Source organism: Triturus cristatus, chromosome 1_2, assembly GCF_964204655.1.
Source record: "Triturus cristatus chromosome 1_2, aTriCri1.1, whole genome shotgun sequence".
Classification (NCBI taxonomy): Eukaryota; Metazoa; Chordata; class Amphibia; order Caudata; family Salamandridae; genus Triturus; species Triturus cristatus.
This window is the reverse complement of record NC_140580.1, coordinates 169,727,481-169,799,569: the sequence shown is the minus strand read 5'-3', so window position 1 is coordinate 169,799,569 and position 72,089 is coordinate 169,727,481. Positions and strand designations below refer to the sequence as shown.

Below are 72,089 nucleotides of genomic sequence, written 5' to 3'. Positions count from 1 at the left end.
TGTTTTCACTATAACAGTTTGTGAAGTCCTTCAAAACCCATGGTTTACCTGTTTTTATGTCCACCTCTTTTGTGGGACGTGTGTATTGACTCGCCACACAATTCCCACAGGGATAGTGGCCTACCGGCCACTGGTGTTCCCATAGGTTTGGATTGTTGGTAGTGGTGTTTTTGCGTGGACCAGTTAATCGCGGATATTTGTATTTCATTCAAATGTGAACAACAATTGAGGCCATTGTTTCTCTGCTCCATTCAAAATGTGGCAATTTTTTCGCACTATAGTTTGGACCTTGTTGGAAACAGGGGTGTATGTAGTGACACACACCATTCTGTCGTGTTGTTTTTCATGGTTTTCAAGCGGGCATCCCAGTTATTATTCCTTGCTCTTGACACTAATTTTTTAGGGTAGTGGCGTGTGACCAATTTGTCCTCCAGGATTTGTGCTTGTGTATCATAGATGTCCAGGGAGGAGCAGTTTCTCCTGATGCGAAGGAACTTGCCTATGGGGAGGTTCTGTCTGAGTGCCTTAGGGTGGAAGCTTTCGAAAATGAGGAGACTGTTTTTGGCCGTTGTGTTATTGTAGACTCTTGTTTTCATTCCATCGTGATCCAGTGTTATAACTAGTTCCAAGAAAACTGCTTCGTGTTTACTGATAGTATATGTGAATTTGAAATGTTCATCCTTTGAGTTCACCCACTCCGCAAATTCTATTGCTTGTTGTTCCATGCCGCCCCATACTATCAGGACATTGTCGATGTATCTGCGCCAAAGTCTCATTTGTTGTCTGTAGGATTTTCCTGGGTTGTAGATGTGGTCAACCTTGAGCTGGTGCACATAGAGGCACGCCATACTTGGGGCAAAAGTGCTCCCCATAGACGTGCCCCTTATTTGATGGTATTTCGTATCCTCATACTCAAAGAAGTTTTCTGTGAGTGCCATTTCTGCGCATTCCAGAATGAAATGCCATGGGGTCAAGAATTGCCAATTCCTCTCCTGTAGGATGTGTTCAACCACTATCAAGGTCTGTCTTTGTGGAATGCTTGTGTAGAGAGCCTCAATGTCCATCGTGATGATTCAATCCTCTATCGGGTTGATTTCCATGTCTCGAAGTAAGCATAGGACATCTTTAGCATCTTTCTGATAGGAAGCTGATGTCTTCATGACGGGTTTGAGGAACCAGTCACAAAACTGTGAAAGTGGTTCTAGTACTGAGCCAATGCACGACACGATCGGCCTACCTGGTGGTGGATCTTTGTTTTTGTGTATCTTTGGTAGGGTATAGAATCTTTGTGTGCGTGGGGTGTCCACCACGAGAAACTCTGCTTAGTGTTTTGTGATCCAGTCATTCAGCAGGCCCTCCTCCACTAAGGTTTTGATCTTGTTGGTAAGTCTTGGTGTTGGGTCGGTCTTGATTTCGTAGCTGTTGCTATCGGACAGGAGTCGGATGTACTCGGTGTGGTACTTATCTTTATCCATGACGACTATGGCTCCGCCTTTATCTGCCAGCTTTATAAGTTGCATGTTCTTTTTTAAATTCTCCTTGGTCGTTTTTTCTCCTCTTCCCAAGTTCTGGAAGACCCTATTGTTTTGGCAATCGATAGCATCCACTTCTTTCAGGACAGCTTGTTTAAAGGCCATAACAGGGCATGGGATGGACTGTGTAGGGGTTATGAAGGTAGACTTTTTTCTGAGACCAGTGTTGGTGACTCCCTGATCCCTGTTGGATTCCTGGTCTTCAAAAAAGCTTTTCAATTTAAGCCTTCGAAAAAATTGTACCAACTCTATACGTAGTGAAAAATGGTCACTTCTTGGTGTTGGTACCAATCCTTTTGAGAGAACCATATTTTCATCCGGTGACAGTGTATGGCTGCTCAGATTCACTATGTTGGTGGCTCCCTGCTTGTTATCGGTCTTTAGTGCTTTGCTCCTCGTCACCACTATGTTCGGTGGTTGGTCCCCCCCAATGGACTCGGACTGGTTGTCTGGGATTTTTTTTGTCTTCCTCTGTGTATAAAAAAAAAAAAAAAGGAGGTGGACCCTGTTGGAATGGAAATCCTTGTGGGTAAAAGGGTTGTTGCCAGTAGGGGCAGTACTTGTTGTTCCTTATAATAAGGTCCCTGTGGTCTCCGTGTGACTCCCTCATCACTACTGTCACTGCGCCAATATGGCAGAAACATGTTTACCATAATGGTACTAACTCCCCACATCCCCACTCTTGATTTTTAATATCAAGTAAGCACCTAATAAATAAATGTATCTTGGTGTTTACATTGGATTTTAACCTTTCACTTTTTCACGGGCCCCCACGCAGTTTTTAGAGAGCGAGGACTGCCAATGATGAAGCATGACACCGGTGGTGTGTGAGGACAGTCCTTCACATTTTTTTAGATGCCCAGCACCCCACTTAGTCAAGTGTAGAGTGCTCGACTTTGTGTATAGAATCAGAGATTTATTTAGGGTGGCTTCTTTTGTGTGTGCACACTGGGCGAAATTAGCCATATTGTTGTGGTCATCTAGAGACTTCTTTAGTAGAGGAGTGATGGTTCCTGTTTTGAGGAAGACACCTACTTTTATGGAAACATTAATCAGACTGCAACATATACTGGTCAACAGTTTGAAATTGCTTATAATGAAAGAAGCAGGGATAATGACTTTCCAATAAAAAGTTGGCTTAAAATCACTTCTAATCTTTAAAAGAAAATCCTCAGTAATTGATAAAGGCACATATTGCTGACTTTCCTGGTGGCATTTAAAGCACCCCATTGAATTTTCAGGCAGAAATCTATTTGATTTAAGCAGAGTATAGCATAGATGTCATACTATGACATAGTGTTGCTTATGTGAAGTTGCAGCCCTTGAGGTGTATATTATTACGTCGTTGTCCTGCTTCCTTGTCCCTGTCCTAAGTAATGAGATGACAACTCATTATTTAGGACAGGGACAAGGAAAAGTGGGACTCAGCGTAATGAAGTTTATTGGTAAGTAAGCCGAGCATTAACCTCACATACGACTCAGAACTGATCAGTCAACTTGAAGTCTTCTTTATTTCAACAGGTTTCTAGAGGTAGTAAGGCAGGGATTCTCACAGCAATAGTCTTTTCATTCAATCTGGTATGGTGAACATGCTTAAAAGGGTAAAGACAGACCCCTTGTCCCTGATCCAGTTATTTTCTCACTATTGGGGTACAGATCTTATTGTAGTAGAAATGTGTTCATACATGCTTACCTCACAGACCAGGCCAGCTTTTATGCAAAAAAAAAATATATATATAGGTCCGGTGGGTGCTAAATTTGAATTCACTGTTGCACTAAAACTTTGGAAGAATCCAATTGGAGCAAGGTGCACAAACACCCAACTGTAAGTTCGCTGTAAACCTACATTCCAAAAGGTGCAGTGACTGGTTTCCTGGGTGATGGTAGGAATCCCAATTCTGTCACCTGGATCAGTATATCAGACCCAGATAACCTCTAACCAGTTAGAGGTTGTTGCAGAGTTGATCTCTTCTTGCCAGAGCAGAACATAGGATTGAGGAATGGGTAGACACGTCATCTTGTCATGAAGGATTTTCACAATGTCCTTATCCTTGGCCCCAGATCTCTGTTCAGGTGTTCCCTCTTGTTGGATTCAGGTTTACATATTGAAACTGGCTTCATGCAGGGAAGATGTACAAGAGGAAAACTTCATGTTCCATTGAAGGGGATGTGAATCCAAAACCATGCAAGCCCTGGTTTGTATTAACTGATGGAATAAGCAGAGCGAGAACAGTAGAGTTACTTGAAATTGTTTTTTGTTTTCTTTTCTTTTTTTAAACAGAGGAAACAACGCACCTGACTCATTCATATGAAACACTCATGTACATTCAGGTATGCTTTATCTCCTTCCTCACCCCCTTTTCCCACGAATTGAAAATGCCCAGTCATGACGGACTACAAATACTTTATAATTCAGAGCCAGTTAGAAGTATCCCCTTTTCCTGGTACAAGTATAACTGTTAATCAGGAGGCCCCAACGATAAGTCGTGCAATCCTCCATAAAGCCGCAGGTACAGTTGCCTCCTTGTTTAAAGGAGTACCACTTTAGATGGATGTTTACAGTCCAACAGTCTAGAATTCTACTGGAGAGCAACACAAAATCCCAGACAACATTTGTCAGGGGAAACATGACACGTCTCACCTGTTTAGAAAAACATAGCGAGTCTCCTGAAACAAAAAACGAAGAGCAGGACGGCATATGGCTACGGCACTAGGACATTTCGGCCCTACAGAAGATCACCAAAAGATGGATAATAAATTTGTGTTATAAAAAAATCTATTACAGACGGGTAGGGGGATAAAAGCAAACTGGAAAGCAGTCACTTTTCCTGACCAGAACTACTCCTCCTCCTGTAGGGGAAGACACTCTGACTATACAAGAAACTAATCCCGTGAGGAGAACCACAACCTTGTAGATATTATCAACAGTACAATATAAGCACATACATTTGAAGCAGTCACACTAGCTTGCAAGACACCACCACCACCATGAAGGTGATGTGCTTGCAAGACCAGTGTGCTCTATGGCACTCATGTAGACATTATAACACACGTACAGTTAGCTGGGAGATACATGGTACACCTGATGCTACAGAGATCAGCAAATAATGACAAAAGCATCTAGACAAAGACTGCATATTCACACGTGGGATGCAAGGGTGGGTTGTAATGCTAAGCACAACCTAAGCATTCTCAAAACTCGACATAGGACCGCTGAGAGGGATAGTTAGTGAAACAACTAGGCAGAGTACCAAACAAGACTGTTGTAGACACAGAAGACATATGCTAATTTATAAGCAAGAGAGTGCAAATACTTTACATAGCTGTATGCATTTATAGATGTGTGTGTTGTAACAGCCTCATGCCCAGTTCCAGTTCTTAGAGGCAAGAACATTTGCAAAACACATAACCTATGTTACTGTAGGCAGGTATGGAATGGCAGGATCGTAGAGATTTTTTTTTTTTTTTTTTAGAAAGTTCAAGGACGAGTTTGGGAAAACTTTCGATTTTCTTTTTACTAACTGCTTTTGTCGCAGTGGCCTGCTTTCCTTGCTCAGCAGGCATGGCTTTGTCTTCACCTTTTCCTTAGGACTCTGAACCATGAACCATTGACATTTTGGATAGTCAAGCAGTGTCCGCAAGCCCTTGGCGACACTAAAGTGGAACGCAGATATTTGCAAATATACAAATGGTTTGCTTCTACATTTTTGTAAGTATGGCTCGACAGCGGAGCTGTCTGGACACCAATTGTTACAAATTCTTTCAAATATACGATGGGTGATCTTTGGCTCCACTCACAACAGTTGTTTTTTCTGACCCCATGCTACTGGCTCTTTGGTGTATCCTGCTACTCCTATGGAGCCGTCAGCATTGTAATACAGAAGGGACTAATGTACTTCTTAAAATTACACTAAATCATCACACTTTGATTCCTTATTTCATAACTTCATTTATACAGAAAGCAATTGCTTATGTTTGTTTTATTGCTACAAGATTTTCTTTAATGGTTTACTCATGGCTCAAACGGCAAGCCAGACATATTGGAATTGCCAATGTTTGTTTCTTTCTGCTAAAATGGCGTGCCTACGCTCTCACGCTCCACTCTGTGCTATTGTGGAACTAGCCTGTGTGTGCCAAGGTTTCACATTTTCATGGCAGGGTTTGTGAGGGGGATTCTATGTTGTATTACCATATAGTCAAATTGCCCAATCTAATACTCCACTCAGTGCTATTGTAGAACTAGCCTGTTTGTACCAAGGTTTCACATTTTCATAGTGGTGGTGGGTTCTATGTTGTATTTGCATACAGTCAAATTGCCCAATCCAATACTTCTCCTTTGTTCATCAAAGAGTATTTTAACTTTGTGTCCAATCGATAATTCTCTTTCACAGGGGTAAATTAACATGGGAGACCAGCTTCATCTTATTGCAGTTTGTGTAGTTTTCTTCATGGTGTGTTCAAATCCAGATTAGAAACTCTTAGTCATGTAGGTTTACTTGCTTCACACATCCCACATGGTTAGTACAATATGCCGAAAGGCTGTGTGCTATCTACAGTGCCAGTTTATCTGCTTGTCATTTGATTCTGAATTGCTTCTTGGTGATTCCTGGCTGCTCTGTCAATGAACGTATGATGGTAGGATGTGTTTCCTTGTATTAAATGAAGGAAACAAATTAAAATAAATTTTAAAAAAAGAAATTAAGGAAACAAATTATTTCTCATTCACATAAAACACACAGGTGATTTGACAAGCAATCTCATTAAAGCCTTTCTTTTGTAAAGAGCTCAAGTTGTCTCTTGTCAAGCGCGAGTCTTGCTTTTTTTCTGTGCGCTCTGGTACGCTTGGTTTTGCTTTTCCCATTATAGATTAAGGACAGCGGGAAAAAGCCTTACAGTCGCGCTGCCACAGCCCCGAGAACCGCAGGCCACGACACCACGTTGCCTGACCCCAAAATAGCGGGCGAATACCCGTGAAACAAACTGAACAGATCTACACAACGGTGAGTACCCGTTAAACAAACTGAATTGACCTAAGCACCGGAACCCTGGTTATGAATAAAGCCCCCAGGAACTTTGAAAATAGCCTTACATTCGCACTGCCACGGCTCCGAGAAACGTAGGCTATGACACCACGATGCCTGACCCCAATATGGCGGCGTGACCCGCAACAATCCTCCACATATTGAGTACTGCCCTCTATTCGATCTGCGGCCTCCAATGTTTCGCATCTCTCCGGACCCCAGGATCTGAATAAAAGCACCTGGAAATTTCTATAAAAGGCCTTTTAGTCACCCTGCCCCCACCCTGTGAATCGCAGGCATCGGCACACCGATGCCTGACCCCAAAATGGCGGCATGAACTGCATCAATCCTCCTCTCATCAAATACTTCCCTCTACTCGACCTGTGGCCCCCAATGTCCACATGCCCCATGATCCCACAAACCGAAGAAAAGCCCCCGGATATCTTATAAGACTGTACAGACATGCTGCCCCATATAAGGTCATAGTACCGGAAGGCCTGACCCCAAAATGGCGGCATAGCCGAAACCAATCTCACCGGATCCCTGGAACTGAACATAAACCCCTATAAATGGAAATGGGCTCTCTTACACATATACCCAAACCGCAAATGAATGGGACCATGTCCTGACACCATCACTTAACCACCTATATACAGTCGGGGGGAGTCCTCACAGGAGAAATTCTACGACCCAAGACTCAAAGGAATTAGACCAATTTTCTGACACCCTCACCTCCACTCTTATAACACCGACTGACTAGCGAGTCCCCCAATGGGAAAATTATCCGGCACAAATGAGGGGCCACTCTCCCTCATAAAGGGCTTCTTCTGAGGGTCTTTAGAGTAATTCTCACTCCACTGAGCACCGTCAACTCACGCCATGGGCCCAAATGCCGAGCACATATTGGCACTAAGAGACATAGCTCTTCTCTAGCTACCACCAAACCACGAAGAAGGACACTAACTGCCATCACCTCCTAGCTTCAGCCATTCTCGGCCCAATAGACTGATCAAAGCTCCAGGTACTTACCCACCTCTCCAACTGAGACCTAATGGCACCAGTCACCGCAACCTTCCACGGTCCCTCCCTACCAAATTGCATGAAACAACATGGCCCTAACTCCTCCCCCATCGTCTCCCCCTCCGCAACCTCTCACCAAAAGCGAAAAGACATTTCAAATAGGCTGATCAGACAACACCCAGATACACTATTCGCTGACCTATACCACAGCCCCTCCAAAGGACAGATGAAAATGAATCTAGTCTTCCATACCGAAAGCCCTGCAAACTGGAACACCATTTCAGAACACATCTCCAAAACAACTAACGCCGCACAGCTGAAAACTGACGATCTTCCTCCCAAACCACCACAGGCATAGCGGTAACCCTTCTGCGACTATCTTCACTAACGGCACAGTCATGCTCCAAGCCAACAACAATAACCTAGTGCTTTTGACCTCCTCTTCCCCACGCTATGAAATGCCCTCAATCATTCCAATCTCACCCGAGCATCTCCCTATACAACGACAGACTGACCCTCCAGGAGATCCCACAAAGCATCTCCAAGACCTACACCAACAAGGCCAACCTTTGCCCCCCGGACAACAACCTCTACCCCCACTACCCTCGTTCTGAAATGCTTAACACACACCTACCTTCCAAAACCAATCACAGGCATGTCTCAGATGAGGCCCCACAACCCCCTGACCGATACCTACCCCCGCCCTCCCCGTATTACTATTCCCTACAAACAACTAGCAAACTGAACTCTCAGTCAATGACTCGCAGCGCCCCCACTCTACTGACGCGCCAGAGGCGGCTGCCTGAATGACATCTTGACTTTCCACACCCAGTGCCCATGGCTACCCAGTGGGATAGCATAAGCAACACCATCAAGAAAAGCCAATCTCTCTATCCCGAGCTCTCCCCGTCCTTGGACAACCACACCCAGGACAGCCAGAAACCTGAAGCCCCCACCCCTTCCTTCTGGGAGAGGACTCAGAGACTCGCTATACTAGAAAAAATCAGCTAAAAACTGTAATAGTGAGCCTCAACGAAATCCTACTGAACCTCTCCTCACACCGGAATTCTCGCCAACGCTCACACACTTCACCCGCAAACACCATACACGCTAGACCTCCCAAGGCTCAAAGGCACAACTGGAACACAACTCCCCTCTAGAACAAAACACTGAGACCCAAAACAGCGAAAGCCGCAATGTTCACGAGAGAACTTGTCACCACTTACGACTTATCCCCTATGGGCTCCCGAAATTCCAAGATCCAGGTTATCATTGGTTTCAGATGAGACCGCCCCCCACCCAGAACGCCAAGACCCCCTGCCTTCCTCTCTACTATTCCCAGGGCCCCCCTAACGCAGAAACTCAATAACGAAGGGACCACCAAATGCATGCTTATAAACTGCAGATCAGCCATGAAACATGCTACAGAACTGGCAGAAACCATACTCACCCATGATATAGGCATCACATTCATCGCAGAAACTTGGCTGAATGAGTTCTCTCCCCAATCCATGGGTATGCTTGTGCTCCCTGGATTCCTAATCATCAATAAAGACAGAAAGAAGCAACGAGGAGGGGGTATTGCAATCATACACAAGAACACTATCTCCGTAAAGGAAATTGACTCCTTAAATTATAACTCATTTGAATGTAGAACAGTCACCATTAAGACGAATGTTAACAATTCACTACCATGCCATCTCCTTTACCATCCACCTGGTAACACCGCCGCATTCGGAGAACACCTTCCTGACCTGATAACTCACTGCACACTCCGGAATCCCAACAGCATAATACTAGCCGACCTCAACATACACCGGAATGAGGAAAACAATTCACTGATCCAATCCATAAACTAACTTCTACACAACAATAACCTTACCCAACACTGCACAGCACAAACAGACAACAGAGGAGCAATCCTAGATGCTATTATTGCACAAGTAGGCACAGTCACTATCAACCACATCCTGCCGGTTGACTGGTCCGATCATCATATCATTGTATTCCACTTCAACCAATCTACTCAATGCCTGCCCAGCACGCAAGAACCTCCCTGTTGGGCGAGAAATCTAAGTCACATCTCCCTTACTGACCTGGAGGAAAGGGTATGCTCACTCCTTTCCCTCCACCACTGTCAACTCCTCCACAACAGAACTCACCTCCCAATACAATACAACTTTGACTTCCATCATGGACCAATTAGCCCCCTTGAAGCAAAAATGAGTCAGGAACACCCCACTGAGATCCTGGTTCAACACGGACATAAAGTCCGAAAGAAGACAGCTGAGAGCTGCAGAAAGACTCTGGCGTAACAATCGGTCCACAACCCACCTCAACCGACTCAAAGCAGTACGCAGGAAATACAAAAAACATATTAAGAACGAAAAAAAGTCCTTCTTCTGCAGTGCTCTAGACAATTCTAAAAACAGGCCAAAAGAACTCTTCAATCTCATCAGACAGCAAACTTCCAAACCCCCCCCAACCTCAGTTCAAGCCTCCAAAGACCTATGTGGGAACTTTGCTAACTTCTTGGATGGTAAAATCACAAAGATTGAGCTCTCCCTTGACGCACAGGCCCCCCCACAGCATCCCGCTCACTGACACAGAAGCTACCACTCCCAAGCAATTGGAAATCCTTCATTCCCAGCTCCGAAGTGGTGATCTCAAAAATGATTGCCAGCTCCACTCCATCATCGCACGTCTCGGACCCTATTCCTGCCCAACTGGCCAAAAAGCTCAACTACACCCTAGCACCGATCTGGACCAAGATCATAAACAGCTCCCTGAGACCAGTCATGCCCGATTGTCTCAAAATCGGACAAGTCACTGCACTATTAAAAAAAAAATGGGCTCTGACACAAACGGTCCAAACAACTTCAGACCAGTCTCCAATCTCCCTCTCCTAGCCAAAATCATGGAAAAATGTGCTCCTCCAACTTGCCCAACACATGGACGGCAACAACCTTTTAGACCCCCACCAATCAGGTTTCAGACAAGGCTGCAGCACAGAGACAGTGATGCTGAATGTCATAGGTGATATCCACAACTTACGAGACAAAGATCAATGTTGTCTACTCATTCTCCTAGACCTATCGGCAGCCTTCGACACGGTTGACCACAAACTACTCATTAAGGTACTGCAAGAAAGGGTAGGAGTGGATGAGGTAGACTTACAGTGGTTCACCTCCTTTGTACAGAACCGCACCCAAAGAATAAAAATCAATAACTTCTTGTGTGACTCACACCCAGTCAGCAGGGGTGTACCCCAAGGATCAGTTCTTTCCCCACAACTTTTCAACATCTACATGGAACCTCTCACCTCCATACTCAAACAAGCATTGGCATAGCCAATAGGTCTCGCCTTTGGGACCTTATAAGTGTTTAGCCATGCAACAGTTGCATAACTAAATACTTATAAGGTCCCAAAGCGAGACCTATTGACTATGCAAAGCGGCTGTGCGGTCGCGAAAGTGATCACGATCAAACATCAAAGCGGCCGCGAAAGTGAAAGTAATCGCGGTAAAGCGCGGCGCCCGCGCACATGCACTGTGGCTCTAGGCTGGCCTGGTAGCACTTTTTGGAGCCCTCTCAATACGTCTTGCCAGACCAGCGCATGCGCTGGGTCAGGCGAGACCTAAAAAACCTCTATGCGGACAACACCCAGATTTATCTCGAAGCCTCCTCCATTGATGACATCCACAGACTAAACGACACTCTAAAGGAAGCCAACACTGGCTATCACTCAATCACCTGAAACTCAACCAAGACAAGACTGAAATCCTTCTAATTTCCAATAAGGAGCAGAACCCTCAAATAACAGAATGGCTAAAAGCCATTGATGCTCTCAATTACAATCTCACCCTGGCTGACTCCGTAAAATCACTGGGAATCACTCTAGACCCAAAATTAAACATGGGCAATCACATCAAAAACTCAGCTAAGAGCACCTTCCTCAACTTTAAACTGCTCAACAAAATAAAACCCTTCATCCCTCCCAACGACCTCAAACAAGCCACTCAAACCCTGGTGCTATCCAGACTGGATTACGGGAACGTAACCCTCACCGGAACAGCAAGTCCTACTTAGCTTCCCTTAAATCAACTCTGAATGCAGCAGCCAGAATGGTCACCGGAGTAAGGAAATTTGAACATATCTCACCTGCACTCCCGAGTACTAAAATGGTTCCCAATTGAAATGCGTGCCAACTTCATAACTGCCTGCCTCACGCACAATGCTCACCACACTGGGAAACCCGCCTACCTGGCCACTAAACTCAAGAAAGCCGGCCAGGCAAGGAGCCTCAGGAGCACCAACACTCTACTCCTCATCCCGCCAAAAAATCGCAAACAAAAAACCTCATCTCGATCCTTCTCTGGGAACGCGCCCAAAATTTGGAATGCCAACCCTGTCCAAATCCGGACTACTCCCTCCTTTTTAAAGTTCAAAAGGCAGCTCAAAGACTTCTACCTCAACCGATCCTTTCCGAATGGTCAGCTGCCGCAGACTCTTGCCCATTGCAGCACTCAGCCACTTTGACACCTAGACTTCTACCTCACTGTACCCCCCTTCCGGAAAGGGTCCCCCTCCTGAGTCAGTGTGTATTTCACTCCTATATTATGTGACTTTCTGCTATCTTAGCTGTAATGTGCTCGGAGACCTTCGATTCGCATGGAATCAACATGTATACCATTGTTTCCGCTATTTTCGGTCTAATGATCTCCCCGTAACCTATGTTGTAAAGCGCTCAGATACCTTCGGGTCTGGCTAGCGCTATATAAAACTCATAAATAAATAAATAATGAAGGACTACAAGTACCACAATGCACTGTAATATGGACTTATTAAGAACGGTGTGTTGTGTAAAGGTGTAATGAAGGTTGTCTAGCCAATTTAGTGACACATAATCCTTCATTTGCAATAGGTTAGTCTGGAATATTTGTGTTTTCTAAAGGGTAGCCCCGCCAACATGCGAATGTACAGCAGCATTGGTTTAATTCACTTTTCCAGTCTCCAGAACAGGGTTTTCCCATCAACACTAGTTGACAGTGATACTCAAACATGCAGAGTCTTGTTGATAAGGGGAGAGTGCATGAGTTTTTATTAGTAATGTGATCGTGTCAGGTGACCTTCCAGGAATTATAGTTGGTAGCGAAGTCCTAATGTGGTCACAGGTCACAGGTCACAATACAGCCAATTTTTGCTGCTGGGGATTCTTGCTGCTAAAAGAATCACTCTGCTAAGGATTTACTTTTACGCCTCTGGGGACATTTCTGCTAGGTCTAGATGACATTTTTCTGCTTGGATCATTGACACACTTGGAAATGTCACACGTTGGTCCACTGTAAACAAGAAAATGTTACACATAAGCAGACTAGAAACTGGGCAGTCCTTGAAAATCACCCTAAGAGGCAGTACTAAAGTGTACTTACACTGACTGAGGGCACTGCTGGGGTAAATAAGCTAGTACACCTTTAAGCATTTCGTCTAGTGTACACAAAGCTTCAACCAAAAAAAAAAAAAAAACAGAAAGCAAACACATACAAAACTATCAGTTAAAAATCTATCAGATTTATTTTTAACGTTACAAGCAAGACCACTCATGATCACGGACAAAAAATGATCTTTGCCCTACGAGGAGGGAAACACTTTATTTGTGGAATGAAGGAAAAAAGGCTGATTATTAAATTACATTTTAAATACACTTGAATGAACTAATGCATTAAGAAAGGACAACTTTTTCAAAGAGGTCTGAGATACATGGGTAAACAACAAATCTGTGAAGGAAATTCTGGACATGAAAAACTTGCACTGTAGTGTGTACATTTTAGTGAATCAGACGAGTAAGCTAAAGAGCTTGAAAAAAATTGGCAAAACAGAAAAGTAAATTAAACATGTTTCAATACCGATCTTATTGCACCTTCCACCATGAAGTTATGCCTAGCATTCTTCAGGAATTAAGCCAGAATTGTTTAAACAAGGGCATTTAAATAATTACATCGAGAATATATCAATTCATGAAAGACTGTTGGTGAGTAAACTCTTAATTGGGCTGCAATTTCAAAGTACGCTGTCAATTTGTACAACTAAAAAGTGAAAAACAACAAGTTGCCAGGGTCTGTCCACATGCATATTAAATAAAAGTTTTAATAAATAATAAAACACTTTAAAGATGAAATAAGGGATAATACATTGACATTTTTAATGTAATCAACAAGGATAGTGAAACCATTTTAATTAAAACACTGGAATGAAGGGGTAGACTGCCTGAAACAGGCTTCTCCAACGAGTAGCTTGTGAGCTACCGCTAGCTCTCCAGTTACCTTTAAGTGGCTCTCCTGTGTGCAGCCTAGTCAACTACATATGAAGCTTATGCTTGGTTGAACTAATATATGTACACAAAAATTGAAAAGCATGTGTCCAGGGCCGATAAGCTGAGGTGTGGCGAATAATGGTTGATTTTTCAAAATCGACTTAAAGCGGATATTAGAGTTTTAAAATAATATAAACTTTGTTGGGAAGATTTATTACTATTATTATTAACTTGGTGCCAGGGGCATTGTATCTATGTCTGATATGTATTACCCATGTAGAGGCATTCCACATTGAAAGAGCGTGTTTACAATAGTACTAGCGACCTTGCCTGATACACTGAAGTGATCACTGCTGATAATCTTTGCCTATGGTGGCAACTAATGTCATCTTGTCTGACGTGGTGACTGTTACATCTCTAATAATATTTGTAACTCGAGAGGATATTCACTGAACATAAGAAGCTTTTATTACAGAAAAGGTTGGAGACCCCTGGCTAAAACATTAGTGGAATCTCAAAAGATGATACATTTTCATCCTCCAACCAACCTTCTTTTTTCACTGACTGATTTATAGTTGAACGTGTTTAGCATATTGTAATTAGCTCGACAACATCTCCTTATCCTCTACAAACATAAAACTCTGCAACTGTGATATGTAGCATTTATTTGATCTGATGTGCAATATACATTATCGCTGGGAATGTATATTTTCGAGCCCCATTGTACGTTGACAGTTACATTGGAAGCGGTATATACTGGGTGGATTAGTACCTCCCGATTGAGAGTTCTGCACCCACTACTACTACATGTTCTCCCTTACAAAGCCCCGAACGAATGTTCACATCCTAGCACAAATTCTGTCAGGTTCTGATGAAAAATGAGCAGGGAAAATAATGCAGCACTATAGCACAAGTAACCTCAAAATGTTTGCATTACCGGCGAATGTAGAATCGGGGGTGGCGTCGTTGCTTGCAGAAAAAAAGTGCTGGCACAACATTCATGCGTCTAAAAACCTGATACCACACATCTGTCCGATTTCATAACAGATGTTTTAAATTCGGAATCTATTGCTGATTGAGCTGCAGCTGTTCCCTTTGAGCCAATTCTTGTTGACGAATGGTTTCCTGAGCTTCTCGTTGCATTTTCTCCAGTTTTTCTAGCGTGACTGATTTTAAGGGAAGCAGTTTGGGTTTACACAGCACCATGGCTGGCACGTCCTCCACACAGAGCTGCCCTGGAGGTCGAAGAAAACACAATAAAACATTATTACCAGATGGAACTATGAACTTTCCATGGGCGTACCTCAACTTGACATAGTTGACAAAAAGGTAAATGAGCGGTTTCATTGTGGGACTCGTAGTAAAATTCAAAGTAAAGAGCTGAATATCTGAAAACTCGATTTTCTATTATAATTATCTTATGCAGCATCAATCACAAATCGAATGCTCCTCCAACACAACCCATTAAACAACACGGTTTACAACCATTCATCACAGTTCCAAGATGCCAAGTATTTAACAATCACTAAACTCGCAACAGCACTCAGTATCCAACAATGCCTAGTATTCCGGCTGTATCTATCCTTCGCCTTAGCGAACATACCATGGACAGCACCATTGCCAAATAGAGCAAGTGCTGAAATCTCAGCATCACATTCATAAACTCACACCAATTTTCATAGCCGTCCATTTAGAATAAATGAACTTAAACATACCACACTTAGACGTGCACAAGGTAGCCACAATAATCGACTAATGGCCACTATTAGCAGAACAATCTCCTCAGGGTACGTAATGGACAACCTTTCAAACACTGGTATAACAAAACAAACAGCAAAGACAAATCCTACACATTCTTACACATAATAAAATACAAGGCTCCGTAAAGGGATGGGACAACTCTTGATCACCCCTCTACCCAATAAGAATGTTACTAAACAGTAACTTAGGGGGGTGGGGTGGGGTGGGGGGGGGGGGGGGGGGTTGGTGGCCAAGCTGCCGACCAAGATGGCCGCATAGCTTTGCAGCTCTGCCGGCATCCCCACCATCCTGGCCACCTACTGACCCCTTTCTTGCCATCCTCGTGGTACAGCCACATAATTCGACTAAAACAACACCAGGGAGCAGATTGATATGATGAAAAAGGCGAGGGCATTGTAATACTTGCCCGAACGCACATCTGCGCCGTTGTGGCCTGCCCAAGGCCTGGTCCGGCCCAGAAACGATCGAGCGGAGAGGCGCCAACAAAGCAGCCCTCCTGCAACTATGCCACATGGTCGGGATGCCCTGGAGGAGGTGGTGGCTCAGGGACTTGAGGACCAAGACCCTTAGAGGAGCAGGCTTCTGGCGGACTGGGCCGGTCGCACCTGGGGAGCCCGGAGGAGTGGAGGCCTGCGGTGTGAGAGGGCAGCTAGGGAACACGACTGCGGAGTGAGGGGACGGACGCCTCTGAAGGAGCTGCGAGTGTGCAGAAGGAATTGCGCGGCTCGCCCAGGAGAAGCGTACCACAGACAACAAACATAGGCTGAGGTAAGACTGGCCCGTGCTCTTCCCGGAGGCCCTGCAGTGACAGGGACAGCGGGTGAGCCAGGTAACGGGCCGAGACAGGCCTGCGTGCTTTTTGGCCATCTGCGCCTCGCCTTCCCCCCTCCCAATGCACTAGCCCTGCATTGTGCCTGCGGCCTGAGCCGGCGAGTTCACAGTCGCGTTCAAGTGGGATAGGCCCCGAAACTTGGACACCACAGACCATCTTTGTTATTGCATGGGGCCGTCATTACTCGAGATGCCACAGCCTAGTCGCACTCCTCAATACCCCAGTGGTATCCTGGTATCTCTGAAGACGCGAGGTGGCCTGCGTACACCGCTCCCTGCATGCCCTCGTCGGTGTCTGCTTTCTTTTGGGTGCTCTCCCCTGAGCCTGCGGCGCTGGTGCCCAGTCTGAAGGCCTGTGATCACACTATTACCTGACTGGCACATACTCCCCAATGTTGGACTGCGCCTGTCGGGCTGGACTGGGGGGAATCTGGACCAGCTGCAAACAACATCCGCTCTTCTGCAGAGACCATGGTCTTGCTTGTCCTCCCCTGCACGGCGTGTGGCAGAGGGCCCTATCCCTGTGAGTCCCACTGTTGCTCTACATTGTGACACCCCTTTTGAGAATGTTGCTGTAGATACTTCATCATTCATTGCAACACTGCCTACAGTGCTTCGGGAAGTCTGACCCTGACCTCCACTGAACCCTGTCCTAGGCCAAGCTTACGGTTCGCGGAGACCCTAAACAGCGCCGGCTGACTTTTGACAAAACCAAATCCCCTAATGTCATCTCGGAGCCAACGATGGCGGAGGGAGGGGGTGTACCTGATGCCTCTATGGCAGCACCGCCTGGCACAGATGCCATTATGGCTGAATTAAGATCGTGGTTCAGAGCCATGGATGGCCGCTTTGACACCTTAGACAAAAGGCAGGACATAATGGGCGAGCGTCTAGATTGACATGAAAGGAGGCTCAACATCGCTGAAGGCAGGGTCTCAGACCTGAAGGATGGAGCGGCACAGTCGGCCAAGAAGCTGGACTGTCTGGAAAAAGTCATGAAAACAATTGCTTTGAAGAATAGAGACTTAGAGGCAAGAAGCAGGTGAAACAATATCTGTATATTGGGAATACCCGAATGCATGAACACTGGTCACCTAGATCCGTTTGTTGAGAGACTATTGAAGGATATGTTTGGTAAAGACTCCTTCACGTCTTCCTTCGTGGTCGAGAGAGCCCAACGCTCTCTTGGACCGTGACCAAATCCTGGGTGCCCACCGAGACCACTTATTGCCCGCCTGTTGAATTTCAGAGACAGTGGTACGGCCTTACGGTTGGTGAGGGAAACAGGCCAATTCAACTGGCAGGGGTACTCTGTATATCAATTTCTGGACTCACCGGCATCAAGGCCATGCTCCGCAATCTGGGGCTCTGCTATGGGATGATCTACCCTGCTCGACTTCGGGTGGAGGTGCATGGCAAGCTGCGCCTATTTGATAATCCAACAGATGTACAAGACTTGTGTCAACAATACTCTGAGAAACGATCCTCATCGTGGCACAGCTAGCCCGGAGGCTCACCGTTAGACATCCACTCCAGTGCTAGAGCAGATCTCTTTTCTACTGTCTGACATACTAAGTCATGGTGAAGACACTGCTGTGTATAGACTGCGACTGGTCATAGGAGTATACTGAACGTCCACTGTTGGCTGGGTCTACAACACTTGGTATACTATAATGTTTTTTTCCTGTTATTCCTACAAGTTGGGACCCGACGTGGCATTGCCACCCCTCTTGTGTGGTACACACATAAGCAGATCAGATACTGCTTTCTGTTGCGAGGGATGTCTTTCTTATTTCTGCTGGGGTGGGGTTTTCCCCGGGGTAAAGAGAACGGGGATGGGTGGGGGGTAAGGGACAATGTTGTTTGTTGGGAATTGATGTACTTATACCATTCACAGATAGTACCGTACCACCAACCACAATCACATATGCCTTTACACCCATCACTTAATGACGACATACAATAAGGTACACCCCTTTGCAGACATCACTTTAGTAACATGGAACATTCTGGGGCTTAATAACCAGTGCAAGGGAAAACAGGTTAACACCTACAAATACGATATCTGCAACGACATCAGGCAGACATCGCCTTCTTGCAAGAGAGCCCCCCCCCCCAATGTCATAGACCAATTTGGCATCCACATTGGGTCAACACCGCTTCTTCTTCACCAGTTATAGTTCATATTCACAAACGATTGCCCTTCCTGCGGTCTCAGCTCCACACTGACACAGAGGGAAGGTACCTATTGGTAACTGGACAGCAACTGGGGCACCGCATCCTATTAGTAAATGTATACGCTCCAAACCCTGACAGCCTGGACTTTTACCTACACCGCAGGCACAGACTGATATGGTCGAAGCAAACCATATATGTATGGGGACTTCAACATATTACTCAACTCTGGACTGGATAGCACCTCACATGCTCCGTACACTAAGCCCCACGCAAGGCGTACTCTACAGGAACTTTGTTATGCATACACACTAGTGGACGCCTGGTGCCAGCAAAACCCTCTCCAACCTGCATACATATCTCTCTATGCAACATAACACATAGAGCCGCCTCGACTGCTAGCTGCTTACGGTAAACAACGTTTACCGCAAAACTTTGTCCCCGCAGGGAATCACAACGCGGTCGTTACAAGGACCGCCTTGTGACTCCGCATACCATTACTCCGCAAGTCGGAACAACGACTTGCGGAGAGGGGGGAGGAGAGGGGGGAGGGGAGGGAGGTGTTGGATTTAAAATCCAACACCTTCCCTAGTGTCCGCAAAGACTGGAGTTGGAATAGTAAATTATACTATTCCAACATCCAGCGCCCCCCTCCGCAAGTCGTTGTTCCGACTTGCGGAGTAATGGTATGCGGAATCACAACGCGGTTGTTGTAATGACCGCGTTGGGATTCCCTGCGGGGACAAAGACTGCGGGATGAAGAGATAGATTTGCTGCTTACATCTACCCATAACCCCTGGATGACCTCCATACTGCACCTTCTTCATACACTCTTCGACCACTCCACTGTCATACTAAAGCTACACATCCCCAGGGTGGGAGGTGTCGAGAGACAGTGGAGATTCCCAGGGCAGGCACTTCAGGACGATTTACTCCATACGGAACTCCGTATTGCTATAGTAGAATATTTTGCAATCAATAAGGGAACTGTAAAATTGTGGGCCACCCTGTGGGAAGCCTTTAAGGCATATTTGAGGGAGGTCTGCATCTCTAAAGACGCAACACCCTGTCCCAAATTGAAGGAAAATTAGCTGCACTAGACCGGGCCCAGGCACAACACCCGTATCCATCTTATATCCAACAATGTGCCTCCCTGCTCTCCAACTTCAAGGAGTTGGCTGACAGGGAAACCCACTACTTAGGGAAATATGCAACGGCCTGGAGATACGGGAAAGGGGAGAGACCGGGATGTACACTGACCAGGCTGCTGAGCCCCCCCCCCCCCCCGGCCAATCCTATGTATCCGCCCTCTGACGGCATGCTTATCTCAGATGCTCTAGGTATACAGAATGAAATACTTGCATACTATACTGATCTCTATACTTCCTGGGTGTCGGAGGATGCCACTGATAGAACACAATAGCTGGAGGAAGTGGCAATGGTATGGCTTTCCACCACACATCAGCAGTTCCTTGCTGAGCCGTTAACGGTGGAGGAAATAAAGCAGGCAATAGACCCCATGAACGGCTCAAAAGCGCCGGACCTAGATGCATTCACTGGAATCTTTTACAAAACATACAAACACCTGCTTGCCCCTCACCTTTTGGAATTATACAGGGAGGCGTTATAACATGGTATACTCCCGCCTACTCTTCGGGAAGCGGAGATTATTCTACTCCTTAAACCTGGGAAGGACCCGCAAGACTGTGAATCTAATCGGTCACTTTCTTTGCTGACTCTCAATAATAAAATATTAGCGAAAATGATAGTGAACAGTCTTTCACTCCTCTTTGAGCAAATCATATCACCTGCCCAGTCGGGATTTGTCCGGCATCGGTCGACAGCTTTGAACATGCGCTCACTTTTAGCGGTATTACACAGAATAGATAATTTAGTAGCAGCCGTAGCGGCACTCTTAGGCGCTGAAAAAGCATTCGACTCGCTTGAATTGCCTTTTGTGTAGGACTCTTTACAAAAAATGGGGCTCCCCCTGGGTTTTACCTCCCTTTTAAACTGCTATATAAGCAGACCACAGCTCGCATTCGCCAGAACGGAACGATAACTGCAGCACATCCTTTATCACTTGGAACTAGACAGGGTTGTCCTCTATCACCAGTTATTCATCATAGCTCTAGGTCCTTTGATACGTCATTTAGAAATGAGCCATCTTCATAGGGGTCTGCAATTTAAACCTGGCCCGCTTTTCGTCACGCTGTACATGGATAATATCATCCTTTGTATATGACATCCGAATGTCAATCTGACACCGATCCTCCGGGAGATAATTCAGTACGAAGCCCTGTCAGGCCTGCATATAAATTGGGGCAAGTACGAGCTCTTCCCCCCCCCCCCCCCCCCCCCCCACATGGTGGTGGCGACGAATCCTGTAGACAGCGAAATATCCCCCTGCTGTAGTATGACACCACTACAAAGTATTTGGGGATACATATACACTGAAATAAAGCCCAAATCCTGTGTCTTAACTATGGACCCACGGTAGACAGGCTGACTGATCAGGTAGAGCACTGGATCCGGCTACCCCCCTCAATAGAAGGCAGTATAGCGGGTATCAAGATGGTGGTAGTGCCCCAGTTTTATATATCTCTTTCACAACATCCCATCCCACCCCACTGAAAAACACATTCTTTGTGACGCTACGCACCACCCCCACGTGCCTAATTTGGGAAGGAAGACAACCATGGATTGAACGCAGAGGCTTTGATGTTACCAACCTCCACCTCTATTACCTGGTGGCACAGTGCTGCTTCGCTAGACACTGGTACCACCCAGACGCCTAAATACCATATGCCAAACCTGAGAGACCTAGCTGTCCCTATACCGCTAGCTCCAATACTACCGGGTGGTTGTCTGCATGACCCGCACGACATTCAAACAGTGTCTACAACAAACTGGGTTTGAGCGCGGCTGCTTCAGATGACAGGCGGCCATTTGTTGTCCTCCCTGGCAATTCCACTGGCCGCTAGTCCTTGGATGCCTATCATACAGGAGGCTTTGGTCCAGTGCTCGCTCTCTAGATGCTCCTTGAATACATTTGGGGACTTTTTCTTCTCACGCACTGAAGATGTACGTTTCCAATCTGCTCCTCCGATGGACCATTTTGTACTGAGGCGTCTGCCGGGGGCTTCTTCGAACCCATGTGTCAACATACCCCCTAGAGCCAGATGTGTTTCTACCCCTGACAATTATCCTAAACGACAGACAGGAGGAACCATCTCATCTCTACGCTATACTGCACCAGCTTGGCCATGCGTCCTACCCAAGTTGCCAAAATATGAGCTGCCTGGGAGCCAGATCTGGGATGCCCTTTATATGACCCGAAATGGTATGCTTGCTGTGCACAAACAAGATTGGTGTCCCTCAATCACCGCCACAAACTATTACACTTTAAATTTCTCTGGTGCGCATATGCCACACCCGCTAAACTACATCGAATAGACCCAACTCGCATGCCTGAGCAACCCAGGTGCGGATTTTCCTCTAGCAGACTTTGCCCACATGACAGGGACCTGCAACAGAGTTGCGTCGTACTGGCAGGACATTTTCACCGAACTTTCCCTTATGACACAGCTTAACATTGAACCTTCCCCATTGCTGACACTAGTGGGTTATGTGCAGAATATTGCAAAAACCTCACGCCGGTTGGTAGCAATTGCCCTGCTCATTGCCAAAAGAGAAATCGCCATACACTGGAGCACCAAACACCCACCTAGTAATTGTGTGTATCAGTAGCTTAATCTACTGAGACACAAATAGCGAGCTCTATGCAGCTCTACAGCCACCCACGTCTAGACCCCGCAACTTCTAACAACCACTGCAGACCTACCTCCTCACTCTAGACACTGCTGCTGATGTGCAATCACAGTAAACAACACCACTCCATGCAACAGCACTGACACTGGCAGCGTGAATTAGGCGCCAGAAATTTCCCTGGGTACAGCAAATTAACCAGATGGGTCTTCGCACACCAACCACAATAAAACCACTACAACTTGACTGTGGTCCATGAGAACTGTAAAGGGGGCGGGGGTGTCAATCTCTGAAAATGACACAGGACCCATACAAATTATAGAAAGGTGGATGATTGTGTGGATGTACCCATCCTTTATTCAAACAAGAAGGCAGCTTCCCATCCCGTTAATCATCCTTCGGCCTGACATGTTTAGGAATTTTTTCTTCCTCCTCAGAGGCAATAAGTGAGCAGTCAGAAAATAATGTGCGCTGCCATAGTCCCCTGCATGCAATTTACGTAACATTAATTTGCCTTCGGTGTGCTGTTGATTTGAAGTCCATTCTCAAAGCACGCTGGTACTTGCAGTCCAATTTTGCACTGCTTTATCCCTTCAGTGGGTCTGTTTGCTCACAAATAGTTAAGGATATTCTTTATCAGCCCTCCATTGAGCCTCTGCCTTCTTTCATGCTGTATCCTGCTGCGCCATTTACAAGGAGAATTTTCGCCTCATTTGTTTCCTGGGTGGTGCGATCCCTCCACGGCCTGGAACCACCATGATAACATGTACCCAAAATTGCCCAGCAATTGAGGCCGCACTCACACTGCAGGTAGGAAACCCATCCTTTATTTAAACAAGAAGCAGCTTCCCATCCCGTGCTTTGAGAATGGACTTCAAATTAACGGCACAACAGAGGCCAATTAATGTTACGTAAATAGCACGCAGGGAACTATGGCAGCACACATTATTTTCTGACTGCTCACATATGGCCTCAGAAGAAGAAAAGAATTCTTCGAAACACGTCAGGCCTAAGGATGATTAACGGGATGGGAAGCTGCCTTCTTGTTTAAATAAAGGATGGGTTTCCTACCTGCAGCGTGTGCGGCCTCATTGCTGGGCAATTTTGGCGGTGTGTGTACTGTGTGTTCTGTCTCTCAAGCATAAGCACCATGATCAAGAGGAGATGGAAATAGGCTGAGGGTGATTAATGCATCTTGCTGAAGTGTTCTTTAAAGAGGTGCGTCTTCAACTCTATCCTAAATTGTATAATTCTTGGGGCAGTCCTGACGGATACAGAGATGTTATTGTAGATCCTAGCTGCATAGATAGAAAAGGAAAGCAGGCTTGTTTTTTTCTTGTTTTTTTACACTTTTTAGACTGCAATCTGATGGGGCCTGGCTGCGGGTGTGCCCAGATCCACCAGAAATGGTGAGCTTCTCTGCAAGATAGGCAGGAGTGCTGGTCGTGGCAGCTTTGTAAATTATGCAATTGGTTTTGAAGATGGTGTGAGTCAGTGAGAGGTGCCAATGGAGTACCATTAGGATGGGGAGTGATGTGATAATATTTCTTCAGGCCTTGGATGAGATGTACTGCAGCAGTCAGGGTGCCCCTACGGCGTCTGGAGGCCTTGAACTAGGGCATTACCAGTATCCAAGTGCAAGAGTACGAGGGCTTGAGCAGTAGCTTTGAAGTGGCTTTCTGGGAGAAATGATTGGACTTTCTTTAGAAGAGAGAGCGGATACCAGGCCATCTTTGTATTTTTGGCAATGTGTTTCTGCAGGATGAGGTTGATGTTTATGTCCAGTGAGAATCCAAATGCCATCGGCATTCGGTGAAAGTTGGGGTTCTAAGCCACTAAGGTTCAAGTCAATGAGCCAGGTTTTTACTGGGTTTCATTCATTGTTCTTGGCACATAACAGAAATTCTGTCTTGTTTGGATTGAGCTTCAGGTACGCGCTGGATATACGGATGTAGATGATGAGCAAACAGTATTTGAGGCATTGATGTCTGAAACAGATGTTGTTGGTGAATCTTGATGCTCTTATCTGCGAAGGGAGCACCAAGCAGCTCCATGTATAGGTTGACAAAGACAGGAGACAGGATGCAGCCCCAGAGGACTACAAAAATAGGATCTTTTGTGACCTGGACATGCTGCACAAAGAACACGTCTGATAAATAGAGGCCTACATCTGATATTTCCATAAGAAGCCCATAAAAGGTAATGTTTCCCTTAATCTTGCTCTATATCACGACATAAAAATAAAACATAAAATACATTTATATATTTGTTATTTTTAAGGTAAGCAATAAGAACAATAGTTACTTACCTGTAATCTGTGGTTCTCCAGTATTGGTGTCTTTCATAGATTCACATGCCTGAATCATTCCCCGTCTTCGGAGTGGGAGTCCCACGGTACATAAAAAAGCATAATTATGCATAAAGTAACCAAAAAACCTTGGTAACATAAAACCAGGAAGTAAAGTAGCCCTAAGCTACAAGAAAAACCTTCCACACTTATGACTATCAAAGTCATTATGTATAGTCCAAAATGCAGCCAATCAGGCGACAGCACCCACCAGAATGTTCTCCTCAGAGGCTCAGGCTCTCAGATTTTCTCACACAGGAGTGAACCAAAGTATAACAGCCTAAATAGCCTCTGAGGGGAGATGGGCGGGTTGCATGTGAATCTATGAAAGACACCAATACTGGAGAAACACAGATTACAGGTAAGTAACTATTGTTCTTCTCCAGTATTTAGGGTGTCTATCATAGATTCACATGCCTGAATCAGAGTAGATAGCAGTACAGAACATAATGCTCATAAGACGCTCCTTTTGTACCATAGTAAATACACATCACCAAAATGTATAATTATATATAAATACATCTGTGTTCAACATATGCAGAACAATTTCAAGATATAGAAACAGTATGGAATAAGCGTCTTATAGAAAAGAGCATAGTGGAGGAGGGAGAATAGAGGCTCACCTTATTTGAAAAGATTGCGGAGAACAGCTTGTCCCACTGATGCATCTGCATCGCTTGAGGCTTCCAAACAGTAGATGCTTGGTAAAAGTGTGTCTGTTGGACCAGGTTGCCGCTCTACAGATCGGATGAAGAGGCACGCCGGCAAAAAGAGCGGTAGATGAAGAAAATGCTCTTGTAGAGTGCGCTCTTGGGGTTGCCTGCAACGGTCTTCCCGCTTGTTCATGGCATAAGCAAATTGCAGCAGAAATCCAACAAGCTATGGTTGGTTTGGAGACAGGATGTCCTTGGCGCAATCTACCATATGCTACAAACAGTTGGTCTGATTTACGTATCGTTGCTGTCCGTTGTAAGTAGAACTTGAGACATCTTCTGATGTCAAGGGAATGCAAGGCCCTTTCCGCAGCTGTGAGCGGATTTGGGAAAAATGTCTTTAAAATTATAGGTTCATTAAGATGAATGTCCGCAGGAACTTTTGGCATGAAGCTGGGATTAGTGGGTAGCACTACAGATTTCGATGTAAATTGCCGGAAAGGTGGATTAATAGTGAACGCTTGGAGGTCACGGACTCTTCTTGTTGAGGTCAGAGCCAATAGCAAAGAAACTTTCCAAGAAAAGAACTTTAAGTCCACTTTATGAAAAGGTTCTAAGGGGTGCCGCATAAGTTGCGTAAGCACTGCATTGAGGTGCCAGGATGGAGGTGGACGTAGAATAGGGGGAAACATCCGAAACAACCCCTTGAAGAATTGCTGAATGACTATTTGAATAGAGAGAATTAGAGCCATCCTGCCGAAACCTTGAAATTGCCACCAAGAAAACTTTCAAAGTAGAATGGGAGAGGCCCGATCTCGCCAAATGAAGAAAGAACGGTAAAAGTTGTTCTGGTTTTGCATGAATAGGGTGGATATTTACAGATTGACACCACATGCAAAACCTCTTCCATTTTAGTTTGTAAGTCTTAATAGTAGCAGGTGCTCGAGCATTAGCTAAAACTTCCTGACAGTCCGCAGGAATATTTAGGATGTGCGAATTCAAGGTGTTGAGGAGCCATGCCGCTAATCTCAACGATGCTGGGTCCGGGTGACAGATCCGTCCGTTCTGGATGGACAGAAGGTTCGGTATTGGCCGAAAGTGAATGGGTTCGCACTCCGAGAGAAGGAGAAGTTTGGTGAACCAGTATTGGCGAGGCCACCTGGGAGCAATGAGGATCATGCGGCAAGGTTGTTTCTTGATCTTGCGGAGAACTCGTGGAACCAAAGGAATCGGTGGAAAGGCGTAGGCATATATCTGCGACCAGTTCATCGAAAACACATTTCCGCATGAGTTTTTGTGGGGAACCCAACTTGCAAAGGATGGGCATTTGCGGTTCTGGCTGGTCGCAAACAGGTCTAAATCTGGGCGCCCCCACTCTCTCGAAAAACTCTGTTTAAGGTTGGTTGATGTAGCTCCCACTCGTGGGTGGATGTTATGGACCTGCTGAGGGAATCCTCTAGAACATTGGCGACCCCTGGAACATGAATGGCTGAAAGGCTGATCTTGTGACGAATCGCCCAGTCCCAAATCTCTTGAGCTTGTTGAGATAGTAGGGCTGACTTTGTCCCTCCCTGCTTGTTCAAGTAATGCATACTTGTAGTATTGTCCGTTCAAATTAGTACTGATGTTCCTCGGATGATGGTTCGAAATGACTTCAGAGCCTAGAAAATGGCTCGTAACTCCAGAAGGTTTGATATGCCACTTCCTTTGCTGGAAAGTCCATCTGCCGTTGACTGTCATTCCTTGCAGTTGCGCCCCCCATCCCTCGAGGGAAGCATCTGTGGTTATTGTGAAATCTGGCATTTCGGCCAGAAATGCACATCCTTCCCTTATGTTCTTTGACTCTACCAATGAAAGGCTTCTCGCATCCGAGGAGTGATGCGAACAATGTCGTCGAAAGACCCTGAAATCTGGAGCCATTGAAGGTTGAGTTCCTCTAGCAATGGCCTCATTCTGTAACGGCAGTTGGGTATCAGAGGGATGCAAGAAGAAATCATCCCTAGGAAGGACTTGTACAAACTGACTGAAACGCACTCTTTTGACAGCAACGAGCGAGCGAGATTGCAGATCTTGAGTGGTCTTTCTTTTGAGACGAAAGCCTGAGCCAGCAGAGTGTCCAGTGTGGCGCCCAGAAAAGTCTCTCAGTGATGGTCAGATGAGACTTTTCGAAATTAGTGGAGAGACCCAGAGATTGGAATAATAATAGACACTTCTGAACATGTGCGTTTGCTGTTTGAAAAGAATTCACCTTGATAAGGCAGTCGTCCAAGTAAGGGAAAATTTGTAAGCCCTGTGGGTGAAGGTGTGCGGTCACTGGTGCGAGGGTCTTTGTAAATACACGGGGTGCTGAACGAAGTCCAAACGGAAGGACTCTGAATTGAAAGTCTATGCCAGCCACTCTGAACCGTAGACATTTTCTGTGTCTGGGTAGGATTGGAATGTGGAAATAAGTGTCTTGGAGGTAGAGGGTGGCCATGTGATCCCCCGCCGAAAGCAATTGGAGGATTTCTTGAAGTGTTAACATTCGGAAGGATAACATTTTCAGGTATTTGTCGAGGGCGCGAAGGTCGAGAATAGGGCACAATTCCCCCGACATTTTTAGAATCAGGAAAAATCTTGAATAAAATCCTGTTCCTCTTTGTAAAGAAGGGACCTTTTCGATTGCTCCTTTTCGAATCATCAGATTTATTTGGGGAAAAAAGCTCCTTGCGATGAGCAGGAGGTGGTCCTTTGGGAGGAGAGTTTGGGGGAATCTTTATGAACTCCAGAGCATGACCTCTGGCCACTATATCCAAAACACACTTGTCTGTTGTAGTTGTGGACCAGTTCGAGTAAAAGTGGGATAGTCTTCCTCCAATTTTTGACTGGGGTAACGGCAGAGATGGTGGCAGGTGGCCGATCTCATTGTTTTTTATTGGAATCCTGTCCACGATAGGATGGCTTCTTTCTTGATTGCGAGTAGGAGTTACCTTGCTGACCGTATGATTGCTGTCTGTAGGGTTGAAACCTCTGATTACTGTGAGAGGTTTAATAAGATCGTTGTTGATTGTAACCTCCCCTATTGGAGAAGGATCCACGTCCTTTGGCACCACGAAAGGACGACTTACAAAATTGCAGGCTACCAAGAGACCTCGCTGTCTGTGTCTTTTTTAATAGCCTGAAGGGCCTCATCAACATGTTGGCCGAATAGTGACTCCCCATCGAACGACATGTCAATGATCTTGGTTTGGACCTCTTGGCGAAAAGATGTCGATTGCAGCCAACCTTGTCTTCTCAGTACTGCTGCACCCGCTAACTGCCTAAATCCTGTGGATGCAACATCCTCGGCTGCGTCAATGATTTCCGCAGAGGTACACTCTCCTTCTTGTAAAATCTTCAAGGCCTTGGACTTGGAAGGTTCTGGCAGCATGTTAATGTAGGGGGAGATGTCGGACCACATTTGCCTATGGTATCTCCCTAATATGGCTAGGGAATTTGCAGCACGGACAGTCGTCGCAGCCATAGTGGAAACCTTTATTCCAATTGAATCCAACCGTCTGCCATCCCCGTCCGGCGGAGCGGTTATAGGCGAAGAGGGGTTCCTGGCCCGTCTCTGCGCCACTTGTGCGATGACAGAATCAGCTTTCAGCTAGCCGATGAGGCATGCAGGTGAATCATTCGGCGCTTTATTTTTTTTGTCTAACCGAGGCAAGACTGCAGGAAGAGAATTTGGTGCTGCCATGATCTTCAACCCTTCCTTCCAAATGAAATCTAGGATAGGAATTGTTCTGACCTGCTTCCGTGGTTGGTCTTTAAAATCATAAAGAAAGCAATCATCTTTCTTTGTCTCCATAGGTATGAGAAACCTCTTCGTTGCTCTCTCCATAAGGAGATGAAAGCCTCTGATATCCACAGGAGGAGAGTCCACGGGAGCTGAAGCGGACGGTGATGGGGTTTGAATTTGGTATTCGTCCCACTCCGAAAGAACAGACTGATCATCCACCTCTCCCTCTTCCCTGTCATCATCAGTTGTATTGGCATCATGGGAATGTCGAGATGGCACTGGAGAAGGTGGTCTAGGAGATCGTAAAGGAGTTACAGGAACCCTTGGCATGGGCATGGATGGAAGAGACTCCGCCGATTCAGATGGAGGAAAACGGCGGTAATAGTCCTGCAACATATATTGCAAATTATTAATCAAGTCCACAGGCATTTGTGTTGTGGGAACTGTGACAGGAGCTGGCGCTTGAGGCTCCGGACAAGGTTCCTCCTCCTGGTCGTCATCTTGGTATTTTATAAACAATTCCGACGGACTCCTAGCAGTGCGGAATCTATCATCCTCTCCTGATTCCTCTTCTTCTTCCTCCTCAGAATCTAATAATTGCTCAGGCAACTTCAATGGAGAAAGGGCGTCCAATAAGGAGCTACAACGTTGTAGTAAAGAAGCTGCCGTTGTAGGCAGGGCGGAGGAAGCAGTAGCCGATGTTGCAACCAAACTTGTAAATCCGTGCAGGAAGACAAAAGAGGTGTCGACGAGTGTGCCGTCGATGGAGCTGGCGTCAGAAAAGTGAGTGCCGACGAGGCAGTCTTTGTCGACGAGAGGTTCGCTGTCGACGAGGCAATCTTAGTCAACGAGGAGGTCGTCGACGAGGTAGGCTTCGACGACGAGGTAGGCCGTCGACGAGGTGGCCGTCGACGCAGCAGTCGTCGACGAGATCTTCTTAACCCTTACCGTCGACGGAGCGCTGACGAGAGATCATCTCCTTCGTCGACGAGATGGGTCGAACAGTCACGGAGACCAGCGTCGACGGAGAAGAAGCAGATGCCATGATCACCTTGGGTCTGGGCAACGAGAAGATAACCCTCGACGTAGAAGTAGCGTCGACGATGAGAATAGTCGACGGAGCTTTCTGCTGAGGTAAATCTTGGTCAGGAAGTCTTTTTGATGTCAGAGACTTTCCAGACTTTCTCGGGTGCGTAGCAGGCTTAGATTTTGAAGGTGGAGAAGCCTTTTTTGAAGAGGAAGTAGAAGGCAAGCTAGAGCCCTTAGCAGGCTGGACTTTTCTCAACACCTTAGGCCCAGGAGATGATAAATCTTTCTCAGCCATCCTCTTTCTAGAGGACATAGATGAACCAGAGGCTACACTTTCCACCTCAGATAAAGGGTTATCCTTGTCCTTGATCTACTGTAGCCACAGAAGTAGTCACCCTTCTCTATCTCGGAGGGTCTTCTGAGGGAAGGTCCTGCAGTTCTGACAATCCCTCACCTCAGGATCCGGATAGAGGCAGTAAATGCACTTCTTGTGGGGGTCTTCTGAAAATAGCCGGAGCTTCCCACAAGATTCACAAGGCCTAAAGAGAGACCTTTTAGAAGATGACATCTTGAAGATAAGCAAAAAAAAAACAGAAAAAAACTGAAGTACTGAGCAGAGCTCAGGGAGACTCCCTTCACACGACGTGCGGTAGAAAATCTGAGAGCCTGAGCCTCTGAGGAGAACATTCTGGTGGGTGTCGTTGCCTGATTGGCTGCAGTTTGGACTGTACATAATGACTTTGATAGTCATAAGTGTGGAAGGTTTTTCTTGTAGCTTAGGGCTACTTTACTTCCTGGTTTTATGTTACCACGGTTTTTTGGTTACTTTATGCATAATTATTGCTTTTTTATGTACCGTGGGACTTCCACTCCGATGACGGGGAATGATTCAGGCATGTGAATCTATGAAAGACACCCTAAATACTGGAGAAGAATTCAATCATCTCAACGTGCACAAGTGTCCACACAAAGAACTGCGGATGGCACAAGCATCATTTATTTCACATAAACACAACACAGAGAAAGTTGGCAGTTCATTACGTGCAGTACCGATACAACTACACCTTAAACAAGCTTGGCATAGCCAATAGGTCTCACCTTTGGGACCTTATATGTGCTTAGCCATGATATGCAGCACAATATCCTTGGTGCAACAACATAACTAAATACTTATTAGGTCCCAAAAGCGAGACCTATTGGCTATGCCAATGCTTGTTATTACTTTGAATTGTGTGTGCCTCCGTGTTGGGGTGAGGTTTTTCTATTATTTGAGTGGGCGAAGCAATACAGTGCTGTATTGATGGCATGACAAGGTAATACAAGAGCTATGTATAAAAATTTAAATAAAATTCCAATTGAGGTTTCCTTATCACAGCTTCTCATCAGAATAAAAGGAACACTAATCATAAGATAAAAATCTTTGAAAAAGTATGCCAAACAGGCAGCGCGGCTGCATGCAACCCATTTCACTGTACACACAACTTGGGAACAGTTTACCAAATATTATCCACATTTATGGGGGGGTGACAGGAAATATATGGTGTTGACGTGGGCATTTCTTTGGGTTATACAACACTGTTAGACAAAAGCTGTGGAGAAAACATTCTATATGAGAAAAATTTTACTTTGCAGTGCAACAAACACATTGTGAAGTACAAAACTAAACTTATCAGTTTTATATTGCTACTAAGGAATACAATATAAAAAAAGTTGATTACGCTTTTTCTGCCAAACACACAAAAGGTGATAGGAGGAATGCTTGCAATTTGTCTAACCACTGGCAATCACTCGGATAGCATTCCAACCCATTGTTCTTTTTCTCACCATGCCACCTCAGACTAGGCCCAGCCAATGAAAATTAGTCTTGGTCTTGCTATAATAGGAACAGTCCAACCCAAACTGCCAAGCCATATTCTCTCTGAACCAGAACATAAGCAATTCAAGAGCAGTTTCGGCTGATCAAGCCTCTTTAGTCGGATGTAGCTTGGTTCCAGAGGCACAATGATCAAGGGTCCCACGTGTCTGGGCGTACATACCCATGGCCACGTAAAGTGTTGCATCTAACCGGAACACAAACAATTCGGGACCGGTTTCGGTCTGATTGGGCTTCTTCAGTCAGTAACTTCATTTGTTTTTTTTGGTCATTATGTTGTCTCATTGTATGCAATCCTTATCAGGTTTCTCGTATGTCAGCCCTTAAAGAGAAGACACAGTGTATTACAAGTAGCATTAGAGTGCCATACAGCTTATTGGGTTGGATAAGTCCTCTGGTAAAGATGTGTACGGCTGCCCTGATTGCTCAACTGCACTGTTGTCTGGATCCCTAAAGCTTATTTTTTGTCATAGGCGAACACGGATCCTACGTAAATGCCATGACATAGGCCCGTCTCAAGGTTTGCGGTTTTGTTGGGCAGGGAGGGGCGCTCAATGAGCAACCCTCATAGTTTTGGAAGGCTAGTGTGTGTGCTGGATGCATGGGTACAAGTAAAGATACAATATACATGGAAGACAGTGCTGGGCTGAGAGTGTGCTGTGAAAGTACAGTGAGTGAGTGTGCCTCCAATGGTACATTGTATGGAGGACCCTGGGTTCCATTTTGGGAAACCCAGGCCTGCCTGGTAAAGAAATGTGCCTGTGCAACGTCACTAAGAGGTGCACTGAAACAATGGAAATTTCACACTAAAGCAGGCTGAAAACTTGGAAGCTTTTGGACTCCTGCTGCCGTCTTTTCATTACATATACAACGTCCCTCTTCCTAAAGCAAAATCTCTTTGGAGACTTTTTTTTAGCTGATTTTTAAAGCGCCTTACATGAGCACCAGTTACGTTACACAAGGACACATTCATTTTTTTGGTAGGCAGATTAAGTGATTTGCCCAGAATCACAGGTTGTGGAGTCAACCCCGAGGCTCGAACGTTGATTTCGCAGCTCCAAGGTCGGCACTCTAACCGTGAGACCACATCTTCTCCCCGCAGATTTAAATAACGTGAACACTTATATGCAACAAACAGAATAAGAATGGTTCTCGAGCTGGACAGTTCGTCATTTTATCAGTGTAACCAAAACACAATATTAAAATCTAAACAGGTGGCCACTCCTGGGCGAGCAAGTATGAGGGGCTCTTTAGTCCTGGTCAGGCTGTTGTAAACCTGTATGCCTGTGGGATATCCTGCAGGTAGTACCCAGGTCGCCTTGCTGCTGCCCCTACTTTTTTTTTTCTTTAAGTTCAAAAACCTTTATTGACAAAAGGAGGATACACAGGGCGGAGTCCGCCGTTCATTGAACACAGACAAAGGACCTCCAGTCGGGCAGGACCCTGCACTGTAAATTACACAGCCGTTCAGCCGACATCCCGGGGGACCGGCGGCGTCATAATTACCCAACGTAAGACAAGGTCACTCTGTGAAGCCTGGCTGCGTAATGCAGTGATGCCCCAGCAGGCCTATGTAGTGGTCCGGGTGGAATCCGTCTTGCCGAAGGCTGTCCTCCAGAACTGGCGGACCCAACCACTCCCTCATGAGGTCTATACACAACTCAAACACTCACCCCCCACCCCTCCCCACGCACGCACAATGTCGATTCTACCCTAACTACCTCGCCTGTGTGTGTCCATTGTCTCGACGGACACGATCAGCCAGCCGCAGCACTCCTCACCCGTCAGACAGCCCACCACTCTGCTCTGTATGGTTACTCGCTCGGCGCCTCCGCTACACAGACCCCTTCGGGCCTACTACCAGCCCTCTCACACGGCCATCCGAAAAACAACCAGCGCGGCACACAAACCCGCACCTCTCATCCACACATTCACCCTGGGTCAAGGTCAGATGTCAATGCGCCCTCCGCAGGAGCACGCGGTAGTTGCGCCACCTCCTGGGAGCTCCCTCCAACCGCCCCAGCCGTAAGATACGTTCTGTATAATCCCCAGAAATTTTTTGGGCGACTCTTTGGCGGCAGCAATTCACTATATATCTCAGCCTGTGTGCTGCAATACAGCATGTCGCTGGCCCAACGCTTCTTGGTGGGGAGGGGCCCCCTCATCCAACAGATTGCAACAACTCTTCTAGCGACAAGTAACGCAATGTCAACCAGGCGCCGCAAGGCCACCGGAAGAGGCCGGGAGTACCCCAGCAGTGCTAAGGCTGGGTTGGGGGCCACCGCAGTGCCCAGAACACGGCTCAGCTCCAAGAACACCTCAGTCCAAAACTTAGCGACTCCCGGGCAGTGCCAAGCCATATGAATAAAGTCAGCCACTGGGAAATGGCAGCGCTCGCACTCCGCAGAAGTCCGGAGCCCATACCGATGTAGTCTTTCCGGGGTATAATACACCCTCTGAAGGAACTTAAAGTGCACCAACCTGTGCCGACCGTTGAGAGATATCGTCTTGGTGCTGAGACAGCAATACCGCCACATCTCGTCCGTAATCTCTAAATGGAGGTCTTCCTGCCAGGCCAACCGCGCCGTGACAGACTGACGCTCCGGTCGCCGGTCTACTATTCTTTTAAGGTTCAAGATCAATTTGGGCGGTGCGGTCGTTTTGATAATGTAGGTGTGTTCCGGTATCTCCTGAGGCTCCGCCATGCCGGGGCCCAGCGCCGCCGACAACGCCAGCCGGACCCTATGGAACTGAAAGCGCTGCAGGAGAGTGGGGGTGGATGGGACCGTCCCAAGCTGGTCCCACGTTTTGGCAATTCCGCCCACAAATAGGTCCTCCATCCGCGTAATACCCAGTGCATTTAATGCCTGGACAACTCCCCTCTCCCTTAACGGGGGAAGCCAAACCACCCACTCCACCAGCAGCAGCGGTGAGTAGAGCAATGCGCAGCCATGCGCCTTCATCAGCGCCCGCCATGCATGCGTCGTGGTTTTGAGGGAGTCCAGACACCCCACCGAGCGATCCGCGGGCAGGAGGGCGACCGCAGGCAACGGAAGGGGGTCCGCGAACAGACGTTCCAAGATAAAGTGGGGGACATCCGCGCTAGCATGTATCCACGCGTGTAGGTGCGCCGCCTGAGCGACCCTATATTAACTCTCCAGGTCCGGGGCCCCCAGACCCCCCTGTCATACGGAAGAGTGAGCACCTTCCACTGTACTCTAGGCTGTTTGCCCCCCCAGGCCAGCTTGATCAGGGTTTGAGTTAGCTGCTTAAAGAAGGCCTTGGACAATACTATGGGGATGTTGGTGAAAAGAAACAAGAATCTCGGCAAGACGACCATCTTCATGATGGCTATTCTGCCCATCAGGGACAACGGAAGTCGATTCCACGACTCCACATCTTCCTCCAATTTGGCATACGCAACTCCATAATTTTCTCTAAGGAGCACCTCAGGGTCTTTATGTAGCCGGATCCCTAGGTACCGGACCGAGTCCGTTGTCCACTGCAGTGGATAGTCCATAGGAAACTGGGTCGTAACCGGCGTCAGCGGAAACGCCAACGACTTGTTCCAATTCACCCCAAGGCCTGACAGCGCGCCGAACCGGGCCACCTCCCGTAATATTGACGAAAGGTTCTCCTCCGGGTCCCGAACGTAGAGCAGTGTGTCGTCAGCATATGTGGAAATACCAATTTGGTAAGTGGGGAAATTAATGCCCTCGTACCGATGGTACTCCCTGATAGCACACGCCAGTGGTTCCGCCACCAGGGCATAGAGGATGGGAGAGAGAGAGGGCAGCCCTGCCTAGTCCCTCTGCTGATCGCGAAGGCATCTGTAACCCGGTCGCCCATGCGAAGCCTGGCCGTCGGTTGATAATATAATGCTCCCAACATCTGCAGAAAGGGCTCCCCCAGTCCTACCTTCCGTAACACACGCACCATAAAGGGCCATTCCACGGAGTCAAACGCTTTTTCCATATCAAGGAAAATGGCCAAAGCCTTGTTTTCCGGGCGCACATGCTGCATTGTCCCCAGTATCGTACGAATGTTATATGTGAGATTTCTGGCAAGGATAAATCCCGCCTGCTCAGGCGCCACAAGTTCCGGCACCAGCAGCGCCAAACGCGTGGCTAGCACCTTAGCGTATAACTTCGCATCTACCTTAAGAAGTGAGAGCGGCCGGTAGGACCCACACTGGTCAGGTGGCCTGCCTGGTTTCAAAATGGTTACGAGAAGCGCTTCGCGCATAGAGTGCGGCATGCATCCCTCCTGGCATATACTATCAAATAAGGTGATCAGATGGGGGAGGAGCTTATCCTGGAAAGTTTTATAAAAAGTCACCGTTAGCCCATCAGCTCCAGGGGCGCTACCAGCCTTCATTCCAGCGAGTGCTTCCAGGATCTCATCCTGCTGTATGGGGAGCGACAGGAACTCCCGCTGGGAGTCGGTTAGAAAAGGCATTTTGATATAGCTGAGGTAGTCCTCTTTTTCCTCCTCCATCTGCGTTACCCTGGCGGTGTAAAGTCCCGCATAGTACTTCCTAAACTCAGCGCCGATCTCCGCTTCACCTGTGACCACTGCACCATCCCCAGTCACCAACTCGTCAATGACCAGGGGTGTCCGGCTATTACGCAACATCCTCGCAAGTAGAGCGCCTGGACGCTCACTCTCCCCATACGTGCGGGGCGTGGCATACTTGCCCATATGTTGCACCTCCCGGTCGGCTTCCGCATGATACTCCGTAACTAACGCTTGGATCTGAGTCTCTACAGCGGGGTCGGGAGACAACCGTTGTCGCTCTTCCAGCTGCCCCAACTGGGTCTCTAGCACCTTAAGTCTCCCACGTATAAATTTCAGTACCCCGGAGTGCTTGGACATGGCCATGCCTCTGATGTAGGCTTTAAACGAGTCCCAGACCGTATGGAAACTCTGAACGGAGTCCAGATTGGTGGCGAAGAAGGACTCTATATCCTCCGCCAATTCGCCCCGGAACACCTCGTCTAGTAGCGAATACGGCGGAAAATGCCACGTAAACGGAGGGATACGCTGAACAGAGGTGTCTAATAGTAGGAGCAGCGGCGAGTGATCCGAAAGAGTACGGGGGAGGACCGCACAGCCCCTGACCATCGCGAGTAACGACCGTGACATTAGCCAATAATCAATTCTGGTGTGGACGTCGTAGTGCGCGGAGTAGTGTGTATACCCCCCCCCTACCCTGGTGTCTAAGTGTCCAGACATCCACTAAATCAAGCCTGGTGAGCTCAGCCTGCATGCATAAAGCCGCCGCCGCGCGACGTGTCGGACCCGAGGAGCGATCCAAAGCCGGGTCAAACGTGAAATTAAAATCGCCCCCCCACACCGTGCGGGTGTGTGCATAGCGGCGGCAGCTATCAGCCAGCGCTGCATAGAACTCAGGGTTGTCGTAATTAGGTCCGTACACGTTGACTACCACTAGGTCATGACCTTTCCCAACGCAACGGGCGATCAGATAACGCCCATCCGAGTCAGCCTCCAGTACCGACAGCGCCAATTTGGAGCGAGGGTTCACCCAGGTGACCACCCCCCTGGAGTGTGAGGTGAAGCCGGCCGCAACACTGGTTCCCGCCAGGCCTCTTGCCCTAAGCATGCAGCTCGTAAGAGGGAGGTGTGTCTCCTGGAGGAGCGCAAGATCTATATTATGTCTATGCAAGTAATTCAGTACTTTCCTCAATTTACGGAAATCGTTCAAACCCCTCACATTCCATGTCAATGCTCTCAGGGACGCCGCGCCTATATCACCGGTCAAATCCCCAGGGTCACCCATAGCAAAAACCCGTGCTACAGCAATGACGTCCACACAGACCAGAGTACCACGCAGCCAGCCGACCACAACCAGGCACTTCAATCTTGGTTCCAAGCAAGGCAGCAAACAACCCACAATTCCAAAGTACGTGCGCCCCCCCCACCTCCAACCCCAACCCACCACCCCACCCACAGCCGACCACCCCCAACCTGGCCAGACAGTACTCCCACACACCCCCCCGCCCCCCAGAACCACAAACACACCCCTCAAACATCACTCCAACCAAACCCCACCAGCTCCCTACTGAACTACTGCGCTAGGGCCGAGGTTACTAGGCACTGCAATAATCACAATCTGGCAAGACGCCAGGCAGTAGCTCGTCTCCGCCGCCCCGCCCCCAAGTAACCGAGCTGCATAGCGAGCCACGCTAAGTCTCCTGTTGGGTTATAAGTGGACCCCCTACGGCGCTCAGCTGCGGTCAACTTCACTGCCCACCAGGACAACACAGTTAGCTCCGCCAGGCCCGCACCCCGGGGGACGCCCCACCCAGGATCACAAATCAACAAGGCCAAACGGTAAAGCTCCCAAAACTAGTTTGATGGGGGGGTCCCCGCTCGATGACACACAACCTGAGGGCCAGCAAACGACAAGCCCAACCCAGTGTCAAATCGCCGGAGGGCAAATGTCCAGGGCCTCGTAAGGCCCTAACACTATTTTCAAGGCAGCCACGAACGTATCGTCAGGAGAGGCACCCCGCAACGCGCAAGTGCCGGTACCATCAGCGGCAACAGTCAGATCAAGCGCAATTCTCCCACAGCGTAGGGAATCCCCCGCTCAGAAGTCCTGACTGAACAGTCTAAATGTGGGCCATGTACGAACTCCCCACGGATCTTAGTCTTGACCCTCCAGCCCCGAGGTCCCCTCGAAAGTGTCCCCCAAAGCTCTGGGGCTATTCTGCCGCTCCCTTGACCATACCTTCAGGGATTTCTGAAGTTCCCTCGGGTCAGTGAAGAAATGCGAGTGCCCTTGCCTGTTAATCCGGAGCCTCGCCGGATAGAGCATGGCGTAGTCCAGGCCGAGGTCCCGAAGCTGTTGTTTATACGGTGCAAACTGACGCCTCTCCTCCTGGACCTTCGCAGTAAAGTCTGGGAAGAGCGAGATATCCATGCCCTCGTATTGCAGCTTGCCTTTCTCCCTGGCCATCCGAAGAGCCACGTCCCTGTCCCTGTAATTCAGGAGCTTCGCGATGATCGGCCGCGCCGGCGCCCCTGGCCGAGGGCGCGGGCCGAGCGACCTGTGAGCCCTCTCGACCACGAACATCGGAGAGAACACATCCTCACCCAGCAAGGCACGCAGCAGTTTCTCAATGAAGAGCTCCATCTTCCCAGTCGAGGTCGATTCCGCAACACCCGTTATGCGAATGTTCGAACGTCGTGAACGGGCCTCCAAGTCCTCTGACTTATCCTGAATGACCTGTAGAAGCTTGCTGAGTTGTTTACGGTCCGCGTCCCACTCTGTTTGGGCCTCTTCCACCTGCGAGACTCTCCTCTCCGCAATGTCCAATCGCTCCGCATTCTTGTCTACACGCTCCGACATCCGGTCCATACGATAGGTGAGGGCATCTAATTTAGCGTCAATTGCGGTCAGGCTGCCCTGCAGGCCCTTCTCCATCGCCACCAGCATCGCCTTGATGTCCGCGCCTGCCGGGGCCTCCGCTCCTGCTCCGCCATCCGGAGTCCCCGGCGCCGCGCCAGTGCCAGCAGCCCCCTTCGGTCTGCGCGGATCAAAGGATAGCTTGGGCTGTGTTTTGTCGCCTTTACCCATGGCTATGCCTCTCCGTCGCCGCTCCGCCAGAACCACGGCCACCAGTCAGTGCGCCACTGCGCAATCCGGGCCGAAGAAATGTAAAGAGGCACCCAGACCGGACCACCAAATCTCCTCCGGCGCTGACCCCTCCAGTCACTCCTGCGAAAGGCGCGGCGCCTCAAGGTCTCTTCGCCAGGGGTACGCTCGCTCCTCACGGCAGTCCAGTCAGCCCCCCGGGGCGCCCTTCCATGTGCGCCTGGCACCACGACCCAGCCGGGCCAGTCAGGGCGCTACTCCCCCGGGATCAGCCCGGCGAGCAACACTGCGCCCAGCGGGCGGCGCGGCCCAGCACTCCCAGGCTCCCCCACCGGAACACTCCAGCTCCCGGGAGGCACAGCAATGCACTTGTCCAGAGTCGCCGCTCGGACCTCCGCGCGTCGTCAGCTCCCGCGACTCCTCCGCCCCCGCCGGAGCCCAGCGGACCACCTCAAGGGCTGCACCAAAGAGCACTGTCGCACGTCGTTGCCGCCGGCCCCAAACGGCCGCACAGGACAGGGGGCACTCAGGACTCCAACGCAACTCAGGTAGGGCCGCAGTCGCCAGTCACAGCAGGGCCAAAGGGGGGAGGGGGACGGCTCGCACTCCGTAGCTCTAGCGGGGGCACCCCCGAGCTGTCCTCACCTCCGCCGATCAAGCCGCCGCTCCTCCGTCGAAGTCGCCGAGAGACCGGGTCTATGTCCCTCCGGGCAGCCACACGTCGGCTCACGCAGCACAGGCAGCCACAGACTCCAGCCCGGGGATCGAGGCCCAGGTCAGCGTGCGCTCCGTCACCACTCGCCGGCGCTCCGGCCGTAACCCCCGTAGCCGGCAGGAAGGCACAGCTCAGGTCACCAGCTGCTGCAGGGCTTCCCCCGTCCGTAAATCACTGCAGCCCGGCAGCAAAGGATAGTTGGACGGATAAAAACGAGGAGCGGGACAGAGAGCTCCGCGCTCACACGTCCGCCATCAACGCCAGCAGGCTCCGCTCCCGCTGCTGCCCCTACTTATAGAGTGATAAGAAACGCTGCTTGTTACGGGCACATGGACTCGCCACTCCTCGCCGAACCACGCACAGCATCATATCTGCAATCTTGTCCAAATGACCGGGCAGAAACAGAACGGGTTCTCTGGCCTGCTAACCAGCACCTCTCCCGCTCAAGCGTGGAAACGGAACATGCTGTAAGCCATGTAAATTGGTGGCAGTAGCTGGTCCTGCCTGGCGCTACACGATACACTTGAAGCCATTTTAAAGTGCTCAATTTCCGTATTTGATGTATAGAACGCTCATGAAACAAAACGCTTTATGGGTATTTGGTGAAAAAAACACATGCGAATGTACTTTTTGCGTGGTTTGTGGAGTTTTCAGTGTGCCTCCATTTAAAATATTCCGACATTTAAAACTTGTTACGGGCAGCGCATTATGATGTGGTGTCTTCAATTACAATGTAAACAACGGCATGCTTTGAAACGTCGTGTGCTTTCTTTTTTTCTGCTTAACCATTTAACGGTACAACAATTCAATAGCAAAACTTCATTATGGCCACTGAAGTGCGCATGGTCAACTACGTTCTGGGGAGGTGTATTTAAACGCACAGTGACGAGCGCAAATACACGCAAGGGATGGAGTTCAACTGCGACTTTTTTTGAGCAACTGAAGGGGTGCATTTATAAATTCCGACGACTTGGTGTATTGAACTTCACACTGATCTGCAAGGTCGTTGAGATCTGGGTTGCTGTGTTCAGCGTAGCGTGCCCGCTTCGAGAAATGACTGCCGTGGCGGCTGGTGAGGGAAAAATGCTACCGCCGGCCACAGCTTGCAGTGCATGTGCGCGAGTGGTGCGCGCGCAGCAGTAATCACGCCATATGGCGCCTCTGCTCAAGCGCGTGTCCGCGCACATGCACTGCAAGCTATGGCCGGCGGTAGCATTTTTTGAAGCCCTTACTTTAAGTCTCGCCAGACCAGCGCAAGCGCTGGGTCAGGCGAGACCTAAAAATGGATAGTAATACCTTTAGTGACAAGTATTTGCAATGCAATAGGACTCACATTTGCGAGAGTTTGAGCTATTGGCATTGTAAATGACAATGCCTTTTATTTATGTGTTGGTTTTTAAAACATAAATGAAAGGCATTTTCATTTACAATGCCAACAGCTTAAACTCTTGAAAATGCGAGACCTATTGGATTGCAAATGCTTGTTATGCAGGCATGCAGTTTGTGGTTATACATTTTTTTGTGCCGAAAATGGTTATTAATAACATTTATAATGGATACATACATATGAAGATATAGGATTATCAATTAACATTTTAAATATATAGGTGTACTGTCTCACGTGGTCTCCTGGCACGACAAACAAAGCTCTTACTGAAAATAAAATTGGCACCTTTGTTAAGTTTAAAAATAGAAACTGGTATTTTATAATGGTCTAATGCCGTTTTCGTCTCTCTGGAGGCAGCCACCAGTTGACCAGCCAAATGTGGCATGTGAAGCTTTTTGGCTTTGATAGGAAGATATCCCGTGCCCGTGTTAATGACAAATTAACTAAAATAGTGACTGACAACTGCTTCTCTGGCACTCCACGGCTTACGACTGAAGTGTCAGTAATGTGATGAAGGCTAGACAGAGAAACAAAAGCTGTTACTCCGCGGTGCCAGCAACTCGTGAGCCCCACCCCTTCCTTGGGCCCAGGGTGCTCATGCCCAAATTTACAGTCCCCTCTGCTAACTGTGGCCAGCGAGACCCCACTAGAGAGAAGTCTGGTTCGATGTTACTGCCTGTGACGATCAGCTGTAATGGTAGTGGGTTTCCGGCCTGCTGTAAATATTGTGGAGGGGGTGCGGAGGCAGAGCCCGCTAGGGAGATTACCCTCATAGATCCTCCGTCTTGGCACCCTAGGATTCGGGTTCACAGATGGTAATCAACTGGGCCCTATGTAAAGAAGCCTAATATCCAAAGCAGCCCGTGCCCACCTATTATCCACCACATCCATTCCTAGCGCATAGCATGTCTGACTATAGCCCAGTAATATCAAATACTGAGAAAGGAATGACCCTGCATTTCTGTGAAGCTGAGCGAGAAATACTAGGAGCAATAAGAGTCCTCCTTTGGATTTATTTGGAAAAAAACATGAAAATGTATTTAAACCTATCTCACCAAGTTCGTCATGACAATAGCAAATTAATCAATCGTAAATTTGCTATTACTTAATAGTAAATTATTTGGTTGAGGACCAAACAAAAAAAAAAAATAACTGTGCCTACATCAATTATCAGCAAGTGATTAATCAACACAATGGATGAACAGAAAATAACAAGGTTTCTACGAACAGTTGTTACCATGCGAGTAAAATGTGAGATTATCGTTGAAGGGATGTAGAAAACGCAAGTGGGAAGAAAAAGTTCTGACTAGTTGTCAAAGGAGTCAATTACCAGGCGACCTCCAAATTCATGTTTTGTCGAAAAGTAGACCAGACGATATTTTGACCTCTTAAACAATTTAGGGATGGTTTTCATCAGAAAAGGGTCTGGTAAACTTGAAGTAGCACCCCTATGATGGTGTTAATATCAAGAACACTGTAGGAAGCCATAAATCGGGAGTACCCAAATGTGATTCAAATACTGCACTCACAGAAACGCAGTGACAATTTGACCAGTTAGGAGGCTTCGTTGTGAAAATCAGTTGCTCCTGTCAAACGAATGCTCTCTTCTGATAGGCCAGCATCCTGGCTGCTTCGAATTTACGTTTGATTCCCAAGGCCTTGTTGATACAGTTCGATACACGTTTAAGCGGTTTTTAAACAGAACAGGAACTCAGCACTTCATTGGATGGAATGCAAGCTGTTGCTTACGTCAGAGAGTAAATACCCATACCGGAGTGGGATTTAAAACCCTGTGCCAGCCCCTAATGTGTTACACGGTTATCAGTAGCACAGGTCGTTGAGCAGTATGCTTTAATTATTATTACCAGTTATAATCTAATAATCGCATTTACCTTGAAAGGATGTGTTTACGGATAATATATGTACCAGTGACTGGAAACGACACAGACTGCAGCACTGAATGCTAACCCAGTGGGATTTATTCAAACATTCACTAAAGCTTCCAATATATATACATTTTGCCCAGTTCATTGAACAGAATGCTAGAAATGTGTATACAAACAAGTACATTGCCAGAAACTTAAAAAGCGCTCCGATTACAGGAGAGAGAGAAGAGAGAGGAAGAGAGAGGAAGAGAGAGGAAGAGAGAGGAAGAGAGAAGAAGAGAGAAGAAGAGAGAAGAAGAGAGAAGAAGAGAGAAGAAGAGAGAAGAAGAGAGAAGAAGAGAGAAGAAGAGAGAAGGAGAGAGGAGAGAGAGAGAACAGCAAGGAGATTTCTCCTTGGGGACACGATGGGCTGTGCTGCTTCTCGGAGAGGGCGGCAGAGCTTACTGGTCAACTCACCAGAGATCTTGATGCTCTTCTCTCAATTCCTTTGATTTTTTGTTCAAAGAGGTCAAAACAGCAGAAGTGAACCGTCCCTATTCTCATATGTGCCACAGTTTTAAGCATTTCACACAGCCCCAACAACTCAGGAATTAGCAAACATTTTAATAAAAAAAAAAGCGTTAGGAGAGAGCGTGTCCTGTCTGCTGTTGCAGGCAGGACAAAGCTATCTGAGAAAATAGTGCTAGGAGGCTGTAATTAATGCCTACCGAGCAACAACACACGCAACAGGGGATGTCGCCATGGGAGGTTACAAAATGAAACAAGGAGGGACTCCTTAGCCTTTTGAGCACAGTTTACAGTGGACAATGACAAAAGCCAATGAAAAATATGGGCGGAGAGTGGACGGGGATTCAAGTCACTAACTCAATACAGCATGCATCGCAGAGCTGCGCTTGCGCTTCCCAGGCTCGACCTAAATAAACATCAGGGCTGTACCCCCTTAAATTGAAAAACTATCACCCTAATGTAGACCTTGTAGTATATACCCATCTGGGCCCACTTTGATTCTTCCTTGGTTACTCGTATTAGCAGCTTTAGGCTACCTTTGCTTCGCACAGCCATATATAAAACATTTGTTTTTGTGACACAATATTATTTTAGAAATACGCTGCACATATTTGTTACTCAGTGACTCTTCTTGGGATTTAGTCTGAACATTTCATTCAAGGTCAAACAACATGGTGTACCGTTCTCTTGTGCCGGTCAGCAACATCTCCCAACGTTTGTAGATATAACACAGTAGCACAGCTGCTGTTTTCTAACACAATAGTTCTTATCATATAAACTGTGTCTCAGTCCCTTGGAGAGCAGAGGGGAGAATTCCAGCGGAGAGACCAGTCGTAGAATTGAGGCAGCAGCCTTGCGTAAACTGAATTTACACCTATGATGTGGACCACCTAACCACACATACCAGGAATGGGGTTTGGCGCTAATCCCAGAGATCAATAATATATCCCTGTGCTTACATTGTGAGGGTAGGCCTAGATAGATATATTAGTTGCCATGGTCGGGTTGTTCATTGTTTACAGCCTGTTCGTAACATTGAATACTTTTCTTAGTTGTATTTGTTTACGAATTGCACAAACCTGTCTCAAAATAGACTACGATAGTTTCAATAAATGTATTGTAAACTTCCTTTGTGTCTTTCTTCTGTTTACTATAGCCATGCATGAGTGAGAACAAAAGGTGAGGATCTGTTTCCAAGGTTCACTTGGGGACTAGAGGGTCTAGGTTTGCCTAAATCACCTGCTACTCTGGAAAGGTTAGGAGTGCAAATGAGGCACTGTGAGCTAGTCTGATTTGGGCCTACAGGTACTGATGTGGTAGAGAGACTCAGTCCCTACATTCTGAAGTCCTGTTCTCCCAAGGCACAGTTCTGTTTCTAAAAAGGATCCCTGCAACAACCAACCTGCCAAGTTTAAGATCAAGGAGAAACCATCTGTAGGCTTGCTATCCAAACATCGTGAAGACTGACATTCTTTACACAAGTGCGAATCCGTGTTCCATCCAGGACAGAACACAGAATATATAAGCGGCCATCTGGGCAGAATAATGGATATTATGAGTTCTCTTTAATCAGAAATGGTGTTTCTACCCCAAATACAGAAAATCTGTGCCACGAGTAAAGCCCAGCCTAATATCTTAAAAGAAATCTGCCACTTTAACCTGGGGCAAAGTTCCAGTAGGTAGTGAGGTCATGTGTTAGTTCCCACCAAGATTATTGTGGTGTGATTTATATATACCTTCCAGGTCAAGCCATTTTGAAGGCGTAAAGAAATCAGAACCTCAGAGACATTCATGAAACCTGTTAAGGAACCCAGAAAATTGGAAAATCTCTCTTAAACAATATGACTGGCTTCTTGTTAAATAAATGATCCACCTCAAAGCATTCAGCTTTATCCACAGAGCCTTTTACAACACGGCATAGATTTTCTATCTTATTTAGTGACCAGAGAAGCCTTGCTCCTCTGTAGGTCCTATTACAAACTGGTGAGCTTGGCGGCATAGCCTTCTGCTTTTTGGGCCCCTAGCTTTGGAATAGCCTGCCTTAAATTATACTAAATATCTCCACCTTTGGAGCTTTAGGCAAGCTGTCAAAGCTTTGTTATTTTCACAACTACAGCTTGGCCCAACGTGGTCAAGCTTGGGCCCATGCAGTTTTCCTGTTCTTGATTTTGGCTGCTATCCTCTTCTTGTCTGTCATATTGTGTGTTTCCTTTCCTAGCACCAAGACGGTTAAGTGAACATGAGCTCAAATAAATAATAATGTAAAGCTCATCAAACTAAGAAAACAGCATGGCACCAACTTTCACAGCAGTACCAAAACAAGAAAAATCTTCAAATCATGCAAACATGATCTTTTCTTATTTTATTTTCCTGTCACATGTGTTTTTCTGGTGATGCTGCCCTGCAAGTTACAATTGCCACCTTTCATCATCAGTCAAGTTGTATTCTCCCCCCCCCCCTTCTTTCCCTAGCTCATGCCCTCCTTTTTCTTACTCCATTTTGCCCTCACCCTGATCATTCACCCACACCATTTGTGGTCTTCTGCCCCTGGCCTCTATCAAGGTGCACATGACCGACAGATAATCCATTTGTTGTCTGGTGTACAGTCCTCAAACTGCCCAAAAAATAAATGGGAAAACCTGATCCACCAAAAGCAGCACACCAAAGATACTGAACGTAGCATGCCCAATGTAATTTCCTATTAAAAGTGGACAATGATACTTAGTTATTGCTGACACAAGCAACAAATAAATATTGGACACTACACTGGGCAATCCCTAGGGAATGATTTAAAAATAAATGTTAACTATATAGAAAGTGTTTCAGTATAGAGAAATCAAATTATCACCAAAATGTATATGCCTGTAAAGTGATAAGTGGTCTTTTATAAATATGTACCTAACTTCCTGCTAAGAATAAAGACAAATTACAGGCATAATCAAGTGAGCGTAGGATTGGGAAACCTAGTTCAAACAAGTGAAGGGAGCTCTTCCCCACAAGTGGGGGTATAGCTGAAGCTTAGGTCTCTTGCTTGTGTATTGCTTTGTGATATTCCTCAACGGCCCTCAGGGGGCCAGACTAGTATTACAGCTGCTGTGCCTTGCAACAAGAGTTTCTCATAGGTCTTCCCTGGGGCTATGAATCTTGCTAGGGAACACATGACATTGTTTGGAACCCAAAGAACATGTTACTTCCCTACGGTAATGCTTTTATCTGATGGATAGTGTATCTACCTGCAGATTCCTCACCTGTTGAATATCCCAAATATCAGTCTGGGTCCGAGAACGTTTTGACAGCTCTTTCACACCGAGAAGGGGTGCCAGACCCACCTCAGCACCGCACCCTTACTCTTGACAGCACTGAAGGCATAAAGCAGCCCCGTTGGCATGCTGTCAGTTTCGATCCATTTTTAGCATGCCTTTGAGGCAAATGGATGAAATCAAAATCTCTCTCAGAGAGCTGCAGTTTTCAGTAATATTAAGAGTATGTAATAACAGGACTATTTGTATATACAGCCTTGCAACAAGCAGGTGGGTGGGCATCTAAGGATTCTGCAGGTAGATTCAATATTTACAAGAAAAAGCTTCAAGGAAGGAAAGTAACTTGTTCTTCTAATGGATACTTCTACCTGCACGGCCAGTCCAGGGCAATCAGAATTACTTGGGCCCAGTTGAGACAAATCTTCTTTAAGACACAAGGAATCAAGGGTATGGGAGGAAACATGTAACAAGCATTGGCATAGCCAATAGGTCTCGCCTTCCGGACCTTATAAGTGTTTAGTTATCCAGCACAATATCCTTGGTGCAACAACATCACCTGTTGCATGGGTAAACACTTATAAGGTCTCAAATACTAGACCTATTTGCTATGCTTGTTTTCAAAGTGCCGCGAAGCTACTAAATGGGCCCAATGCGCTGGCGGCTTCTCGCCGCATGGAGCCCAGAGCGCTGCGAGAGTTCATTGCAACTACACGGGACGTTGTCAAAATTAGAGGTAAGGTGTGTGTGTGGGGGGGGGGGGCATAGCAAAGGGGTGTTCACAAGAGCTACTGCACGGTTTATATTTTTGTAGGCATGGGGAGGTTTCCATAGTATGCCCAGATGAGAAGTGAGTGCATTGTATGTGCTCAGTCTGTTGTCGCCGCACTTAAAGATGGGAGGGGTCACTGTCCACACCAAGCCCGAGAAACAAGAGGACCGACCAGAGTATGTTTGCTTATAGCACATAGAGGCGATTTGTTCAGCCCCAAGCGCTAGAGATGTAAAGCCATTGTTTTGACACGCTTTCTTTATAGTTTGTTTTCTCTGGAAGCCCAAAACTGCATAGTTTGTATTTCCTACGTTTTAATTGTGTATACTGCAGAGACTAATTTTATAACTCCTCGAGCCTTAGTTCAGTTTGTTTCACACAAAAACCCTTAACAGGAATACACAAATACTGACAAGAAATCGTGAACATGGGCATAACACTTAATTTTAAAAGTGTAAAGTGATTCTGACAAAACATTTAGAAATTGTGGCTCTTTCTTGGAAAAGCACCGCAAGAGCTTGTGGTCACTCATTACTCAGATTTGTAGAGCGCAACTGGAGGTCCTCTTCAAAGCGCCATTCTTGGACCCTTGTAACTTAGTTCTTGCAAAACTGGTAATTGCTTAATTGGCTGAAGCAAGGATTTGCCGCTGAGATCACATTAATTTTGCCATTCACGGTGTAGCTGTGTTTTTAAGGGAAGAGTGAGGGGGGCTCTCAGTGGGCTGCTGGGGGCAGGGGTGATCCGTTCTCACGTCAAAGGGCAGTCCCTTGCTAATTCCTTTTAATGAATCGCCATTTGCAGGAGGTGACAACATGCACTGGGACAGACACGGGTCATCGTAGGCAAACAATTTTGGTAGTCCAGACCCCCCTCTGCGCCCCCCTTTACTAAAAAAAATCCTTCCCTGTGATCTGCTTTGAACTCACTCACTATTCCCTGTACTCCCTAATTTCATGCATGGGGGTTAACAGACACGCCAAAACTCACCTCAGCAAAATAAAAAATAAAATGCTTGTTGATCTCGGCGTGTCCCAACATCCTGTGATCCTGGGCGGATTATTAATGTCAGAGTACTCACAAAGAGGAATTGGCCTGTGGTGACGCAACGATGCGGGGGGAGGGAGGGTTGGAAGAGTGTGAGTGGGAGCGGTGTGAGTGGAGGGGCATGGGGGCCCTCGTTTTGGTGGCTTAGGGAGGGGCAGCAAAGGGTTTAATTACAAGGGTGAACCAGGGGGGAGGTTTTTGCAGATAACAATGGAGTGGGTCAGATAGAGTACATTGCCCCCAAGTGTCTGCAATTATGGTCGGCGTGGGGTACTCTGATGAGGCGATGCAGTAAGTTCGCTTACACTAAACATTAAAAACGCATGCGTAGTACAAGCTTTGCTTATACTTAATAGTTAAAGCGCAGGCAGTAGAGCACGCTTGGCTGACACCGGATAGACAAGACAGAGGCATACGCTTGGAAGGAGAGATCCACGGGGGCAGGGGGGGCCGGAGGGGAGGGGGACAGAACCAGGAGTGAGAGAGAAGGCACTAACGGATGGCAAGATACAAGCAAGCTCACCACCCCTCTGGCCCTGTGGAGTACCGGTCCCTCCCCAAAAACATACTACCACCCAGGGCAAAAGTCCTAAACAAGCCAAAAAGCTGAACCAGAAAATGCTTTGCTAATGCTTGTTGAGACTCTTTGAACGGTTGCACTGGATAATCGGAGCAGTCAGAGGAAGCGGTGTTTACAGCTCCAGGTGTTTGTAATCCAGGCTGTAAATGTCTAGCAACACGGACTGCGGGCGCTTAGCAAGGGCACACCAGGGACCTCTAACCTCTTATTTTAATTGAAGGGGAAACTCAAATTCATGGCTCAATCTCTTAGTAATGCGAAACTCGCCTGGGAGAATGTTTGTTACTCGATAACGTGTATAGGCGGCGATTACTTTTATGTTTTTTCACTCATGGAAATACCAGGAAAACGCTCCCTTGTTCTTTTAACTGGAATTCTATTTGTATTTCTGTGGCGTTTGGTACCCCTGACCAGGCGTCGAAATTGAATGCCCCAAGGCAGATCTCTCAATGTGCTGTTCTTTACCAGACCAAGTGTGTATCGAGGGAAAAAGCTTTTCTTTCACCTGAAGAAGAGCAAACTATAGATTTGGGCGTCAGCGTGTTATTCTTATGAACTCATGAAACTTAAGCGGTGCACTGGAATTTCCTTTTTACGGCTCTGACCTGTAGAGCCGAGGTCGTGAAAGTAATATCGCACGCTGTAAGGGTGCCTGAAAATGAATCTGACGGAGGGGGAGAAGGGAGGGGGTAGTGAGAGCAGAGAGACAGAGGGGGTGGAGGAGCATTGTAAGGCTTAATGAGCCATTACAAATGCCAGATGGCCTGTGCACGTTCACGCGCATGTGCCCGCAAGCTTGAGGCCAGCAAAAGCCTCTCTGGTAGCACTTTGAAAACCCGCTTACTAATAGGTCTGCAGAGCAGCACATGCCCTGGCTCAGCGAGACCTAAAAATGGGGAAAGTCCCACTTCAATGTAAATGCTTCCCCGACATCTCCCTGCATCGGACACTGGAGGGTATAGAATTTCAGACAGTGAGCATTTCATTGAGTAGCAGACAAGTCTATGCAAGGAGCTCCCCTGCAATTGAAAGATGTCCTGGACAGCTTCCAGGTGAAGGAACCACTTGTGGTCGGCAAGATATTGCCAACTGAAACCGTCTGCTCCTATGGACAGAACTCCGGCCAGGTGATTTGCCATTATGCAAATCTGATGGTCCTGGACCCAGGACCAGAGCCGTAGAGGTTCTCTGCAGAGAAGGTGTAACCCTACTCCCCCCTTGTTTGTTGCTATCCCACATCGCTGTCATTTTGTCTTTCAAGATCTGGACAAACTGACCATGAATGGAAGTGAGAAAGGCTTTGAGAGCTAGACGCATCACCCGTAATTCCAACAGTTTTATGTGTAAAGCCTGTTCTTCTGGTGGCCAGAAACTTCTGATCTGCAATTCTTACGGATGAGTTTGCTGCCTTACGAGTGGAGGCATCCGTGATCACTTTTGCCACCAGGTGAAGAGGGTGAACCAGTTTCCCTTGAGAAAGGTTGCTGCTCACACTCCACCATTGCAGATTCACTGGAGAGCTTGATATTGGCATGGAGATCTCTATTGTGTTGGAACCACTAAAGGGCCCTTTTGGAAGCGTGCATGGGTGACCAACAGTATGCAGGAGATTAGCAGACCTGGCAGGCGTAAAACCCATTAGGACTGGAAAGATAGCTGCATGGTGAACCAGCAGAATCAGACCCTGAATGTCTTGAATCCTGCGAGGAGAATGAGGGAAGGCTCGACTTTATGTAGTGTTCTGTACTGCCCCTAATAACAGGATCCATTGAGAAAGCACTGGGAGAAATTTGGACTTGTTGATAAAAAAGTCCAGGTCGAACAACAATCGTGTTGTCACCTGCAAGTGGAGAGGCACCAACTATGAAGCCCTGGTTTGATGAGCTAGTTATCAAGGTAAAGGAATACCGGAATTCCCATCTTTCTAAGATGAGTTTCAACCACAGCCATCAGCTTTGTGAAGACTAGTGTTGCCCAAGTGAGGCCTAACAGAAGGACTGTAAATTGATAACTTCATGATACGACCATGAAACCAAGAAACTTCGAGAGAGACTGCAGGATAGGGATGTAGAACACACTGTTATTACACACGTATAACATTATGTACCCCGCAAACCTGTCAAAAAAAGCAGCCAAGCATTTTAAAAATAACTGGTTAAAATCACATCCAGAGACATTACTCTCAGATCCTTACTTTTCAACAAAGAAGGGCTACATAACCAATGACTTGATCTTCTACACCAAGCGAAGAGCCCAATGGAGGAAAGCCTTCCTCGCCTTGCTCTCGATCTCCTCCACCAGGAAAACACACATGGTCTTACCATTTCCATCATGCCGTCCACATTCTTCAAAGCCAAAGCTACTATCACCATTTATCACACGGGGCTCATCCTCATTCAATCCTCAGACCATAGCCTAAACCTACTAGATAACATCTTTCCTCGCATTAAGGACAAAGTCATAAGACCCCAGTCCCCCTCCCCTATTGTTCCCAATCACAACCAGCTTCCTAACTCCTCGCACATCTCCATCGCAAGACACTCTACGCTTTTGACTCAACCGTCATTCACACTCACCCTAGATCCCATGCAGATGACACCTTCTCCCCTACTTCCTACTCTACACCTAGTACTGCTAACACTGCCATGTATCCTCCCACGCCTAGCAACCAGCTGCTCCACACCCCATCACCTCACGCTAACACACCTCACACCCCCCACGACACCCTTCCAGACAACCCGCAACATAATTACCTGGCTCTCAATCACCCACCAAACTTCGTACATATCCCTGGCACACCCCTCTCACTTACTTACCTGCAAATACATTAGCACACATACCTGACCCCAGACTTGATGAGATTGATAATAGTATCACTACAACAAGTCAAAGACGACCTCCAATCTATACGGGACCGGATTACTCTTAATCCTTTGATCAGACTTTTTGTAGAAGAATCCAAGCACAACACCCACAATACCTTTTTTAATCGCTCCCTTTACTACCCACTCGCCTTCAGAAACACGAATTCTTAGGATAGAGAACAGTACCTTATCCTAATGCATCAACCCGTCCTATCAGAAGGAATAACCCCCTATCGGACACAGATATTCGCGCTCCACTCGGTTCTTACGATCGCCCGCATCACACCCCCTTCACAGCGCAGTCAGAAATATTTCCTATTCACTCACTAATTCAGACCATCCCTACCAATTCTCACAGACTGCCTAAACATAATTCCAGAGGTATTGTTGAAAATAACCTGACGCTAATCCCCCTCACACAAGGGCCCAACTCTAACTTCATCAAGCCTCAAGCCACACCTTAAATGTATATTATTAAACTGTAGATCAGCCGCAAGACATGCAGCTGACATAGCCAACCTCATCCTCACTCACGAACCTGAACTTCTAATTCTGACAGAAACATGGTTAAACGAATCATCCTCGCCCATCCTCATGATATTGTTGCCCCCAAACTAGAACATCATCAGACTAGACAGAACAGATAGACCTGGCGGAGGCATCGCTTGCATGCATAGGTCAAACCTTTCAGTGAACCGCTCCCATTCACTGATTCTATCATCTTGTGAATACTTATGCCTAGAAATCAAGAACAACAACAAACCAGTGTATACATTGCACACTTTTTACCACCCCCCAGGAGATAACCTCACCTTTATTGAACATCTCATGGACATTGTTTCTACCAATACGGGACAACAAAATACACAAATATTGCTCGGAAACCCCAACCTCCATTGGAATAACCTCAATGACTCAGCAGTCAATTGCCTCAACTCTTTCCTCTCAGACCTCGACCTCACCCAGATTTGTAGCACCCCCGCACATGATAAAGGATCCATTCTAGACTTAATCATCTCCAAAGCGGAAGCCACACAGCTGGTAACGATCCTTCCCTGCGATTGGTCTGACCATCACATCACTTTCCTCATCAATGAAACAATAAAACCTTTCGCTACTCAACCCCAGAGACCCAAAATCTGGCAGAGAAATCTAAAAAATGTAGATGCAGATCTAATCACAAATTCCTTTCCCAACATCCTGCTGCCCCCCGAAGGTTTAACAGATGTACTAGATCTGACCGATCACTACTTCTGTTCCATAAACAAGGTCCTAGACAAAGTCGCTCCACTACAATGGAAAAGAACCTCTACAAAAGACTCCAAACCATGGTACGATGGTAGACTTAACGAGGACAGAAGATCTCTGAGATTAATCGAAGATGGAGGTCAACTCCTTCCTCAGGCCACCTCAAGTTGTTAAGAACAACGAGGAATTCCTACAACAGAAAGATTAGACAATCTTTTTCAGTAATCAACTGGACCAAGCCAAAAACCTGCCCAAAAAACTATTTGAACAAATCAAATCACAATCGAAGGACATACCTCACCCCTCCCAATCCAACTCAGATTCCCTACCCAATTGCGAATAATTTGCCTCCTTCTTCATGCTGAAGACAGAAAACATAAAAGCGGAACTACTCAACGACTCAACAACCCATTCTGGCATTCACATGGACACCCCTTCCCCCTCCCCCGGGAACCCTACTCATATGCGTCTCAAAGTTTAACCTTAAAAACAATGCTTCTTGGGCCTCCTTCACTTCATACAGTGAAGATGCGATAGCGAAAATGCTCACTTCTCTGAACCCATCCAACCATTTCACTGACCCCTCCCCGCTAGCCATTTAAAAGACGTCATCCCTCTGTTACTGTCAATGTGGACCAAGATTATAAACACTTCTCTCCAGCAAGGAATCATCCCAGATAACCTTAAATCTGGGCAGGTATCCCCCATCCTAAAAAAGCCAACGTCCGATCCGGCAGACCTAAATAACTATCGCCCAATATCGAACATTCCCACGTTGGCCAAACTACTAGAGAAATGTGTTCGAACACAGCTCAGCAGTCACATCGATCATTTCAACCTGCTAGATCAATACCAATCCGGCTTTCGAACTGGGCACAGCTCTGAAACAGCCATGACCCACATAATTGAGGACGCTCTAAAAATTCTGGATCAAAATGAAGCCTGTCTGTTAATCTTGCTCGACCTATCCTCAGCTTTCGATACCGTCAAGCATGACAACCTAATAAATCTCCTGAAGCACAGAATGGGGCTATCTGGGTCAGTCCTAAAATGGTTCACCTCATTCCTGCATAATAGATCACAAAGATTCAAGACTAAGCAATCCTTATCTAATCCCGTTCTAGTCACTTTAGGAGTTTCACAAGGATCTTCCCTCTCTCCCACTCTCTTCAATTTATTCATGGAACCACTTACCAACATCTTCTACTCCTCTTATGTTCAATATCACATGCACGCGGACGATACACAAATCTACCTAAAATTCCACTCACCAGAAGACATCAAATTGCTGAACGTAACGCTTCAAAAACCACAGACCTGGTTAGCTGAAAACCATCTGAAACTAAAACGCCCTCAAAACAGAATTCCTCCTCATCGCTCCCCCCAGTAAATCGACCATCATCAGTGTCTGGCTGAAACACCTCACAGCACTCAACTGCCAACCTCTCATCATTGACTCCGCTAAATCATTGGGAGTTACCCTCGACAAAAACCTTAACATGCAGAAACACATCAGCAGCACAACAAAAGGAGCAACTTATCAAATGAATATCCGAAGAAAACTCAAACCCTTCCTCCCCGCAAATGACCTCAAACTTGCTGTTCAAACTCTAGTACTCCCCAGAGTAGAATATGGGAGTGCTACCCTCTGTGGGCTACCAAGATCGACGACGGCCCCCCTAAGAGCCTCAATCAACTCAGCTGCCAGACTCATCACTGGCTCCAAAAGAAACTGCCATATCGCCCCAGACTTAAGAGCCCTCAATTGGTTACCTTTTGAAGCTAGAGTTCAATTGAAAATCGCATGCATGACACACAAGGCTATTCACCACAATGCTCCGAGCTACCTGGCACAGTAATTGGTACTATCTTCTGGCAATAGATACTCCAGAAGTGTCAATAACTTCGTACTAAAACCACAACGATTTTCTAAGAAGAAAACATACGATCGGGCCTTCTCGGGGATTGCCCCAAGGATTTGGAATGCATTACCCCCTGAAACCAGACGGAATCCCTCCACTCTATCGTTCAAAAAATAAAAGTGAAAGCTATTCTCCTGTCCAAGTTCACATGAACTATGTTTACATGCTGTCATTCTTTGTATGATGTGTTCGTATCATAACTATTTTTCGTTTCTGCCTATAATCTGAGTTTTATTTGCTATATCTGCTTGTAAAGTGCTCTGATAACCGCAAGGGTCTTGTCCGCGCTATATAAAACCTCCAAATAAAATAAATAAATAGATAGAGGTGGGCAACCTGCAGATCGAAAGACACCATCCAGCCTTCTGCTTCCAGCGTTAGCAGAACCTGAGCCAGGGACAGTGTTTTTAACTTTTCTTTTTGAGGAACCAGTTTTAAATCCAGCGGTATAGGATTTGACAGAACACTGTCTTTTTTGGAGATCACAACGTACCAAAGTAGCCTCCGTGACCACTTTCCTGATCCTGAGCCAACTCCACTGCACCCTTTCGAAGCAAGGATTATACTTCCTGTTAAAGGATATGCATATAGCCCATGCTGCTGTACTACTGGTTGGAGAGGGATGGAAGGTGATGATTGTTGGAAGGGAAAGGCTTACCCACTTTTCCACAATTTGCAAGACCCAAATGTCTGAAGTAATGGCCCTCATGCTTGGAGAAAGTAGGAAACCAACGGGTTGAAAGGGTTGAGATAAGACTGAACTAGGGCTGCTTCTCCGCAGTGGCTGGGAATCAGGAGGAAGAGGGAGGAGGCAAAAAGGGTAGAGCACACTGTTTCCCTTTGTCCCGCACTCTGTAGCTCTTGTAGACGGGGTCTGAATACCGCTGGTGAGTATACTGCTGTTGTAATCGAAAGGCCTCTCTCTGCTAAATCCTCAAAACGTTTAAATTGTCTGATGTTGCTGGACTGTTTGCAAACCTAGAGACCTTCCAGTTACTTTGCTATGTTTGAATCGTTCTAAAGCAGATTCAGCTTAAACCCCAATGAGTCTAGAGCAGACATAGGGTATGTCCATCAGTATAGCTTGGAAGTCTTGTGAAAACCCTGAGCTTTTTAACCAGGCAGGTCTACCCAGGAAGACAGACCTGGCTAATGTAACAGAGTCTGCAGTATTGAAGACCAATTAGATTATTTACTTCGTTGCAACCTGACCAACACCATTCAGCCCTGAAAAATGTGTTTGGAAGTCTGATGGTAATTAGGGTTCTGTATGTGCCGACTCTAGCAGTGTATGGACGTATATGCTCAATATGCATGTTGCATTTATGGATGCAAGAGCCATACTCCCTGCTGAGAATCTCTTTTTTGCATATTGTTTCATCTTTTTGGATTCCCGGTCTGATGGGGTGGACAAGAATGATCCTGGAGTTCATTTGGAGGAACAGGATGCTTGTACCGCCAGACTCAAGACTAGGAAGACAAAAAGATATGGTCTCCATGAGCTGGTTTACAGCAACGAGCGATGGATCTGGACACAGTGTTGCAAGTTGTTGGTTTCTCCCATATGGGTTCTGTTAAGGAGGCCTCGATAATGGGAAGCAATGGTTCCAACAAGTGGAAGGTACTGTGATACGAGGTGACCTCTGGAGGGGGAGGGGGGGGGGGAACACCAGCTGGGGATTTAGTAGCTGCCATTTCGGGCAGATTCAAGGCAACTGGCATCTCTTATCCCTTCAAACTCTGGATCCTTTTATTCCTGTTCGATGATATCCTCTGCATTAAGATCCTCCTGAGGGTCAAAATCCCCAAGGAATGATCTGCATTCTTTGTGTCTCTCTTCGAGAGTGGTGTACTGTAGGGAAAATGTCTGACTGTAAAGGCTTCCATGAAGTGTCTGGCTGAGCTAACATATGTGGTGCCGGAGGAGTTGTTGGTGTGAGGTAGTAGCAGGAACAGAGTGAAGAGAGCCGACTGATCTGGCATTGGGAAGCCACTCAAGGAGTAGGCCATCAGTTCCATGGTGTACTAGATGGGAGCAAAGCTCTATTAAATATCTGTAATATCATGTTCAAAAAGAGACAGATCCAAGAGACTGTTGAGAATGTCAGATATGTCTAACCTGACTGGAGCCTCGAAATCAGCGCAATAGTTGGCGTGATGTCATGACTTGTCTCTTTTCTGTTTTGTGCTTTCTCTTCAATGACTTGGAAGATGGCATTTTCGGCATACTCAACGTTCATTCCTCACTCTGGCCATTAACGTTTTGGTTTCACGTTCTTTGAGCGAGTTTGTATGCATTTGCAGCCAGGAACTGCAGGAGTGTTGTAGTCGGATCCAAGGCACCAAAGGCAGATGGTGTGAGGATCCATCACAGACATTTGGCTGTCACAGTCTTTGCACTGTTTGAATCCAGAAGGTTTATGCGGAGACATGATGAGGAATAACTGCACCTATTATAAAATGGGAGGAAATGTTGAAAAATGGTTCTGTGAGGAGATGTGAAGAGTTCTGGATCCCGTTGATGCCGCGATGGAAACAAGGGAACTGATGCCTGCACACTGACGGCAGCGCTTTATGGCTCCAGTGAAGTCACAAGGGAACATGTGCAATGCTGCGGTGGAGTCGGCACCCTCTACAGGTGTGGGAAAGTTTCTAGATCGACGCTTAGGATATTCAAAAGGTGAGGAATCTGCAGGCAGAAATATCCACCAGAAGTATTTGTGTAACAGTCTGCATGACCAGACATACTGCAACCATCCCTACAAGGGCTATTCTACTGCACATCAAACAAAAGGGGATGGGATGAATGCTTGCAATTTTTCTAACCACTAATCACTGGCAGTAGCATTCCAACCCATCTTTCTTTTGCCCATCATGTCATCTCAGTTTGTGACCAGTTTGGGCTGGACTGTTCCTATTGGAGCAGGGTCGAGACTGATTTGCATATGACTGGGTCCAAACTGAGATGGCATGGTGGGCAAAAGAACGATGGGTTGGAATGCTACCCTGAGTAATAGTCAATGGTTAGACAAATTGCAAGTAATTCTCCCTTCACCTTTCGTGTATTCCATTGCACATCCTGGTGTAATTTGCTCTGTGTGGCTTACTATGTATACACTATGCAAATGCAACATATTACTCTGACAAACAAGTTGAAATTGGCTCCTAGACACCCCATAAAGAACTGGCTCTTCTTTAAACAAGATATTACTCCACCAGATTGCTACAATAGCAGTTATCATGGAGGCAAATGTCCTGGCACAATACCTCTGTGGCGAGACTCAGATGACACAAAAACCAGATTGTTTGTCTGCTAAGACTTAAAGACTCCTCTCTTCCGAGTGACCTACAGTTATTACTGTCTTCATCTATACTTAAAACCTTGCTATACATGTCTCATAGACAACTTCAGCTCATCGTCTTACACCTTTGCCGTTAATGTGCCTAAAGTGGCCTGCCACCTATTAGCTGTCCTGAAGGCCTCGTTTCAAAAGGCTTTACTGATGACCTATTCAGGCACTTTTGAGACAGGTAATTACCTCTAATTAGACTTGGTCTCATCCAACTTCTCCATCTGGTATGGTCAATATTCCTTTTGTTATCATTCCTCACTGTAAATTTCTGCATGCATAAAAGGTTGGAAAAATACCTACCCAATGAGGTAACTGTTGTTACTTATTATTTGTGTAATCTTGACAATACCGACCTCCAAATCCATTTAAAGACATCAGCAAAATCGCTGGATTCTAAAACCGTGTTGCTTTTACAAAATTGAGTGAAATGCATGCTTGTGGTTGAGTGCACATGCTGCCTAGAGCTTAAAATTATATTTTAAGTCCATCTAAAATAAAAATGTTTGTAGATACACTTCCATGGTGCTTATTCAGTTAACAAAGAAAAATATCTTTCCTCAGGTGATGATAAGACATGTTTTGATTTTTCAGGAGTGGACTTGATTACTAAGAACGTGAACCAGCTTTGCATGTTTAGGTTTTCTGACTAAGGTCTGCTGGCAGTTGAAAACCTACGCTGTACCGAAGGACGGAGCAGGGTAGGGGAGCGGAAAGAGTTATGCACCACTTTTGGGTTTTTACTACTTTTGCAGGGACAACTTGGAGACCCGTATGTACCCAACATTGTGCGCCACTATGAGAAAGTGTACAATGTTAGGCTGTCCATTACAGAAAGTTGCGAATACAGTATTTGGACATTCTGATAATTAAGCAGTTATAAAGAAGGATGTATGGTAATGTGATCTGGGTCAAAATACTATAAGAAAAACACACCACTAACCCTGCTTGGGGAGCACCTCACGAAACATTGACTTCACTTCCGGCATCGTCAATCCTGTGCTGAGTTGATCTACCTCGAAATAAAGATACAAAATAATAATTATATACAAAACAAAAAGCAGTTTCTTCATTGGTTTCATACTTAAAGTTGATAATGATTTCAAGAGATCACCGTATCTGTCCTTCATCTGTCCTTCTCACCATCAACATATTGCTTCTATTTTAATCAGCACTAATAATTTCAGTAAAAGCGATTAGACTGTGCCACAGCTCTTATAACACCTGAAACTGGTTTTGCCACAGTGTAGGAAATTCAGCAGCTTGGAGGTGGCCTTACCTACATGCATTTTTTTGTTGTTCTTTATGATACGCAGTAAAACTCAATGAGCTACAACTTCTAAGCGTCCTTTTTGTTTTCTCTCCCATCACACGTTTGTCACTCGAACTCTTAAAATGATTGTCTCTGCCTTCCCCAATTCTCAGCCATGTCTTTGGCAATATCCATGAAGAGATGCGGAATGGTCTGATCACAGGACTGGCAGTGTATTCTGTGTTGCCAACAGGGCCTCCCTTGCATGAACATCAACTAGGTTAACTCTTCATTTACAGAGTGACACTGCAGAACTGTGAGCCCACCATAATCGCCAGATTTTCCATTTTTAGTGGCATAAGACATTAGAATTTAGGCACTAAAAATCCCATTATATCATACATATAAAATGGCCATAGAACAGCCTTCACGATTCATTCTTTCTCGTTTTACAAAGACTAACTGCAAATTTAACAACTATTGGTTTAAAAATTACAAGCACACAAAAATAAAAACTTAAATAAAATATGTGAGTGGAAAACCCTAAAATCGCTCCTACAAAAATCGTATAACCTTTCCTAATTACCATGACCATACACCAATTTTCTATTTAAGAATCTGTTGTCTGATTTTCGTATACTGGAATTCAGATTAATAATATCAAGCAATGCGGGGGGATTCCCAAAATGTGTATGCCAATCAAACTGATGTCTCATCACTAGCAAAGTTAAAGCTCGAAACTAAGCTTTTATTTAGAATTTTTCATGTCAGTTTTACTTTTTTTCCAATACAGTACAGTCACAGGGTACAGTTCAATAGTGTTTCTCAATTTTCTTCATTAGTATTATAGTAAAAATATTCATGCCACGGTCTGAACTTTTCAGGGGCCCCAGGGTCGTGAGAGTACCTTTTGTTGTTAGTTTGATCATTGGACAGGCACTGTCTTACTTGTATTTCAGTTTGGCTGCACGGTTTAAATGGTGCTCAAAATCGTACCTCGGAACACAGTAAAAACCTCGCCTAGTGTGCGATCTACGGTGCTCATAGCTGCCAAGGTTTCAGATTGATATGTGTGACATTTTCATAATTTCAGTGTAATTATGAGTGACATTTGAATGGCTACGAGAGACACTTTCTCAAGAGAAAAATCAAGCAAAGAATAAGGGGAAACAAAAATATCAGAAATTACACCTATTTGAGCAACGAGTAACTGTAAGAAGATCGTAAAAGTGCTGTAAAGCACCAGAAACAGAAGGGCACTTAGGAAGTAAAGTGGTGGCAAGAGGCATACTGAGTGGAAAAGAAGCATTCGACCTCCCTGGTGGAAAGACTGAGCAGCCTGGACGATGCACATGACCTAGTGTGCCTGCTTCTAACCAGTCCCATCAGAGCCAAAAGAAAGACCAGATTCTGGGAGGGGGAGAGCAGCATTTTAGGAATTATGACAGCGCTGTGATCAGTCTGAGCTAGCTGAACCCCGAGATCACTGCAGAACATCCATGGCATGGAAAGGGTAGTAAAGAGTGTGGCTGTGATGGGGAAAGCTTAAGTTCTTGTAGCCCATGATAGCATGGGGTGGGGGAAAATGAGAAAAAGAGGGCTAGCTGGCAAAGTACGGAGTTTTTGTGGCCCTTTCCAGAGACAGATTAGATCTGTGTTAGATCCTTTACAACATGATATTTGAAACTTAATTAAAAAGGCATTTTAGGTTGCAAAATACCAATATTTCCATTTTTAATCAGTACATCCAGGTAGTAGGAATAAAATGCTAAACATTATATGTGGGCATGAGCGGGAGCCAGCTTACCCTGTCGTGAAAGGGAGATGCTCAGTGCGAACTCCAGATCGTCCATGATGCAACCGTGCTGTGTAGTGTTCTGGTGAGCAAAGGAAGAGCCTGCACCAGTCGAAGAGACTTTCAAGCTATCACAGTGCACACACCTTGGCAGATCTTGCTGCATGGGAGAACTTCCTCAGTCCAAGACAAAGACTCAAAACCTAAAAAAGCGGAGTGGATTTCACTCAGTTAAGTAGTGCTGGACGTGCTGAGCTGCCATAGCGTTGCCTGTGGGTGGCACCATTTTAATTTCCTTGTAAAGTGCGTCAGTACACTTGGAGTTGCCTGGCTCCACTTCATGTTGGCAGCCATCTTAGGTTGGCCACCACCATCTTTTTAATGTTTTTATGGTTTCGTTCTCACACTTTTATTTTAATTTACGTTTACTTTTGCCAGTACTTTTATCTGGGAGAGAAGCCTTCAAGACGGGAGCGGAGCTGCTGTGATCCAGTTAGTGATTGTTTGCCCCCCCCCCCCCCATTTCTCGGCGCCTGTCACGCAACAGCCATGCCCCCTTCAGAGGCAGGCTATTTATGCATGCCAGTAGCATGGCAACACCGCTGGCGCGAAGGTGCGCCAAAGGCAAGCCCATCCGTGCCTAGATTTCACAGCCATTTTAGCAAATTAACTGCCTTCGTTCTCTTTATGATATGCTAACTTTATAGTTATAGGTGACCTCAACCTTCATCTAGAGGGCGAAATGTGTTTGTCGGCTGCAGCACTGGTCGGGGATTTAGAGGCCCTTCAGTTTACTCAGTTGGTGCGCGTCCCTTAACATAAATTGGGACACACATTGGATCCTATTTTTTCTAATTGTTGGATCCACCTCTTCCTCTTTTATGGTATGACCACTGCAGAATACCTTTCCAGATTTCTCTGACTACACCAGTGCAAACTTCAAACGTAGGCAAGCAGGTTAGGATATAGAAATGGGCCAAGCTTACACCTGCCATCTTTACAGAGGTGCTAGCAGCAAACTGCCCTATTTTGATTACAGATTACACTGTCTGACGAACCAAACCGGCAGCGCATTGGTTCAATGAGGAGTTACTTACTTTGAAAAAGATCTGCTAACGCCTAGAATGTGTATGGCGCAGAAACTTCAGCTCCAATGACAAAAATAATTATTGAGTGGCATTGAAGGGACACGCCGGGATGGCGTCACCATGCGCTTTACAAGCTCCTTTATTATTATTATTAAGCATTGCTCTTTTTATGCTCGAAAAATTGAGCAAGCCCAAAACTTCTCTCAGGAACTTTTCTATATTGTGAAGTCGCTATCCTCTGGATCACATCTCAGCATCTACCATCCACTCAGAGGAACGTTGGAAATCTAATGCTCACTTTTTCTCTGAAAAAGTTTCTGCTATCTGCTCTACTTTCCCAGAGGCAGTTAGAGATGCTCCGTGTCTCGAAGTTTGGTTTGAACCATCTGCCGTTAGGGTAGGACTCTCCAGTTTTAATCCTATAACTACAGATTCAGCTGCACCATCTGACCCTGCCTCGTCCACTATCTTAGAACGAGGAATGGATGCAATATTACCCATGCTTCGTGACCTACTTGACAACTCTTTTGAGCTGGGTCAGGTTCCTTTGAGTCAGAAACATGCTACCATAGCATCACTATTAAATAAGCCATTACTGGATCCTACAAAGTCGGAAAATTTCAGGCTCATCCTCCTGCTCCCCTTCTTAAAGTGGCTGGGAAGCATATAAATAAACAGCTTTCGAGCTTCATTGAGGCTAGAGAACTGCTCCATGGGACCTAGTTGGGTTTTCGCCCTCAGTTTAGCACAGAGTCTGCGCTGTCACTAGCCTCTGAATCCATCAGGCAGGTCACTAACAGGAGTAATAATGCGGCTTTGATAATGCTGGATCTGAGAGTGGCCTTCAATACCGTGTCCCTCTGCTCGAACAGCTGTGGAACTATGGAATTGGAGTCAAAGCCCTGCAGCGGCTAGCTTCTTTCTTACAAAACAGCACTTTACATGCGACTTTAAAACCTTTTACATCTGAGGTTTTTCTGCTGCAGCAGAGGTGTCCCAGGGTTCAGCATTGAGTCCCACTCTAGTCAATCTCTACATGTGCCCCCTAGCTACTATCAACAAGCTTTACGACTTCAACATTGGGTCGTACGCCAAAGATAGCAAGCTTATTATCACTCTGTCTCTTTGTGAAAAAAACACAGCGTCTCTTACGATCCTGCGTGTCAGAGCTGGCTGAGTGGATGGACTACAGCGGTCTTAAACTAAATGTCAGAAAAAAACAGAAGGTCCTTATCCTAGGGAAGCACCCATCAATTTGGTCCTGTCTGGGGGCCAGATTCACTTGGGCCACTACCTGACCCAAAGTCTAAAGTTTTTTAAAATTTTTATTTGTTTATTGGTATTTCAAGAAAAATGCGATATACATTATATACAACAACTAACAAACCTGGTGTACCAGTCCGAATTATAGCATAGTTCAAAGACATACATTGATCGCCCGTCATTATGTGCCCACCACAGCAATACGCTACCAGAGCCCCAGGAGCAGTATACATGAAACCATAAACATACAGAGGTGACATTATCTGAATAGAATAGCAGTGTCCAGAGTGCACCCGGCAATCCCCATCTTATACACATAGCAGATCCCCATGCCATATTAATTATACATCCCCAGTTTGGACACCGGTGAGTCCAGCATCCTCATTCACACTCGTCCTCTCCCAAACCCAGGTGATAAACGGTTCCCATACCTCTCTGGGTCGAGAAGTGGGTGGCATCAATTCCCAGAAAGTGGTTAGCTGAACTTGACCGTATGTAACCTCTCTAACCCATTCCTTTATCGTAGGCTTCCGCTTCCTCTTCCAGTGCACTGCAATTTGGCGAATAACAGCAACAACGCATGTAATTTACGTTTTTTATGTGCGTTTCCTTAACATACCCCAGCAGTCCCAAGAGCGGGGGCAAGGACAAACCCAGGATTTGATTAATAGACGTGAAAATCTGGGACCAGTATTCAACAAGTACAAGACATTCCCATGCCATGTGGAGAAAGGAGGCCAAAGCCACCCCCCAACAGCAGTCACCCTCTCTTAGCCCCATTCGAAGTAAGCTAGTAAGTGTTCTGTAATACCTATGCAGGAATTTGAAGTGGATCAACCTAAGCTTGTAGTTCGGAGATAGCTCATTCAGCTGAGTGCAACAGTATGTCCATTGATCGTCAGACAGCGAGGGTGATAACTCTGCGTTCCATCTCAACAATGCATTAGGTCTGATCACTGGGGCGTCTGTTTGCATACGTGTGTAAAGTCTTGTTATAAGCCTACGTGGCAATGGGGAATGAAGCATGTTCTCCAGGGCCAATAATGGGGGCGTGGGTTTGGGAAATCACTGCGCAATGCGCAGCAGGCAGCCCGTAGTTTGTGATAGAGGAATATATCCCTGAATGAAACCTCCTGCCCCTCCTCCGACTGGGGGGGGGGGGGGGTCTCTAAAGGTGTCCACTGGGTAGAGGTCCGCAAACGTGGGAAGTTTCGTCTTCTGCGCAACTTTTTTACTGATCTGATCTAGCCCAAAGTCTAAAGTTAAGAATCTCGGAAACTGGTTTGATGCAAGTCTCTCGTTTGATGGTCAAATCACCAGCCTAGCGGAAAAATGCTTTGGGATCCTGAAACCATAAAAAAGATCCTGGGACTTCTTCCAGAAGCCACTAGAAAGTCAGTAGGCCAGGCTCTTGTAATGAAATGACTGGACTATTGCAATGTGTTGTTCCTGGGAGTCTCACAATCCAGATTGTTGAGTCTCCAGAGAGCGCAGAATGCGGCAGCTTGATTGATGTTTAACCTCCCGAACCGATCACCTATGGGTCCCGCTCTCGCCACATTGCATTGGCTGCCTCTGGAAAAGAGATTGTGTCCTTTACAGCTATGTGCTACTACCACAGAATCCTTAATAGGAAAGGGCCCCACTATCTGCACTCTTTTGTCAAACTTTAGCTGCCCGGCAGAAGTCTCAGATTTGCAGGGGCCTCCTTAGCCTGTATTTCTACAGTGAATAGAGCACACATGGGAGGATGCTCTTTTAGTTTTTTAGCTGCACTGAATTAGCCTTCCGGAAAAAAAAACAAAAAACAATAAACTTGGCTTTTCAGAGAGACCTAAATGGTTAAATCTTAAGCACGCCTACTTGGTTCTGCATCTGAGAGTGAAACTTTAGCGCAGGGACACTTCGGTAGAAGTAACCAGGCCCTTTATAAATCACTTTTTTTTTTTATTAATACCCATCCATGGTGAGTACTTGGATCCTCATCAGTGCAGTTCTACTCTAGCACTCTGCCTTATCTTTTGCCAGATTGCATTCATATTTCTTTTAGCACCTCACAGCTTCATGGTGGCACACATGCTGAAGTAGAACAGAATTGAGCTTCTCAGTACCCACAGTCCTCAGGAGTACACATTCTGCACGCTGCAGAGTCACTTTAGGGATTCTTGGATCTCACACTCCCAGAGCAGGTCCTCCTTTAATGTACTGCAGGAGTCTACAGCTCGCCCCCCACCCCCATCCCACGCCATTCATGGCTCCTCTTTTTCAGAGCACCAAATCCACACTGACCCTCTGGCAAGTTGGTCAGCTCTCTCCCTCACACATGGGTGCAGTCAATCTCTCCTGGCAATCCTGGTTGAAACCCCTGCATTTCTAGTTCTGATCCTGACAAGAGGAGTTTACGCTGAATGCGGCAAAAGTGGCACAGAGCGAGATTCTGCACCTTATTTATATTCAAGTTGGACACAGTGGTTGAGTATTCCAACAGTCAACTCTGTGACTGGTTCTTGGCAGCCGTGTCAGCTATACTTATTTCAATAAGACTGGACACTGCAGCTGTCTGTTAAATATTACCCATGTATAGGTATTTCAAATTATGAAAGCCTTTATGTTCCTGCTGCAAACTTGTCCTGATGCACGAAGGTAATTACTTATGGTAATCTTACTTTTGGTGGCCACTAATGCAATTTTGTGTGATGTGGTCTCTATTATTACGACACTAATAAGATTAGTAGCTCCGGATGATTTTCATTGACTATAATTTATGACATAAAACGTTGAAGACTCCTGGCCTGATGCAAACGTCATGAGATAACGGTGGGATAAGTTGACACCAGGTTTTGGAGCGACGCAATAGTTGATGAAGGGATCATGGTCGGACTTTATAGTCTAGGGTCTATACTGATGTCAAAGTCTATTATTGGATTCCTATGGTGATGTGACAGACTGTGACATCACAGTTATCTGTAATAATGCCTTAGGCTTCAGTCTCTCATAATGAAATTACGGTCGGACATAATTTTCCTGGAGCAATGCCACAGATCCCTGAAAGAAATCAATAAGCAATCGCGTTTGTTAGATTCTCTTTTAACACAGTTGCCCTGTTACTTCTTTTTTGGTTGCTCGTCTAATAAAATGCAACAACGTACATAAATGGGGTCAACTGGACCAGCTAGCGGTACCTCCGCGACCCGTTGAAGGCATTTGCTGTACTGCACAAATATCACCTTCATTTTTGTCTTGAAACGATAACAAGCATGGAGTTATAGCAAATTAGATATGGTTGAGTGAGAGTGGATGAAAAGCTGTGTGTAAGAGTATCGATGAAAGTGAGTGAGATAAGAAGTGTGAATGAAAAAAATGGTAGGGGAGTATAGATTAGGGATTGTGGGGGAAGGACTGTTGTCACGGTATTTATTTATTTATTTTAAAAATTTTATATAGCGCTAGCTTGACCCGTGGGTATCAGAGCGCTTTACATACATACTGTAAAGAGAAAACAGACGGGAATTGCATTACATAGTAGGCAGGCAGTAAGGAAGCAAGACAATACAAGACGGTACAAGACAATTAATTAAAACGTTTTCCAAATTACTTACAACGGCCGTCAGTGAATTCTACCAAATTTCCGCTGTCCCTTGTTGATATTTTAACGGATAAAAATAATCCCAAATCTTGGCGACTTCCGGATCCCACCACAGCCAATCACACGGCAAAAGGTATTCTGGAAATCGCCAAGGGGTCTCGTAATGTGTAAAGAAACCTGGGATTGGCACATTCTCTACATCTCAGCCAATCGTAGTGCGTAGCAGAGACTTACGAGGTACTCATTGGCTGTAGGTACTCATATGCGTCAACGGTGTATAAACACTGATCGTTCAAAAGTATTGGGAGCACAGTTTAAAGGATAATCATGGAAGTGAAGCGGCGTTTGATGGGAAATCGGGTGGTAGTTGGCTAATGGCTTGTCAGTTTCAAACGTTACTGACCTCAGGTGGAGATCATTCATTAGTGATGGTCGGACCGTATGACGGGTCAGTCATCCTAGGCGGCAGTCGGATTTCAAACGGGTAAATTCACGTCTGAAAGAGGGTTGCAGCCCAATGGTGGCGAGGAAGTGTTTTGTTTGTTGTAACTCACTGGCCGAAGTGGGCGGGATCGGCAGGGTACGGCGTGCCCCTACTTTTTTTAATTTTAATGAGTCCGTTCCCCTACTTTCATCTTTTAAACATGCGTCCCGGACTGCCAGAAATCGCAAAGGCCGATACTTAACGCTCGGCTTTTGGGGAGAAGGAAAAGGACTCTGTCTTTTCTTTCGTTCCCAGGGAAGACAAGGCAGTCCCCCCCCCCCCTCTCTTTGCCCCCCCCTCTTCCCTCTCGTTCTGTCTCGTCCTCATTTAGTGAAAACCGAGACTTCAAAAACGGTTCTCTCCTTTCTTTCCTCCTTCCGTTTATTTTCTCCCCTGTGAAATGGATCCAAAAAAGAACAAGGATTGGCATAGCCAATAGGTCTCGCTTTTGGGACCTTATAAGTATTTAGCTATGCAGCTCGATATCCTTGGTGCAACAACATGAACCGTTACATGGCTAAACACTTATAAGGTCCCAAAAACGAGACCTATTGGCTATGCCAATGCTTGTTTTTTTTTTTAGTTTCCTTTAGCAGAAACGCTGTTGCAGTTTTCCACTCTCTGCCAGTGTTGCATTTTCCTCTTGTCTGTGATGAAGTTGCAGTCCCCTCTACCCTGACATGTTCCTGAGTTTTTCCCTCGAGTGTGACACTGTTGCAGGGTTCCTTGTCCACGACTGATCCTTGAACGACCAATAGACTTTGGCAGAAAACTAAGCACGAGTTAAATCCCTGTACTGCTGATAAAAGAGTGAATGCAGTGACGTCACCAGTGTGTCATTCGTTCTAGAGCAAGGATGGAAATGGTCCTGGCGGCAGTTTGAACAGTGAATGCATCAATAATGAGGCATCTGTGGACCCTCAGGCCCCTGGCCCCAGTGCCACTGCACCTGCTGCACCAGTGGGAGCCACGCCCCCGAAAGAGTGAAAGGTGCGCCGAGAAGCGTGAGAGGGAGCTAATGGACAACACAAGGAGGCAGAAGCAAAGGGAGGGGGGAGCGACGCGGAGAATGCCGCTGCCCGCGTCCCACGCAGGGGGACATCAACAGGGCAGCCCTCTAGTGGCCACCCGTCGGAGCCTCCCCATCCCCCCCCCCTGCTCCGCCTCTCTCGTGAGGCCGCGCCTCGGGGAGGGGAGGCCCCCAATGGGTTTGGTTTGGGGAGGCGTGCCGCGGGGCTGGGCGAGGCTAGTCCCCCCTTTTTAAGCATCGCACCCCCGCAGATCGCCCTCTGCTTCCTGCGCTCCTCCTGGCCACGCTTATTTGCGCCGGACACGCCGTCGGTCGAGTCGTGGTCTCTCCTTGCTGCCTTCCCGCCTTTCGCCGCGTCGCCCCAGCGCTGGGTCCTCCTCGCTGCCCTGCACACCGGTTCGGTGACCGGTTCGGTGAGTGTGGTTGCTTTGGGCAACAGAGTTTGTTGAGGTGGTGCTTTTTGTGGATGGCGGCGAGAGCCGTTTTCGCGGGCTGTGCAGGGCGGAGGGCGAGGAGGGCGGACCGTGTTGCGGGAGAGCCTGGTTCGAGTCCGGTCGCTAGGAGTGGCGGCTCGGTGTCCGATCTTGGCCAATTGTGGGGACGCGTTGGATCGGAGGCACTGTGGCATTGTTGTTAAGGTCTGATCACTGTGAGTACCTGTTTAGTGGCGGAGCGCGTTGGCGTGTTATGCCATAGCCACTGCAAGTGCGGAGCGAGGTGAGGCGCCCCATTGTCGTCGGGTCGAGTTCACGCTGTATGGGTGTGCAGGGGTTGACTACTGTGACTGTTGAGCATGTGTCTTCGGTTTCATATGCGTGGCCCTCCGATTTCTTTGACGATGCCCACGCAGCGATGGGTTGCTGTGGGGAGGTTGAAGAGGGCCACGTTTGTTGCTTGGCTGCCCACGTGGGGATTCTTGTGGTGGGTCGTCGCGTCCTCTCGGGGGGGCTCCACATGCTGCCTGGTGGCTGGCGCACATGCAGCCAAGGGGTGTGGAAGCGCTCGGCGGGAGCGCCGTATTTGGGACCCCACCTCGCGGAGCGCTTTGCGTGGGCGCCACATTCAGGGCGGACATGGCGGCGGTGGGGGCTTGGTCCCACATCCCCCTTCGTCCAATTTGTGGAGCGGTGTCGCGGTTTATGGATTGCGATTTTGGGGCTACGGAGATCTGTTCTGTGATTTGGCTTGTGGGGGCACGCGGCCTGGTCGTGCATGGCCCCGACTCACTTTGGGCCCAGGGCCGATGGCGTGGGCGTGGGAGGGGGGTGCAGTGCACACTCGGTCGCTCCGGTCTTCTGTCCTGGATGGCGGTGGTGGATGGGGCACCCACTTGGGGTCGACGGCTCGTGGTGGCTGGCCAGGGAGCAGCTTTCGCCATTGTTGGCCGTGGGTTGTCCCGGCCCCCCTAGTAGGTCCATTCCCCTGTTTGGAGTCGGATCGTGAGAGCCCCAGTCGGGTCTGCCAGTGTCTTGTTGGTTTTGCATGGGATGGGCAGCAGGCCGTGGCTTCCCCATCGGTGGCCAGTGCTCGGGGGTCAATGAGGGCTCCATGGGGGTTGGCTACTGTTGAGCCGATGTCTCCGGTTTCATGCGGCGCGGCACTGATGGTTGCAGGAAGGGTATTTTGCAGTGGCTCGTTGTTACAGGAATGAGCCTTCAGCTGCATCTGTGTTTGCTTCTGCCGTGCTTGGCGGGGTCGGGGGGGCTGCTGGCCGCGAGTCGGGCCTCGGCGGCGCTCCTGCCGCCTCTCTGGGGGAGTGGGCGCGGGGCTCAGTGTGTGCCCCCATCGACGGCGCAGCCGCCTTTGGGGCAGCGGATCAGGGTTGCTAACGTTTTGGTTTTTGATGCGCTCCGGGGCGGTTTGGCAGAGTCGCGCGTTGTGTGTGGCGGTCTGACCCGTGGATGAATCGGGGGGGGGGGGGGGATGTGGCGCCTCGGCCAGCCTGCCGACTTTGGGGCTGAGTGCCCGGGTTCGAGCCTCGGGGTCGCTTCCGCTTCCTGTGATTCTGGGGCGGGTCGCTTGGTCTCTCCGTGCCTGATGGTGTGGTAAATAGGGGGAGGCATCCTTTGTTGCTTGAATCTGTATCTTGGGGTCCTAGTGTTCAACGGCGAGCTACAAGCGTTCATCTGGAGCTGCTTACACACCGCAAGGCATACATTGGTGAGCATAGATTAATGTTGCAAATGGGTGCGCTCATGTTAACAAGGTGACCCTACCCCCCACGCCAAGAGGCGGCGCTGCCGCAAGATTGTCAAGGGCTCAGAGTGCTGGGGGGGAAGTGTGAGTGCAGGCGCATTGAGTGCGGGTGCTGCATCGGTGCAGTGTTCGAGTGGGTTTGTTGTAGGCCCC

At 46.9% G+C, this 72,089-nt stretch overlaps 1 protein-coding gene across 4 annotated transcripts; it reads right to left on the bottom strand.

The window, feature by feature from the left end:
• Positions 1 to 13,124: 13,124 nt before the first annotated feature.
• BBIP1 (BBSome interacting protein 1) lies at positions 13,125 to 68,360 on the bottom strand. 4 transcript variants are annotated; one of them, XM_085603418.1, is made up of 4 exons: positions 68,240 to 68,336; positions 62,302 to 62,492; positions 60,186 to 60,254; positions 13,125 to 15,121 (listed from the first exon to the last, which is right to left on the bottom strand). In XM_085603418.1, the coding sequence occupies exons 2-4, from the start codon at positions 62,453 to 62,455 to the stop codon at positions 14,952 to 14,954; spliced, it is 393 nt and encodes a 130-aa protein (XP_085459544.1). In that variant the 5' UTR covers positions 62,456 to 62,492; positions 68,240 to 68,336; the 3' UTR covers positions 13,125 to 14,951. The 4 variants fall into 4 exon arrangements, with proteins under 4 accessions (XP_085459544.1, XP_085459545.1, XP_085459546.1 ...); XM_085603419.1 differs by lacking the exon at positions 62,302 to 62,492 and having other exon boundaries at positions 60,186 to 60,258; positions 68,240 to 68,360; XM_085603420.1 differs by lacking the exon at positions 62,302 to 62,492 and having other exon boundaries at positions 68,240 to 68,340.
• Positions 68,361 to 72,089: the final 3,729 nt, after the last annotated feature.

What these genes read in the sequence shown, in the direction of transcription:
- BBIP1 (XM_085603418.1), bottom strand. Translation starts at nt 62,455, where the DNA reads ATGCAGCAAGATCTGCCAAGGTGTGTGCACTGTGATAGCTTGAAAGTC. An exon ending in CATCTCCCTTTCACGACAGG is followed by an intron (nt 60,255 to 62,301) that starts GTAAGCTGGCTC and finishes ATTTCGAGGTAG; the next exon opens with ATCAACTCAGCACAGGATTG. An exon ending in TGAGGTGCTCCCCAAGCAGG is followed by an intron (nt 15,122 to 60,185) that starts GTTAGTGGTGTG and finishes TTCGACCTCCAG; the next exon opens with GGCAGCTCTGTGTGGAGGAC.